General features: G+C 41.3%; 1 protein-coding gene across 1 annotated transcript; it reads left to right on the forward strand.

Annotated features, from left to right (window-relative positions):
- Positions 1 to 30617: 30617 nt before the first annotated feature.
- LOC139763357 (glutamate receptor ionotropic, kainate 4-like) lies at positions 30618 to 57243 on the forward strand. The gene is made up of 7 exons (XM_071689379.1): positions 30618 to 30740; positions 31066 to 31285; positions 31444 to 31572; positions 32533 to 32691; positions 54569 to 54659; positions 55496 to 55795; positions 57029 to 57243. The coding sequence occupies exons 2-6, from the start codon at positions 31080 to 31082 to the stop codon at positions 55670 to 55672; spliced, it is 762 nt and encodes a 253-aa protein (XP_071545480.1). The 5' UTR covers positions 30618 to 30740; positions 31066 to 31079; the 3' UTR covers positions 55673 to 55795; positions 57029 to 57243.
- Positions 57244 to 58629: the final 1386 nt, after the last annotated feature.

Raw genomic sequence — 58629 nt, forward strand, 5'->3', positions numbered from 1 at the left:
ATATATATATATAATATATATATATATATATATATATATATATATATATATATATGTATATATATATATATATATATATATATATATATATATATATATATTTATATATATATATATATATATATATATATATATATATATATATATATATATATATATATATATATATATATATATATATATATATATATATATGTATATATATATGAGGTATCTAAATGTGTGTTGATGTAACCAACTGCTGTTGGTTATACGTATGTAAGTATACGTATGTAAGAAGGAGAGATATTTAGTATGTTTAAGGAAAGGAACCTGGATGTGTTGGCTCTGAGTGAAACAAAGCTCAAGGGTAAAGGGGAAGAGTGGTTTGGGAATGTCTTGGGAGTAAAGTCAGGGGTTAGTGAGAGGGCAAGAGCAAGGGAAGGAGTAGCAGTACTATTGAAACAGCAGTTGTGGGCGAACGTGATAGAAGGTAAGAAAGTAAATTCTCGATTAATATGGGTAAAACTGAAAGTTGATGGAGAGAGATGGGTGATTATTGGTACATATGCACCTGGGCATGAGAAGAAAGATCATGAGAGGCAAGTGTTTTGGGAGCAGCTGAATGAGTGTGTTAGTGGTTTTGATGCACGAGACCGGGTTATAGTGATGGGTGATTTGAATGAAAAGGTAAGTAATGTGGCATTTGAGGGAATAATTGGTATACATGGGGTGTTCAGTGTTGTAAATGGATATGGTGAAGAGCTTGTAGATTTATGTGCTGAAAAAGGACTGGTGATTGGGAATACCTGGTTTAAAAAGTGAGATATACATAAGTATACGTATGTAAGTAGGAGAGATGGCCAGAGAGCGTTATTGGATTACGTGTTAATTGACAGGCGCGCGAAAGAGAGACTTTTGGATGTTAATGTGCTGAGGGGTGCAACTGGAGGGATGTCTGATCATTATCTTGTGGAGGCTAAGGTGAAGATTTCTATGGGTTTTCAGAAAAGAAGAGTGAATGTTGGGGTGAAGAGGGTGGTGAGAGTAAGTGAGCTTGGGAAGGAGACTTGTGTGAGGGGTACCAGGAGAGACTGAGTACAGAATGGAAAAAGGTGAGAACAATGGAAGTAAGGGGATTGGGGAAGAATGGGATGTATTTAGGGAATCAGTGATGGATTGCGCAGAAGTTGCTTGTGGCATGAAAAAGAGTGGGAGGTGGGATGATTAGAAAGGGTAGTGAGTGGTGGGATGAAGAAGTAAGATTATTAGTGAAAGAGAAGAGAGAGGCATTTGGACGATTTTTGCAGGGAAAAAATGCAATTGAGTGGGAGATGTATAAAAGAAAGAGACAGGAGGTGAAGCGAAAGGTGCAAGAGGTGAAAAAGAGGGCAAAAGAGAGTTGGGGTGAGAGAGTGTCCTTAAATTTTAGGGAGAATAAAAATGTGTTCTGGAAGGAGGTAAATAAAGTGCGTAAGACAAGGGAGCAAATGGGAACTTCAGTGAAGGGCGCAAATGGGGAGGTGATAACAAGTAGTGGTGATGTGAGAAGGAGATGGAGTGAGTATTTTGAAGGTTTGTTGAATGTGTTTGATGATAGAGAGGCAGATATAGGGTGCTTTGGTCGAGGTGGTGTGCAAAGTGAGAGGGTTAGGGAAAATGATTTGGTAAACAGAGAAGAGGTAGTAAAATTTTTGCGGAAGATGAAAGCTGGCAAGGCAGCAGGTTTGGATGGTATTGCAGTGGAATTTATTAAAAAAGGGGGTGACTGTGTTGTTGACTGGTTGGTAAGGTTATTTAATGTATGCATGACTCATGGTGAGGTGCCTGAAGATTGGCGGAATGCGTCCATAGTGCCTTTGTACAAAGGCAAAGGGGATAAGAGTGAGTGCTCAAATTACAGAGGTATAAGTGTGTTGAGTGTTCCTGGTAAATTATATGGGAGAGTATTGATTGAGAGGGTGAAGGCATGTACAGAGCATCAGATTGGGGAAGAGCAGTGTGGTTTCAGATGTGGTAGAGGATGTGTGGATCAGGTGTTTGCTTTGAAGAATGTATGTGAGAAATACTTAGAAAAGCAAATGGATTTGTATGTAGCATTTATGGATCTGGAGAAGGCATATGATAGAGTTGATAGAAATGCTCTGTGGAAGGTATTAAGAATATATGGTGTGGGAGGCAAGTTGTTAGAAGCAGTGAAAAGTTTTTATCGAGGATGGAAGGCATGTGTACGTGTAGGAAGAGAGGAAAGTGATTGGTTCTCAGTGAATGTAGGTTTGCGGCAGGGTGTGTGATGTCTCCATGGTTGTTTAATTTGTTTATGGATGGGGTTGTTAGGGAGGTGAATGCAAGAGTTTTGGAAAGAAGGGCAAGCATGAAGTCTGTTGGGCAATAAGAGAGCTTGGGAAGTGAGTCATTTGTTGTTCGCTGATGATACAGCGCTAGTGGCTGATTCATGTGAGAAACTGCAGAAGCTGGTGACTGAGTTTGGTAAAGTGTGTTAAAGAAGAAAGTTAAGAGTAAATGTGAATAAGAGCAAGGTAATTAGGTACAGTAGGGTTGAGGGTCAGATCAATAGGGAGGTAAGTTTGAATGGAGAAAAACTGGAGGAAGTAAAGTGTTTTAGATATCTGGGGGTGGCTCTGGCAGTGGATGGAACCATGGAAGCGGAAATGGATCATAGGGTGGGGGAGGGGGCGAAAATCCTGGGAGCCTTGAAGATGTGTGGAATTCGAGAACATTATCTCGAAAAGCAATAATGGGTATGTTTGAAGGAATAATGGTTCCAACAATGTTGCATGGTTGCAAGGCGTGGGCTATGGATAGAGTTGTGCGCAGGAGGATGGATGTGCTGGAAATGAGATGTTTGAGGACAATGTGTGGTGCGAGGTGGTTTGATCGAGTAAGTAACGTAAGGGTAAGAGAGATGTGTGGAAATAAAAAGAGCGTGGTTGAGAGAGCAGAAGATGGTGTTTTGAAATGGTTTGGGCACATGGAGAGAATGAGTGAGGAAAGATTGACCAAGAGGATATATGTGTCGGAGGTGGAGGGAACGGGGAGAAGTGGGAGACCAAATTGGAGGTGGAAAGATAGAGTGAAAAAGATTATGTGTGATCGAGGCCTGAACATGCAGGAGGGTGAAAGGAGGGCAAGGAATAGAGTGAATTGGATCGATATGGTATACCGGGGTTGACGTGCTGTCATTGGATTGAATCATTGCATGTGAAGAGTCTGGGGTAAACCATAGAAAGCTGTGTAGGTATTGTATATTTGCGAGTGAGGACGTATGTATATACATGTGTATGGGGGTGGGTTGGGCCATTTCTTTCGTCTGTTTCCTTGCGCTACGTCGTAAACGCGGGAGACAGCAAAAAAAAAAAAATATATAAATATATATATATATATATATATATATATATATATATATATATATATATATATATATATATATATATATAAATATATATATATATATATATATATATATATATATATATATATATATATATATATATATATATATATATATATATATATATATATATTATATGTGAAAGAAGAAAGTTGACAGTAAATGTGAAGAAGAGCAAGGTTATTAGGTACAGTAGGGTTTAGTGTCAAGTCAATTGGGAGGTAAGGTTGAATGGAGAAAAATTGGAGGAAGTAAAATATTTCAGATATCTGGGAGGTAGCGCATGGAAACAGACGATAGAAATGGCCGAACCTACATACACATGTATATACATACACGTCCACACACGCAAATATAAATACCTATACATCTACATGTACACATATATATACACACACAAACATATACATATATAAACATGTACATAATTGATACTGTCTGCCTTTATTTATTCACATCGCCACCTCGCCACACATGGAATAACATCCCCCTCCCCCCTCATGCGTGCGAGGTAGCGCTAGGAAAAGACAACAAAAGCACCATTCGTTCATACTCAGTCTCTAACTGTCATGTAATAATGCCCGAAACCACAACTCCCTTTCCACATCCAGGCCCAACAGAATTTTCCATGGTTTACCCCAGACGCTTCACATGCCCTGATTCAATCCAATGACAGCACGTCGACCCCGGTATACCACATCGTTCCAATTCACTGTATTCCTTAAGCGACATTCACCCTCCTTCATGTTCAGGCGGCCGATCACTCAAATTCTTTTTCACTCCATCTTTCCACCTATAATTTGGTGTCCCACTTCTCCTCGTTCCCTCCACCTCCGACACATACATCCTCTTGGTCAATCTTTCCTCACTCATTCTCCCATTGTGACCAAACCATTTCAAAACACCCTGTTATGCTTTCTCAACAACGCTCTTTTTATTTCCACACATCTCTCTTACCCTTACATTACTTACTCGATCAAACCACCTCACACCACGTATTGTCCTCAAACATCTCATTTCCAGCACATCCACCCTCCTGCGCACAACTCTATCCATAGCCCACGCCTCGCAACCATACAACATTGTTGGAACCAGCATTCCTTCAAACATTCCCATTTTTGCTTTACGAGATAATGTTCTCTACTTTCAAACATTCTTCAAGGCTCCCAGGATTTTCGCCCCCTCCCCAACCCTATGATTCACTTCCGCTTCAATGGTTCCATCCGCTGCCAGATCCACTCCCAGATATCTAAAACACTTTACTTCTTCCATTTTTCTCCATTCAAACTTACCTCCCAATTGACTTGACCCTCAACCCTACTGTACCTAACAACCTTTGTCTTATTCACATTTACTCTTAACGTTCTTCTTTCACATACTTTACCAAACTCAGTCACCAGCTTCTGTAGTTTCTAACCAGCGCTGTATCATCAGCGAACAACAACTGACTCACTTCCCAAGCTCTCTCATCCACAACAGACTTCATACTTGCCCCTCTTTCCAAAACTCTTGCATTCACCTCCCTAACAACCCCATCCATAAACAAATTAAACAACCATGGATACATCACACACCCCTACCGGAAACCTACATTCACTGAGAACCAATCACTTTCCTCTTTTCCTACACGTACACATGCCTTACATCTTCGATAAAAACTTTTCACTGCTTCTAACAACTTGGTCCCACACCATATATTCTTAGTATCTTCCACAGAGAATCTCTAACAACTCTATCATATGCCTTTCCAGATCCATAAAATGCTACATACATATCCATTTGTTTCTCTAAGTATTTGTCACTTACATTCTTCAAAGCAAACACCTGATCCACACATCCTCTACCACTTCTGAAATCACACTGCTCTTCCCCAATCTAATGCTCTGTACATTACTTCACCCTCTCAATCAATACCCTCCCATACTAGTTTCCCAGGTAATCAATACTCAACAAACTTATACCTCCGTAATTTGAGCACTCACTCTTATCCCCTTTGCCTTTGTACAATGGCACCATGCAAGCATTTCGGCAATCCTCAGCACCTCACCATGAATCATACATACATTGAATAACCTTACCAACCAGTCAAACATACAATTACACCATTTTTTTTTAAAATTCCACTGCAATACCATCCAAACCTACTGCCTTGCCGGCTTCCATCTTCCGCAAAGCTTTTACTACCTCTTCTCTGTTTCCCAAATCATCTTTCGAAACCAATTCACTTTGCACACCACCTCGACCAAAACACCCTATATCTGCCACTCTATCATTAAAGACATTCAACAAACCTTCAAAATACTCACTCCATCTCCTTCTCACACCACCACTTCTTGTTATTACCTCCCCATTAGCCCACTTCACTGAAGTTCCCATTTGCTCCCTTGTCTTACGCACTTTATTCACCTCCTTCCAGAACATCTTTCTATTCTCCCTAAAATTTAATGATACTCTCTCACCTCAACTGTCATTTGCCCTCTTTTTCACCACTAGCACCTTTCTCTTGACCTCCTGCCTCTTTCTTTTATACACCTCGTACTCATTTGTATTTTTTTCCCTGCAAAAATCGTCCAAATGCCTCTCTCTTCTCTTTCACTAATAATCTTACCTCTTCATCCCACCACTCACTACCCTTTCTAATCAACCCATCTCCCACTCTTCTCATGCCACAAGGAACTTTTGCGCAAGCCATCACTGCTTCAATATATACATCCCATTCCTCCCCCACTCCACTTACCACCTTTGTTCTCACCTTTTTCCATTCTGTACTCAGTCTGTCCGTGTACTTAATTACATAAGTCTCCTTCCCAAGCTCACTTAATCTCACCACCCTCTTCACCCCAACATTTTCTCTTCTTTTCTGAAAACCCTTGCAAATCTTTACCTTAGCCTCCACAAGATAATGATCAGACATCCCTCCAGTTGCACCTCTCAGCACATTAACATCCAGAAGTCTCTCTTTCGCGCGCCTGTCATTTAACACGTAATCCAATAACGCTCTCTGGCCATCTCTCCCACTTACGTACGTATACTTATGTATATATCGCTTTTTAAACCAGGTATTCCCAATCACCAGTCCTTTTTCAGCACTTAAATCTACAAGCCTTCACCATTTCCATTTACAACACTGAACACCCCATTTATACCAATTATTCCCTCAACTGCCACACTAATCACCTTTGCATTCAAATCACCCATCACTATAACCCGTTCTTGTGCATCAAAAACACTAACACACTCATTCAGCTGCTCCCAGAACATTTGCCTCTCATGATCTTTCTTCTCATGCCAAGGTGCATATGCACCAATAATCACCCATCTCTCTCCATCAACTTTCAGTCTACCCTATTAATCTAGAATTTACTTTCTTACTTTCTATCATATACTCCCAAAACTCCTGTTTCAGGAGTAGTGGTACTCCTTCCCTTCCTCTTGTCCTGTCACTAACTCCTGACTTTACTCCCAAGACATTCCCAAAACACTCTTCCCCTTTACACTTGAGCTTCGTTTCACTCAAAGCCAAAACATCCAGGTTCCTTTCCTGAAACATACTACCTCTCTATCCTTTCTTCTCATCTTGGTTAAATCTACACACATTTAGACACCCCAGTGTGAGCCTTCGAGGAGGATGAGCACTCCCCGCATGACTCTTTCGTCTGTTTCACATTTTAGAAAGTTAAAATACAAGGAGGGGAGGATTTCTGGTCCCCCGCTCCTTTCCCCTCTACTCGCCTTATACGACACGTGAGGAATGCGTTTGAAGTATTCTTTTTCCCTTATCCCCAGGGATAATATACATATATATATATATATATATATATATATATATATATATATATATATATATATATATATATATATATATATATATATATATATATATATATATATATATATATTATATCTATTACTTTTTATTTTTATTTTCCTTTGTCGCTATCTCCCTCGTTAGCGAGGTAGCGCAAGGAAACAGACGAAAGAATGGACCAACCCGCCCACATACACATGTATATACATACACGTCCACATACGCAAATATACATACCTATACATCTCAATGTACACCCATATATACACACACAGACATATACATATATACACATGTACATAATTCATACTGTCTGCCTTTATTTGTTCCCATCTCCACCTCGACACACATGGAATAGTACCCCTCACCCCCCTCATATGTGCGAGGTAGCGCTAGGAAAAGACTCGAAAGGCACTATTCGTTCACACTCATTCTCTAGCTGTCATGTAATAATGCACGGAAACCACAGCTCCCTTTCCACATCCAGGCCCCACAAAACTTTCCATGGTTTACCCAAGACGCTTCACATGCCCCGGTTCAATCCATTGACAGTACGTCGACCCACGAATACCACATCGTTCTAATTCACTCTATTCCTTGCACGCCTTTACCCCCCTGCATGTTCAGGCCCCGATCACTGAAAATCTTTTTCACTTCATCTTTCTACCTCCAATTTGGTCTCCCACTTCTCCTCGTTCCCTCCACCTCTGACACATATATCCTCTTGGTCACTCTTTCCTCACTTATTTTCTCCATGTGGCCAGACCATTTCAAAACACCTTCTTCTGCTCTCTCAACCACACTCTTTTTATTTCCACACATCTCTCTTACCCTTACATTACTTACTCGATCAAACCACCTAACACCACATGTCCTCAAACATCTAATTTCCAGCATATCCACCCTCCTGATCACAACTCTATTCACAGCCCACGCATCGCAACCATACAACATTGTTGGAACCACTATTCCTTCAAACATACCCATTTTTGCTTTCCGAGATAATGTTCTGGACTTCCAAACATTCTTCAAGGCTCCCAGAATTTTCGCCCCCTCCGCCACCCTATGGTTCACCCTAACCTCTCTCACCCCAACTCTTATTTGCCATCTTTTTCACCTCTTGCACCTTTCTCTTGACCTCCAGCCTCTTTCTTTTTTACCTCTCCCACTCATTTGCATTTTTCCCCTGCAAAAATCTTCCAAATGCCTCTCTCTTCTCTTTCACAAATAAACTTACCTCTTCATCCCACCACTCACTACCTTTTCTAATCAACCCACCTTTTCCACGTTTCTCATGCAACAAGCATCTTCTGCGCAAGCCATCACTGCTTCCCTAAATACATCCCATTCCTCCCCCACTCCCCTTACCTCCTTTGTTCTCACCTTTTTCCATTCTGTACTCAGTCTCTCCTGGTACTTCCTCACACAAGTCTCCTTCCCAAGCTCACTTACTCTCACCACTCTCTTCACCCCAACATTCTCTCTTCTTTTCTGAAAACCCCCACAAATCTTCACCTTCGCCTCCACAAGATAATGATCAGACATCCCTCCAGTTGCACCTCTCAGCACATTAACATCCAAAAGTCTCTCTTTCGCGCGTCTATCAATTAACACATAATCCAATAACGCTCTCTGGCCATCTCTCCTACTTACATACGTATACTTATATATATCTCGCTTTTTAAACCAGGTATTCCCAATCACCAATTCTTTTTCAGCACATAAATCTACAAGCTCTTCACCATTTCCATTTACAACGCTGAACACTCCATGTATACCAATTGATCCCTCAACTGCCACATTACTCACCTTTGCATTCAAATCACCCATCACTATAACCTGGTCTTCTGCATCAAAACCACTAACACACTCATTCAGCTGCTCCCAAAACACTTGCCTCTCATGATCTTTCTTCTCATGCCCAGGTGCATATGCACCAATAATCACCCATCTTTCTCCATCAACTTTCAGTTGTGCCCATATATATCTAGAATTTACTTTCTTACACTCTATCACATACTCCCACAACTCCTGATTCAGTGGTAGTGCTACTCCTTTCTTTGCTCTTGTCCTCTCACTAACCCAGGACTTTACTCCCAAGACATTCCCAAACCACTTCCCCTTTACCCTTGAACTTTGTTTCACTCAGAGCCAAAACATCCAGGTTCCTTTCCTCAAACATACTACCTATCTCTCCTTTTTTCTCATCTTGGTTACATCCACACACATTTATACACCCCAATCTGAGCCTTCGAGGAGGAAGAGCACTACTCGCGTGACTCCTTCTTCTGTTTCCCCTTTTAGAAAGTTAAAATACAAGGAGGGGAGGGTTTCCGGCACCCCGCTCCCGTCCCCCTTAGTCGCCTTCTACGACACGTGAGGAATGCTTGGGAAGTATTCTTTCTCCCCTATCCCCAGGGATATATATATATATATATATATATATATATATATATATATATATATATATATATATATATATATATATATATATATATATATATATATATATATATCACGAATCCGAGTGGCTTTCTCCATTCCCGTTTTCCAACCCTTAAGCACACAACACCTGCTCTCGTCGTCAGCTTCGCCAGCAGTTTTATTCATGTAAGGTCTGGCTACAGTCGTGTCACTCTTAACTTTTCTTTTTTCATTAATATACTTTAACCACGTTAATCCTTAAGCCTCTCATCCTCCTTTCCTGATCTTTTGTAGGTACCATTTAGATGTAAATTCCACCCGATAAACATCTGTTTCGCTGTACAGTTTAAGGTGTAGGACATGACTGATTAGTTCTTACTTTTCCTCGCACTGTGCCTCTTACCTGATATATATATCGTCACGTTATCCCTTGGTCCATCCCATCTGTGTTTATCTATGCCTAAGGACACCATAGAGTTATATATAATCCTTCTTTTTATCATGCTTTCCATCCCATTAAGCCGCTCTCCAGCCCATTCATCACCCTTATCAAACAGTGCCAGAAATTCATCCTTCTTGTTTGCATCATTTAGTCTCCACACGTTCCAAGCTCACGCAGTGAAATAAGAAATTCATACTTTTCTCGAACTGTAGCATATATAGGCTTTGAATTACTCTGTCCACTCCTCCTTCTCACAGGTGGAGGTTCTGTCTACTCCCCCCTGTTACAGGTAGAGGCTCTGTCTACCCCCCCGCCACAGGTTGAAGATCTGTCTACTCTCCCCCTGCCACTAGTGGAGGCTTTAAATATGTTCCTTCCGGAGTTTGAATCGTATCTTCACCTCTCGCAACTTGCGCTCTGAACTTCGGTCAGTTAAACGAAATCAACGACACTCGTTGTTGCCTCTGTCTGTCTGTCTGTCTGTCTGTCTCAATACACCACTGGCAGAGTTTTCGCCCTGCTAATTGTATTTATCTTCAACTACTGTCTTAAAAGAGTTGTAGAATATAGCATCACACATTCATAAGCATATCCACAAGTACAAACACATGAACAGAAGAGCACACATACCTCTCTGTCTGTCTGTCTTTCTGCCTGTCTTCCTGGCTGTCTGTCTGTCTGTCTGTCTGTCTGTCTATCTGTCTGTCTGTCTCTCTCTCTCTCTCTCTCTCTCTCTCTCTCTCTCTCTCTCTCTCTCTCTCTCTCTCTCTCTCTCTCTCTCTCTCTCTCTCTCTCTCTCTCTCTCTCTCTCTCTCTCTCTCTCTCTTTATATATATATAGATAGGGGATTAAGAATACTTCCCAAGTATTCCCTGCGTGTCGTAGAAGGCGACTAAAAGGGGAGGGAGCGGGGGGCTGGAAATCCTCCCCTCTCATTTTTTTTTTTTTTTTCCCAACAGAAGGAACAGAGGGGGCCAGGTGAGGATATTCCAAAAAAGGCCCAGTCCTCTGTTCTTAACGCTACCTCGCTAACGCGGGAAATGGCGAATAGTTTAAAAGAAAAGAAATATATATAGGGGCAAGTATGAAGTCTGTTGGGGATGAGAGAGCTTGGGAAGTGAGTCAGTTGTTGTTCGCTGATAATACAGCGCTGGTGGCTGATTCATGTGAGAAACTGCAGAAGCTGGTGACTGAGTTTGGTAAAGTGTGTGGAAGAAGAAAGTTAAGAGTAAATGTGAATAAGAGCAAGGTTATTAGGTACAGTAGGGTTGAGGGTCAAGTCAATTGGGAGGTGAGTTTGAATGGAGAAAAACTGGAGGAAGTGAAGTGTTTTAGATATCTGGGAGTGGATCTGGCAGCGGATGGAAACATGGAAGCGGAAGTGGATCATAGGGTGGGGGAGGGGGCGAAAATTCTGGGGGCCTTGAAGAATGTGTGGAAGTCGAGAACATTATCTCGGAAAGCAAAAATGGGTATGTTTGAAGGAATAGTGGTTCCAACAATGTTGTATGGTTGCGAGGCGTGGGCTATGGATAGAGTTGTGCGCAGGAGGATAGATGTGCTGGAAATGAGATGTTTGAGGACAATGTGTGGTGTGAGGTGGTTTGATCGAGTGAGTAACGTAAGGGTAAGAGAGATGTGTGGAAATAAAAAGAGCGTGGTTGAGAGAGCAGAAGAGGGTGTTTTGAAGTGGTTTGGGCACATGGAGAGAATGAGTGAGGAAAGATTGACCAAGAGGATATATGTGTCGGAGGTGGAGGGAACGAGGAGAAGAGGGAGACCAAATTGGAGGTGGAAAGATGGAGTGAAAAAGATTTTGTGTGATCGGGGCCTGAACATGCAGGAGGGTGAAAGGAGGGCAAGGAATAGAGTGAATTGGAGCGATGTGGTATACCGGGGTTGACGTGCTGTCAGTGGATTGAATCAAGGCATGTGAAGCGTCTGGGGTAAACCATGGAAAGCTGTGTAGGTATGTATATTTGCGTGTGTGGACGTATGTATATACATGTGTATGGGGGGGGGGGTTGGGCCATTTCTTTCGTCTGTTTCCTTGCGCTACCTCGCAAACGCGGGAGACAGCGACAAAGTATAATAAAAATAAATATAAAAAATATATATATATACATATATATATATATATATATATATATATATATATATATATATATATATATATATATATATATATATATTTCTTTTCTTTTAAACTATTCGCCATATATATTTAAACTATTCGCTATATATATATATATATATATATATATATATATATATATATATATATATATATATATATATATATATATATATATATATATATATATATACATATATTTCTTTTCTTTTAAACTATTCCCCATTTCCCGCGTTAGCAAGGTAGCGTTAAGAACAGAGGACTGGGCCTTTTTTGGAATATCCTCACCTGGCCCCCTCTGTTCCTTCTTTTGGAAAAAAAAAAAAAAAGAAAATAAAAATGAGAGGGGAGGATTTCCAGCCTCTGCTCCCTCCCCTTTTAGTCGCCTTCTACGACACGCAGGATGGAACCATGGAAGCGGAAGTGGATCATAGGGTGGGGGAGGGGGCGAAAATTCTGGGGGCCTTGAAGAATGTGTGGAAGTCGAGAACATTATCTCGGAAAGCAAAAATGGGTATGTTTGAAGGAATAGTGGTTCCAACAATGTTGTATGGTTGCGAGGCGTGGACTATGGATAGATTTGTGCGCAGGAGGATGGACGTGCTGGAAATGAGATGTTTGAGGACAATGTGTGATGTGAGGTGGTTTGATCGAGTGAGTAACGTAAGGGTAAGAGAGATGTGTGGAAATAAAAAGAGCGTGGTTGAGAGAGCAGAAGAGGGTGTTTTGAAGTGGTTTGGGCACATGGAGAGAATGAGTGAGGAAAGATTGACCAAGAGGATATATGTGTCGGAGGTGGAAGGAACGAGGAGAAGAGGGAGACCAAATTGGAGGTGGAAAGATGGAGTGAAAAAGATTTTGTGTGATCGGGGCCTGAACATGCAGGAGGGTGAACGGAGGGCAAGGAATAGAGTGAATTGGAGCGATGTGGTATACCGGGGTTGACGTGCTGTCAGTGGATTGAATCAAGGCATGTGAAGCGTCTGGGGTAAACCATGGAAAGCTGTGTAGGTATGTATATTTGTGTGTGTGGACGTATGTATATACATGTGTATGTGGGGGGTTGGGACTTTTCTTTCGTCTGTTTCCTTGCGCTACCTCGCAAACGCGGGAGACAGCGACAAAGTATAATAATAATAATAATAATAATATATATATATATATATATATATATATATATATATATATATATATATATATATATATATATATATATATATATATATATATATATATATATATATATATATATATATATATATATATATAAATATATATATATATATATATATATATATATATATATATATATATATATATATATATATATATATATATATATATATATATATATATATATATATATATATATATATATATATATATATATATATATATATATATATATATATATACATATATATATATATATATATATATATATATATATATATATATATATATATATAAATATATATATATATATATATATATATATATATATATATATATATATATATATATATATATATATATATATATATATATATATATATATATATATTTATTTATTTATTTATTTATTTTCCTCTGTCGCTATCTCCCGCGTTTGCGAGGTACAGTAAGGAAACAGACGAAAGAAATGGCCCAGCCCACCCCCATACACATGTATTTACATACACGTCCACACACGCAAATATACATACCCATACATATCAATGTACACATATATATACACACGCAGACACATACATATGTACACATGCACACAATTCACACTGCCTTTATTCATCCCCATCGCCACCTCGCCACACATGGAATAACATCCCCCTCCCCCCTCATGTGTGCGAAGTAGCGCTAGGAAAAGACAACAAAGGCCCCATTTGGACACACTCCGTCTCTAGCTGTCATGTAATAATGCCCGAAACCACAGCTCCCTTTCCACATACAGGCCCCACACAACTTTTCATGGTTTACCCCAGACGCTTCACATGCCCTGATTCAATCCATTGACAGCACGTTTACCCCGGTATATCACATCGATCCAATTCACTCTATTCCTTGCCCACCTATCACCCTCCTGCATGTTCTGGCCCCGATCACTCAAAATCTTTTTCACTCTATCTTTCCACCTCCAATTTGGTCTCCCACTTCTCCTCGTTCCCTCCAACTCCGACACATATATCCTCTTGGTTAATCTTTCCTCACTCATTCTCTCCATGTACCCAAACGATTTCAAAACACCCTCTTCTGCTTTCTCAACCACGCTCTTTTTATTTCCACACCTCTCTCTTACCTTTACATTACTTACTCGATCAAACTACCTCACATCACACATTGTCCTCAAACACCTCATTACCAGCACATCCACCCTCCTGCTCAAAATTCTATCCACAGCCCACGCCTCGCAACCATACAACATTGTTGGAACCACTATTCCTTCGAACATAGCCATTTTTGCTTTCGGAGACAATGTTCTCGAATTCCACACATTCTTCAAGGCTCCCAGTATTTTCGCCCCCTCCCCCACCCTATGATTCACTTCCGCTACCATGGTTCCATCCGTTGCCAGATACACTCCCAGATATCTAAAACACTTTACTTCCTCCAGTTTTTTCAGACTTACCTCCCAAATGACTTGGCACTCAACCCTACTGTACCTAATAACCTTGCTCTTATTCACATTTACTCTTAACTTTCTTCTTTCACACACTTTACCAAACTCAGTCACCAGCTTGTGCAGTTTCTCATATGAATCAGCCACCAGCGCTGTATTATCAGCAAACAAAAACTGACTCACTTCCCAAGCTCTCTCATCCCCAACAGACTTCATACTTGCCCCTCTTTCCAAAACTCTTGCCTTCACATCGCTAACAACACTATCCAAAAACAAATTTAACAACCATGGAGACATCACACACCCCTGCCGGAAACCTACATTTACTGAGAACCAATCACTTTCCTCTCTTCCTACACGTACACATGCCTTACATCCTCGATAAAAACTTTTCACTGCTTCTAACAACTTGCCTCCCACACCATATATTCTTAGTACCTTCCACAGAGCATCTCTATCAACTCTATCATATGCCTTCTCCAGATCCATAAATGCTACATACAAACCCATTAGTTTTTCTAAGTATTTCTCACATACATTCTTCAAAGCAATATGTATATACATATATATATATACATATATATATATATATATATATATATATATATATATATATATATATATATATATATATATATATATATATATATGTATATATATATATATATATATATATATATATATATATATATATATATATATATATATATATATATATATATATATATATATATTTATATATATATATATATATATATATATATAAACAATGTGAATAAGAACAATATATATATATATAAACAATGTGAATAAGAACAATGGAAGTAAGGGGAGTGGGGGAGGAATGGGATGTATTTAGGGAATCAGTGATGGATTGCGCAAAAGATGCTTGTGGCATGAGAAGAGTGGGAGGTGGGCTGTTTAGAAAGGGTAGTGAGTGGTGGGATGAAGAAGTAAGAGTATTAGTGAAAGAGAAGAGAGAGGCATTTGGACGATTTTTGCAGGGAAAAAATGCAATTGAGTGGGAGAAGTATAAAAGAAAGAGACAGGAGGTCAAGAGAAAGGTGCAAGAGGTGAAAAAAAGGGCAAATGAGAGTTGGGGTGAGAGACTATCAGTAAATTTTAGGGAGAATAAAAAGATGTTCTGGAAGGAGGTAAATAGGGTGCGTAAGACAAGGGAGCAAATGGGAACTTCAGTGAAGGGCGTAAATGGGGAGGTGATAACAAGTAGTGGTGATGTGAGAAGGAGATGGAATGAGTATTTTGAAGGTTTGTTGAATGTGTCTGATGACAGAGTGGCAGATATAGGGTGTTTTGGTCGAGGTGGTGTGCAAAGTGAGAGGGTTAGGGAAAATGATTTGGTAAACAGAGAAGAGGTAGTAAAAGCTTTGCGGAAGATGAAATCCGGCAAGGCAGCAGGTTTGGATGGTATTGCAGTGGAATTTATTAAAAAAGGGGGTGACTGTATTGTTGACTGGTTGGTAAGGTTATTTAATGTATGTATGACTCATGGTGAGGTGCCTGAGGATTGGCGGAATGCGTGCATAGTGCCATTGTACAAAGGCAAAGGGGATAAGAGTGAGTGCTCAAATTACAGAGGTATAAGTTTGTTGAGTATTCCTGGTAAATTATATGGGAGGGTATTGATTGAGAGGGTGAAGGCATGTACAGAGCATCAGATTGGGGAAGAGCAGTGCGGTTTCAGAAGTGGTAGAGGATGTGTGGATCAGGTGTTTGCTTTGAAGAATGTATGTGAGAAATACTTAGAAAAGCAAATGGATTTGTATGTAGCATTTATGGATCTGGAGAAGGCATATGATAGAGTTGATAGAGATGCTCTGTGGAAGGTATTAAGAATATATGGTGTGGGAGGCAAGTTGTTAGAAGCAGTGAAAAGTTTTTATCGAGGATGTAAGGCATGTGTACGTGTAGGAAGAGAGGAAAGTGATTGGTTCTCAGTGAATGTAGGTTTGCGGCAGGGGTGTGTGATGTCTCCATGGTTGTTTAATTTGTTTATGGATGGAGTTGTTAGGGAGGTAAATGCAAGAGTCCTGGAAAGAGGGGCAAGTATGAAGTCTGTTGGGGATGAGAGAGCTTGGGAAGTGAGTCAGTTGTTGTTCGCTGATGATACAGCGCTGGTGGCTGATTCATGTGAGAAACTGCAGAAGCTGGTGACTGAGTTTGGTAAAGTGTGTGGAAGAAGAAAGTTAAGAGTAAATGTGAATAAGAGCAAGGTTATTAGGTACAGTAGGGTTGAGGGTCAAGTCAATTGGGAGGTGAGTTTGAATGGAGAAAAACTGGAGGAAGTGAAGTGTTTTAGATATCTGGGAGTGGATCTGTCAGCGGATGGAACCATGGAAGCGGAAGTGGATCATAGGGTGGGGGAGGGGGCGAAAATTTTGGGAGCCTTGAAAAATGTGTGGAAGTCGAGAACAGTATCTCGGAAAGCAAAAATGGGTATGTTTGAAGGAATAGTGGTTCCAACAATGTTGTATGGTTGCGAGGCGTGGGCTATGGATAGAGTTGTGCGCAGGAGGATGGATGTGCTGGAAATGAGATGTTTGAGGACAATGTGTGGTGTGAGGTGGTTTGATCGAGTAAGTAACGTAAGGGTAAGAGAGATGTGTGGAAATAAAAAGAGCGTGGTTGAGAGAGCAGAAGAGGGTGTTTTGAAATGGTTTGGGCACATGGAGAGAATGAGTGAGGAAAGATTGACCAAGAGGATATATGTGTCGGAGGTGGAGGGAACGAGGAGAAGAGGGAGACCAAATTGGAGGTGGAAAGATGGAGTGAAAAGGATTTTGTGTGATCGGGGCCTGAACATGCAGGAGGGTGAAAGGAGGGCAAGGAATAGAGTGAATTGGAGCGATGTGGTATACAGGGGTTGACGTGCTGTCAGTGGATTGAATCAAGGCATGTGAAGCGTCTGGGGTAAACCATGGAAAGCTGTGTAGGTATGTATATTTGCGTGTGTGGACGTATGTATATACATGTGTTTGGGGGGGGGGGGGTTGGGCCATTTCTTTCGTCTGTTTCCTTGCGCTACCTCGCAAACGCGGGAGACAGCGACAAAGTATAATAAATAAATAAATATATATATATATATATATATATGCACATGTACATAATTCATACTCTCTGCCTTTATTTTTTCACATCGCCACTTCGCCACACATGGAATAACAGCCCCCTCCACCCTCATGTGTGCGAGGTAGCGCTAGGAAAAGACACCAAAGGCCCCAAATATATATATATATATATATATATATATATATATATATATATATATATATATATATATTTATATATATATATATATATATATATATATATATATATATGTATATATTATTTATTTATTTTATTTATTTTGCTTTGTCGCTGTCTCCCGCGTTTGCGAGGTAGGGCAAGGAAACTGAAGAAAGAAATGGCCCAATTCACCCCATACACAATGTATGTATATACACGTCCACACACGCAAATATACATACCTATACATCTCAATGTACACATATATATACACACACAGACACATACATAAATACCCATCCACACAATTCACACTGTCTGCCTTTATTCATTCCCATCGCCACCTCGTCACACATGGAATACCATCCTACTCCCCCCTCATGTATGCGAGGAAGCACTAGGAAAAGACACCAAAGACCCCATTCGTTCACATTCAGTCTCTAGCTGTCATGCAATAATACCCGAAACCACAGCTCCCTTTCCACATTCAGGCCCCACACAACTTTCCATGGTTTACCCCAGACGCTTCACATGCCCTGATTCAATCCACTGACAGCACGTCAACCCCGGTATACTACATCGATCCAATTCACTCTATTCCTTGCCCGCCTTTCACCCTGCTCCATAATCGGTCCCCTATCACACAAAATCTTTTTCACTCCATCTTTCCACCTGCAATTTGGGCTCCCACTTCTCTTCGTTCCCTCCACCTTCGACACATATATCCTCTTGGTCAATCTTTCCTCACTCATTCTCTCCATGTGCCAAAACCATTTCAAAACACCCTCTTCTGCTCTCTCTACCACACTCTTTTTATTTCCACACATCTCTCTTACCCTTCCATTACTTACTCGATCAAACCACCTCACACCATATATTGTCCTCAAACATCTCATTTCCAGCACATCCACCCTCCTCCGCAAACCTCTAACCATAGCCCACGCCTCGCAACCATACAACATTGTTGGAACCACTATTCCTTCAAACATACCCATTTTTGCTTTCCGAGATAATGTTCTCGACTTCCACACATTCTTCAGGGCTTCCAGGATTTTCGCCCCCTCCCCCACCCTATGATTCACTAACGCTTCCATGGTTTCCTCCGCTGCCAGTTCCACTCCCAGATATCTAAAAGACTTTACTTCCTCTATTTTTTCTCCATTCAAACTTACCTCCCAATTGACTTGACCCTCAACTCTACTGTACCTTATTACCTTGCTCTTTTTCACATTTACTCTTAACTTTCTTGTTTCACACACTTTACAAAACTCAGACATCAGTTTCTGCAGTTTCTCACATGAATCAGCCACCAGCGCTGTGTCATCAGCGAACAACAACTGACTCACTTCCCAAGCTCTCTCATCCCCAACAGACTTCATACTTGCCCCTCTTTCCAAAACTCTCGCATTCACCTCCCTAACAACCCCATCCATAAACAGATTAAACAACAATGGAGACATCACCCACCCCTGCCGCAAACCTACATTCACTGAGAACCAATCACTTTCCTCTCTTCCTACACGTACATATGCCTTACATCCTCGATAAAAACTTTTCACTGCTTCTAACAACTTGCCTCCCACACCATATATTCTTAATACCATCCACAGAGCATCTCTATCAACTCTATCATATGCCTTCTCCAGATCCATAAATGCTACATACTAATCCATTTGCTTTTCTAAGCATTTCTCACATACATTCTTCAAAGCAAACACCTGATCCACACATCCTCTACCACTTCTGAAACCCTACTGCTCTTCCCCAATCTGATGCTCTGTACATTCCTTCACCCTCTCAATCAATACCCTCCCATATAATCTACCAGGAATACTCAACAAACTTATACCTCTGTAATTTGAGCACTCACTCTTATCCCCTTTCACTTTGTACAATGGCACTATGCACGCATTCCGCCAATCCTCTGGCACCTCACCATGAGTCATACATGCATTAAATAACCTTACCAACCAGTCAACAATAGAGTCACCGCCTTTTTTAATAAATTCCACTCCAATACCATCTAAACCTGCTGTCTTGCCGGTTATATATATATATATATATATATATATATATATATATATATATATATATATATATATATATATATATATATATATATATATATATATATATATATATATATATATATATGTATATATATATATATATATATATAAATATATTTATTTATTTTAGTTTTGCTTTGTCGCTGGCTCCCGCGTTTGCGAGGTAGCTCAAGGAAACAAACGAAAGAAATGGCCCAACCAACCCGCATACACATGTATATACACAAACGACCACACGGGCAAATATACATACCTATACATCTCAATGTACACATATATATACACACACAGACACATAGATATATACACATGCACACTTCACACTGTCTGCCTTTATTCATTCCCATCGCCACCTCGCCACACATTGAATACCATCCCCCTCCCCCCTCAAGTGTGCGGGGTAGCGCTAGGAAAAGAAAACAAAGTCCCCATTCGTTCACACTCCGTCTCTAGCTGTCATGCAATAATGCCCGAAACCACAGCTCCCTTTCCACATCCAGGCCCCACACAGCTTTCCATGGTTTACCCCAGACGCTTCACATGCCCTGATTCAATCCACTGACAGCACGTCAACCCCGGTATACCACATCGATCCAATTCACTCTATTCCTTCCCCGCCTTTCACCCTCCTGCATGTTCAGGCCCCGATCACTGAAAATCTTTTTCACTCCATCTTTCCACCTCCAATTTGGTCTCCCACTTCTCCTCGTTCCCTCCACCTCTGACACATATATCCTCTTTGTCAATCTTTCCTCACTCATTCTCTCCATGTGCCCAAACCATTTCAAAACACCCTCTTCTGCTCTCTCAACCACGCTCTTTTTTTATTTCCACACATCTCTCTCATCCTTACGTTACTTACTCGATCAAACCACCTCACACCACACATTGTCCTCAAACATCTCATTTCCAGCACATCCACCCTCCTGCGCACAACTCTATCCATAGCCCACGCCTCGCAACCATACAACATTGTTGGAACCACTATTCCTTCAAACATAAACATTTTTGTTTTCCGAGATAATGTTCTCGACTTCCACAAATTCTTCAAAGCTCTCAGGATTTTCGCCCCCTCCCCCACCCTATGATTCACTTCCGCTTCCATTGTTCCATCCGCTGCCAGATCCACTCACAGATATCTAAAACACTTTACTTCCTCCAGTTTTTCTCCATTCAAACTTACCTCCGAATTGACTTTACCCTCAACCCTACTGTACCTAATAACATTGCTCTTATTCACATTTCCTCTTAACTTTCTTCTTTCACACACATTACCAAACTCACTCACCAGCCTCTGCAGTTTCTCACATGAATCAGCCACCAGCGCTGTATCATCAGCGAAGAACAACTGACTCACTTCCCAAGATCTTTCATCCACAAAGACTTCATTCTTGCCCCTCTTTCCAAAACTCTTGAATTCACCTACCTAAGAACCCCATCCATAAAGAAATTAAACAACCATGGAGACATCACATACCCCTGCCGCAAACCTACATTCACTGGGAACCAATCACTTTCCTCTCTCCCTACACGTACACATGCCTTAAATCCTCGATAAAATCTTTTCACAGCTTCTAATAACTTGCCACCCACACCATATATTCTTAATACCTTCCACAGAGCATCTCTATCAACTCTATCATATGCCTTCTCCAGATCCATAAATGCTATATACAAATCCATTTGCTTTTCTAAGTATTTCTCACATACATTCTTCAAAGCAAACACCTGATCCACACATCCTCTACCACTTCTGAAACCACACTGCTCTTCCCCAATCTGATTCTCTGTACATGCCTTCACCCTCTCAATCAATACCCCTCCCATATAATTTACCAGGAATACTCAATAAACTTATACCTCTGTAATTTGAGCACTCACTCTTATCCCCTTTACCTTTGTACAATGGCACTATGCACGCATTCCGCCAATCCTCAGCCACCTCACCATGAGTCATACATACATTAAATATTCTTACCAACCAGTCAACAATACAGTCACCGCTTTTTTAATAAATTCCACTGCAATACCATCCAAACCTGCTGCCTTGAAAGGGTTTCATCGTCTGCAAACCTTTTACTACCTCTTTTCTGTTTACCAAATCATTTTCCCCAACCCTCTCACTTTCCACACCACCTCGACCAAGACACCCTATATCTGGCACTCTATCATCAAACACATTCAACAAACCTTCAAAATACTCTCTCCATCTCCTTCTCACATCACCACTACTTGTTATCACCTCCCCATTAGTGCCCTTCACTGAAGTTCCCATTTGCTCCCTTGTCTTACGCACTTTATTTACCTCCTTCCAGAACATCTTTTTATGCTCCCTAAAACTTAATGATACTCTCTCAGCCCAACTCTCATTTGTCCTCTTTCATCTTTCTGTTGACCTCCTGTCTCTTTCTTTTATATATCTCCAACTCAATTGCATTTTTTCCCTTGAAAAATCGTCCAAATGCCTCTCTCTTCTCTTTCACTAATGATCTTACTTCTTAATCCCATACATATATATATATATATATATATATATATATATATATATATATATATATATATATATATATATATATATATATATATATATATATATATATATAAATATATATATATATATATATATATATATATATATATATATATATATATATATATATATATATATATATATATATATATACATATATATATATATATATATATATTGATTTTTTTTTTTTTGTCTCCCGCGTTTGCGAGGTAGCGCAAGGAAACATACGAAAGAAATGGCCCAACGCACACCCATACACATGTATATACATACGTCCACACACGCAAATATACATACCTACACAGCTTTCCATGGTTTACCCCAGACGCTTCACATGCCCTGATTCAATCCACTGACATCACGACAACCCCGTATACAACATCGATCCAATTCACTCTATTCCTTGCCCTGCTTTCACCCTCTTGCATGTTCAGGCCCCGATCACACAAAATCTTTTTCACTCGATCTTTCCAACTCCAATTTGGTCTCCCACTTCTACTCGTTCCCTCCACCTCCGACACATATATCCCCTTGGTCAATCTTTCCTCACTGATTATCTCCATGTGCCCAAACCATTTCAAAACACCCTCTTCCGCTCTCTCAAACACGGTTTTTTTATTTTCATACATCTCTCTTACCCTTACTTTACTTACTCGATCAAACCACATCACACCACACATTGTCCTCAAACATCTCATTTCCAGCACATCCATCCTCCTGCGCAAAACTCTATCCATAACCCACGCCTCGCAACCATACAACATTGTTGGAACCACTATTCCTTCAAACATACCCATTTTTGTTTTCCGAGATAATGTTCTCGACTTCCACACATTCTTCAAGGCTCCCAGGATTTTCGCCCCCTCCCCCACCTAACGATCCACTTCCGCTTCCATTGTTCAATCCGCTGCCAGATCCACTCCCAGATATCTAAAACACTTTACTTCCTCCAGTTTTTCTCCATTCAAACTTACATCCCAATTGACTTGACCCTCAACCCTACTGTACCTAATAACCTTGCTCTTATTCACATTTACTCTTAACTTTCTTCTTTCACACACTTTACCAAACTCAGTCACCAGCTTCTGCAGTTTCTCACATGAATCAGCCACCAGCGCTGTATCATCAGCGAACAACAACTGACTCACTTCCCAAGCTCTCTCATCCCCAACTGACTTCATACTTGCCCCTCTTTCCAAAACTCTTTCATTCACCTCCCTAACAACCCAATCCATAAACAAATTAAACACCCATGGAGACATCACACACCCCTGCCTCAAACGTACATTCACCGAGAACCAATCACTTTCCTCTCTTCCTACACGTACACATGCCTTACATCGTCGATAAAAACTTTTCACTGCTTCTAACAACTTGCCTTCCACACCATATATTCTTAATACCTTCCACAAAGGATCTCTATCAACTCTATCATATGCCTTCTCCAGATCCATAAATGCTACATATAAATCCATTTGTTTTTCTAAGTATTTCTCACATACATTCTTCAAAGCAAACACCTGATCCACACATCCTCTACCACTTCTGAAACCACACTGCTCTTCCCCAATCTGATGCTCTGTACATGCCTTCACCCTCTCAATCAATACCCTCCCATATAATTTACCAGGAATACTCAACAAACTTATACCTCTGTAATTTTAGCACTCACTCTTATCCCCTTTGCCTTTGTACAATGGCACTATGCACGTATTCCGCCAATCCTCAGGCACCTCACCATGAGTCATACATACATTAAATAACCTTACCAACCAGTCAATAATACAGTCACCCCCTTTTTTGATAAATTCCACTGCAATACCATCCAAACCTGCTGCCTTGCCAGCTTTCATCTTCCGCAAAGCTTTTGCTACCTCTTCTCTGTTTACCAAATCATTTTCCCTAACCCTCTAACTTTGTACACCACCTCGACGAAAACACCCTATATCTGCCACTCTATCATCAAACACATTCCACAAACCTTCAAAATACTCATTCCATCTCCTTCTCACATCACCACTACTTGATATCACCTCCCCATTTGCGCCCTTCACTGAAGTTCTCATTTGCTCCCTTGTCTTACGCACTTTATTTACCTCCTTCAAGAACATCTTTTTATTTTCCCTAAAATTTAATGATACTATCTCATATATATATATATATATATATATATATATATATATATATATATATATATATATATATATATATATATATATATATATATATATATATATATATATATACCCCTGTATCCCTTGGGATAGGGGTGATAGAATACTTCCCACGCATTCCTCGCGTGTCGTAGAAGGCGACTAGAGGGGACGTGAGCGAGGGGCCAGAAATCCTCCCATCCTTGTATTTTTTTAACTTTCTAAAATGGGAAACAGAAGAAGGAGTCACGCGGGGAGTGCTCATCCTCCTCGAAGGCTCAGACTGGGGTGTCTAAATGTGTGTGGATGTAACCAAGGTGTGAAAAAATGAGAGATAGGTAGTATGTTTGAGGAAAGGAACCTGGATGTTTTGGCTCTGAGTGAAACGAAGCTTAAGGGTAAAGGGGAAGAGTGGTTTGGAAATGTCTTGGGAGTAAAGTCAGGGGTTAGTGAGAGGACAAAAGCAAGGGAAGGAGTAGCAGTACTCCTGAAACAGGAGTTGTGGGAGTATGTGATAGAATGTAAGAAAGTAAATTCTCGATTAATATGGGTAAAACTGAAAGTTGATGGAGAGAGAGATGGGTGATTATTGGTGCACATGCAACTGGGCATGAGAAGAAAGATCATGAGACGCAAGTGTTTTGGGAGCAGCTGAATGAGTGTGTTAGTGGTTTGATGCACGCGACCGGGTTATAGTGATGGGTGATTTGAATGCAAATGTGAGTAATGTGGCAGTAGAGGGAATAATTTGTATACATGGGGTGTTCAGTGTTGTAAATGGAAATGGTGAAGAGCTTGTAGATTTATGTGCTGAAAAAGGACTGGTGATTGGGAATACCTGGTTTAAAAAGCGAGATATACATAAGTATACGTATGTAAGTAGGAGAGAAAGCCAGAGAGCGTTATTGGATTACGTGTTAATTGACAGGCGCGCGAAAGAGAGACTTTTGGATGTTAATGTGCTGAGAGGTGCAACTGGAGGGATGTTTGATCATTATCTTGTGGAGGCTAAGGTGAAGATTTGTATGGGTTTCCAGAAAAGAAGAGTGAATGTTGGGGTGAAGAGGATGGTGAGAGTAAGTGAGCTTGGGAAGGAGACTTGTGTGAGGAAGTACCAGGAGAGACTGAGCACAGAATGGAAAAAGGTGAGAACAATGGAAGTAAGGGGAGTGGGGGAGGAATGGGATATATTTAGGGAATCAGTGATGGATTGAGCAAAAGATGCTTGTGGCATGAGAAGAGTGGGAGGTGGGTTGATTAGAAAGGGTAGTGAGTGGTGGGATGAAGAAGTAAGATTATTAGTGAAAGAGAAGAGAGAGGCATTTGAACGATTTTTGCAGGGAAAAAATGCAATTGAGTGGGAGATGTATAAAAGAAACAGACAGGAGGTCAAGAGAAAGGTGCAAGAGGTGAAAAAGAAGGCAAATGAGAGTTGGGGTGAGAGAGTATCATTAAATTTTTGGGAGAATAAAAAGATGCTCTGGAAGGAGGTAAATAAAGTGCGTGAGACAAGGGAAGAAATGGGAACTTCAGTGAAGGGCGCAAATGGGGAGGTGATAACAAGTAGGGGTGATGTGAGAAGGAGATGGAGTGAGTATTTTGAAGGTTTGTTGAATGTGTTTGATGATAGAGTGGCAGATATAGGGTGTTTTGGTCGAGGTGGTGTGCAAAGTGAGAGGGTTAGGGAAAATGATTTGGTAAACAGAGAAGAGGTAGTAAAAGCTTTGCGGAAGATGAAAGCCGGCAAGGCAGCAGGTTTGGATGGTATTGCAGTGGAATTTATTGAAAAAGGGGGTGACTGTATTGTTGACTGGTTGTTAAGGTTATTTAATGAATGTATGACTCATGGTGAGGTGCATGAGGATTGGCGGAATGCGTGCATAGTGCCATTGTACAAGGGCAAAGGGGATAAGGGTGAGTGCTCAAATTACAGAGGTATAAGTTTGTTGAGTATTCCTGGTAAATCGTATGGGAGGGTATTGATTGAGAGTGTGAAGGCATGTACAGAGCATCAGATTTGGGAAGAGCAGTGTGGTTTCAGAAGTGGTAGAGGATGTGTGGATCAGGTGTTTGCTTTGAAGAATATATGTGAGAAATACTTAGTAAAGCAAATGGATTTGTATGTAGCATTTATGGATCTGGAGAAGGCATATGATAGAGTTGATAGAGATGCTCTGTGGAAGGTTTTAAGAATATATGGTGTGGGAGGGAAGTTGTTAGAAGCGGTGAAAAGTTTTTATCGAGGATGCAAGGCATGTGTACGTGTAGGAAGAGAGGAAAGTGATTGGTTCTCAGTGAATGTAGGTTTGCGGCAGGGGTGTGTGATGTCTCCATGGTTGTTTAATTTGTTTATGGATGGGGTTGTTAGGCAGGTGAATGCAAGAGTTTTGGAAAGAGGGGCAAGTATGAAGTCAGTTGGGGATGAGAGAGCTTGGGAAGTGAGTCAGTTGTTGTTCGCTGATGATACAGCGCTGGTGGCTGATTCATGTGAGAAACTGCAGAAGCTGGTGACTGAGTTTGGTAAAGTGTGTGAAAGAAGAAAGTTAAGAGTAAATGTGAATAAGAGCAAGGTTATTAGGTACAGTAGGGTTGGGGGTCAAGTCAACTGGGAGGTAAGTTTGAATGGAGTGAAATTGGAGGAAGTAAAGTGTTTCAGATATCTGGGAGTGGCTCTGGCAGCTAATGGAACCATGGAAGCGGAAGTGGATCATAGAGTGGGGGAGGGGGCGAAAATTCTGGGAGCCTTGAAGAATGTGTGGAAGTCGAGAACATTATCTCGGAAAACAAAAATGGGTATGTTTGAAGGAATTGTGGTTCCAACAATGTTGTATGGTTGCGAGGCGTGGGCTATGGATAGAGTTGTGCGCAGGAGGATGGATGTGCTGGAAATGAGATGTTTGAGGACAATGTGTGGTGTGGGGTGGTTTGATCGAGTAAGTAACGAAAGGATGAGAGAGATGTGTGGAAATAAAAAAAGAGCGTGGTTGAGAGAGCAGAAGAGGGTGTTTTGAAATGGTTTGGGCACATGGAGAGAATGAGTGAGGAAAGATTGACCAAGAGGATATGTGTTTCGGAGGTGGAGGGAAAGAGGAGAAGTGGGAGACTAAATTGGAGGTGGAAAAATGGAGTAAAAAAGATTTTGTGTGATCGGGGCCTGAAGATTCAGGAGGGTGAAAGGAGGGCAAGGAATAGAGTGCATTGGATCGATGTGGTATACCGGGGTTGACGTGCTGTGAATGGGTTGAAACAGGGCATGTGAAGCGTTTGGGTAAACCATGGAAAGCTGTGTAGGTATGTATATTTGCGTGTGTGGACGTATGTATATACATGTGTATGGGGTTGGGTTGGGCCATTTCTTTCGTCTGTTTCCTTGCGCTACCTCGCAAACGCGGGAGACAGCGACAAAGCAAAAAAAAAAAATATATATATATATATATTCACCGCATCGTTTCACCTCAAGTTTCGTGTCCCGCTTCTCCTTCTTCCCTCCACTTCTGGCACTTATGTAATTTTGGTCAATATTTGCTCACTTATTCTCTCCATGTGCCCAAACTATTTCAACACACCCTCCTCTGCTCTGTCCACCACAATCTTTATTTCCACACATTTCTCTTACCCTTTAATTACTTAGTCGATCTTACTATGTCATATCACATAGTGTCCTAAAGCATTTCATTTCTAACACATGCACCCTCCGCGCAACCTTATCTATAGCCCATCCCTCGCAATCATATAAGATACCCATTTATGCTCTTTGATATTACTTCCTCGCCCTCCACGCATTCCTTAATACTCCCAGAACTTTCGCCTCCTACCACACCTTGTGACTCACTTCCGCTTCCATGGTTTCATCAGCTGGTATGTCCACTCCCAGATATCTAATACACTTCACTTCCTCCAGTGTTTCTCCATCCAAATCTACCTCCCAATTAAATTGTCCCTCAACCCCACTGAAAATAATAACGTTGCTCTTATGTACATTTACTTTCAAATTTCTTCTTTCACACATTTTCACCCGAACCCGCCACCATCACTGTATTATCAGCGAGCAACAACTGACTCACTTCCCAAGGTCTCTCATCCAGAACAGACTACATACTTGCCCCTGTCTCCAAAACTCTTGCATTCACCTTCCTAACTACCTCATCCACAAACAAATTAAAGAACCATGGAGACATCACGCACCGCTGCCACAATCCGATGTTTACTGGGAACCAATGACTTTCCTCTCTTCGTACTCGTACACGTGCCTTAGGTCCTTCGTAAATATATTGACTGCTTCTAGCAAATTGTCTCCCACACCATATACTCTTAAAACCTTCCAGATGCATCTCTATCAAGCGTATCATATGCATTCTCCAGATTCATAAATGTTACATACAAATCCATCTGTTTTTCTAAGTATTTCTCGCATACATTCTTCAAAGGAAGCACTTGATCCACACATCCTCTACCACTTCGGAAGCCACACTGCTGCTCCCAATCTGATGCTCTGTGCAAGCCTTCACTCTCTCAATCAATACCCTCCCATATAATTTCCCAGGAACACTCAACAAACTTATCCTTTGTACTTTGAACACTTACCTTTATCACCTTTGCCTTTGTATAATGGCACTATGCATGTATTCTGCTAATCCTCAGGGACTTCAACATGATTCATACATACATTGAATATCCTTACAAACTAATCAACAACAAAGTCACCCACATTTTTAATAAATTCCACTTCCATACCACCCAAACTCACCGCCTTGCCGGCTTTCATCTTCTGCAAAGCTTTCACTACCTCTTCTCTGTTTACCAAACCATTCTCTCCTATCTTCTCCTTCGGACACTGCCTCTGCCACTCTATCATCAAACACATTCAACAAACCTTCAAAATACTCACTCTATATCCTTCTCAGTTCACCACCACTTGTTATTACCTCCCCATTTGCCCCTTCACCGATGTTCCCATTTGTTCTCTTGTCTTTTGCACTTTATTTACCTCTTTCCAAAACATCTTTTAATCTCCCTAAAATTTATAGATTCTCTCTCACCTCAACTCCCATTTTCCCTCTTTTTCACTTTTTTCATCATTTGACACCTAACGAACGTATCATATAGGAGGCATAACTTTTTCTCCTTGTTGGTGAGACTTTTCAAGCATCCTGTGGCTGTGCAGTCTTTTCCAATTTTCGCAACGTTTGGATCTGATACTTTTGCTTTTAGTCTGTGTTATAAAGAATATGGTAATACATACATGCTTTGCTCTGTCTGTCAGTAAGATTGTGAATATACAGTTTGTAAATTTATATTGAATCAAATCTTTTCATGTTAATTGACGATTTAAATTCGTGTTATCATGTCCGCAGATTTTATTGTAATCTTTATTAAGCCGATTCATTATCATAGATCATGTTCACTGAGGTAAGTGTGTGCATCAGACCAGAACTATCATTCTAGGGTGTGTTTCCTTGTTTCACAAACGATGTCAGGTTTCTGATTCTTTCTTTCCCAGATGAAACTGAATTACTTTTACTCTCGGCTGGACCGTTAGATGCAGTGCAGTCACGTGTGTCACACAGTGACTGCTCTGTCATGTTCTTCTTAGACGGCAGCACCTCGGCTAAAACTGTCTTCAGGGTGAGTGGACTGTTTATTGTTGTAAAGATATGTGAGAGACTTTCTTTAGTTCCCCCTTCTCTAGAATTTGAACCTTTTCCCACGATATTCACAGTCTGCGATTCTGACCAGTGCACCACGGAAGCTATATATATGTATTGTGCTTCCATGAATATTGTTTTTCTCCTCTTCGTTCAAGGTGGTGGGTCTGGCGCGGGCCCCCTGGGGTGTAGGGGTGTTCCAGGTGGTAGCGGACGGCCAGGAGGCTAACGTAACGCAGGCGCAGTTCACCAGGGTGGTGGGAGAGGCCCGACGGGTAAGTCATATCGCACATTTCTTGTGAAGTAGTATGTATCTCTCACATGAATCTTGAAGCAGGCATAAGGCTCCTTCCAATCCCGGGCGATTAGGAAATTTTTCCTTCCAGCTGAGGCGGCTGAATCGCTGTCACAGTATTGATGAAACATACGATCATACAAACCTCGGTCATCATTATACCCTAGTCCACCTAGGTTCTCGGTATTGACCAACGAGCTTAAGTGGAAAGAGCACGTCACACGCCACATGTCACGTCACATCAGTACTATGAAGGATTTATTGCCACCATATCAACTCTATCCCGTTGACGTCATCACCAACAGCTACGTCAGTTGTCATGGTGTGTGACGGTGGTGGTGGTGAGCGACGACCCAGTCTTCCTCGCCGCCTTCGCCCAGTGGTCCCTCAAGGGCCGCCTCTGCTGTGGTCCACCAGGCTCCTCGTCCTCACCCGCCTGCCACTCCACCAGCTGCAGAAACTCCATCGGACTGTATCCATGATGAATGCCATGTTGCTCATCATAAAAGATGAGAAACATATTGAGTAATGTACACTATAAATCTTGTTTCTGAATATATACTTGAATGCTTAAGATTGTGGTTGGCTAGTTGTACATATTACTATGCATGCCCACTAGACCCGGAAAGAGAAGAAAATCTGATTCTGAAAAATACTTAGATGGATTATTTTTCCTTCAACAGGTGCAGTCTGTACGTATACTTTCCATACGTCCCTCCAGGATCTCGGGCGATCCTGGTTGCCTCCTGGACGCCCCAGCGAGGACTCACCCTAATCACGAGCCTCCGGCTCTTCCCCGACAAGTTCTCAAAGTAAATTCAGAAGATAAAGTCCTTCATCATTTATCAATCCTATTTCAGGTCATCTTTATCACAGAATATTATCAAAACATATGGGGGTAAGAGCCCCATTGTCTTGTTCTTTAACTTTCAAGATGATTTTGGAAAGTCAAGGAAACACCACAATACTGGAACCGACTTGATACCTAGAATGAAGGTCGAGGCTATGTATACCTGGGATGACTCATGCTGCTAACTGTGTGTCAAAAATGACAGGCAAAAGTAGAGTCATGGCTGGGCAGACGCACTTGTGATGTACTATCATAAGTTTATGCTCATAAACGATAAACAGAACATATGATTCCTTTCTCTTTTCAAATTTTATCTGTACGAAGTTTGTAACACAGAGGCCTAGCTAAGAGGTTGTAGAGAATAAAACAAACGTCTTTGTAAACAGAAATTGGTATGTTGTTCATAAGAAGTTAAAGAGAGTAAATGGGAGATATGATCTGTAACGAACTTGAAAATGGACACAATGCAAAGTTGAGATGGCACCCTCAGTCAAGCGGTATTTGGATTGAAAGAAATGTTAATGTTGATAAATGAGAATGGTATAAACAGATCTTTTAGATACAAAATGCCGAGCATTGCATTTCCAGATGATTTAATATTGTGAATCAATTAAAAGGGCCAAGTAATATCTATCGAACGATACTTTCATCGCTGTTACGAGATGATGGGGACAGAATGTAGGAATGCAACGTAAATGCGAAACTGATTATGGAAGTTACTTAATGAGAAAACGCATACTGGTGTCTGGTTCACTGTCCTGTAGGTATCCAGATCTGAGATTCCTACACGTATCACACCTATTTCTCTTTTTTGTACAGAGTCAAAAACCACCATAGAAATTAATTGGATATCTAACTATGTAATAAAAAGATACAACTGATCAGTATGTGTCATGGTATAGCAAGATTCCTAATCTGCCAGATTCCTTCACCGGCCACACCTTGTGGTGGCCACGGAAGTGACTCCAAATAACAAAATGGTCATTGTTGACGATGCTGTGGCCCCCGAGGGAAAGCGGACCACCTTCGTCGGCCCATTCGCTAATCTCGTGGATTACCTCAGCACGGCCCAAAATTTTTCGTAAGTAATTATTTAAAGAAATATGTAAGCAGATTATTCAGTGAAGTAGCTAGTCAAATGGCCTTTCTATTGGTTTGGAAAGATTAAGATATTAATTTCAAATAAGCGTCTCTGTTATTGTTACTTCTGAGAGTCAATTTCTTCCATCATTTCTAATTTAGTTATGTAACATCACACACCAGGTTTTCGGAAGGATAATGGACTACCGTTTATTGTTTGCATCTTACAAGCCACTGTTTACTCATCTTAAATTGCATTGTCGCTCTTTAGAGAAAGCCTATATCCACGTCAGATGATAGGGTTGTTAAAGAAGCTTTGTGGAAGGCTTTAAAAGTACATGGTGTCGGAGGTAAGTTGCTAGAAGCAGTGAATTTTTTTTTTTTACCAAGGATGTAACGCATATGTACAAGTAGGGAGAGAGGATAGTGATTGGTTCCCAGTAAATGTCGGTTTGCGGCAGGGGTGCGTGGTGTCTCCATGGTTGTTTAATTCGTTTATGGATGGGGTGGGTAGAGAGGTGAATGCAAGAGTTTTGGAGCAAGGGGTAAGTATGCAGTCTGTTGCGGATGATGGGGCTTAAGAAGTGAGTCAGTTGTTGTTTGCTGATGATACAGCACTGGTGGCTGATTCGGGTGAGAAACTAAAGAAGTTGGTGACTGAGTTTGGTAAAGTGTGTGTGAAAGAAGAAAGTTGAGAGAAAATGCGAATAAGAGCAAGGTTATTAGGTTCAGTCGGGTTGAGTGACAAGGTAATGGGAGGTAAGTTTGAATGGAGAAAAACTGGAGGAAGTGAAGTGTTTTATATATCTTGGAGTGGAATTAGCAGCGGATGGAACTATGGAAGCGGAAATGAGTAACAGGTTTGGGGAAGGGTTGAAAGTTCTAGGAGCGTTGAAGAATGTGTGGAAGGCGGGTACGTTATCTAGAAGAGCAAAAAGGGACATGCTTGAAGAACTAGTGGTTCCAGCAATGTTATATAGTTGCGAGGCATGGGCTACACATAAGGTTGTGCGGAGGATGGTGAATGTGTCGGAAATGAGATTCTTGAGGACAATATATGGTGTGAGGTGGTTTCATCGAGTAAGCAATGAAAGGGTGAAGGAGATGTGCGGTAATAAAAGGAGGGTGGTTGAGAGAGCTGAAGGGGTGCGTTGAAATGGCTTGCACACATAGAGAGAATGAGTGAGGAAAGATTGACAAAGAGGATAGATGTGTCAGAGGTGGAAGGAACAAGAAGCGGGAGACCAAATTGGAGGTGAAAGGATGGAGTGAAAAACATTTTGAACGGTCGGACCCTGATCATATAGGAAGGTGAAAGGCGTGCAAGGAATAGGAATAGGAATTGGAACGATGTTGAATACCGGGGTCGACGTGCTGTCATTGGATTCAACCAAGCAGAGCATGTGAAGCATCTGGAGTAAATCATGGAAAGGTCTGTGGGGCCTGGATGTGGAATGGGTGCTGTGGTTTTGGTGCATTACACATGAGAGTGAACGATTATAAAGTTTATTGTGATTTCCTAGCGTTGCCTCGCTTTAGAGAAAGGAGCAGGATGCTATTTCATATGTGGCGGGATAGCGACGAGAATGGATGAAGGCAGAAAGTATAAACATTTACAGGTGTATGATAGAGTTGATAGAGATGCTCTATGGAAGGTATTAAGAATATATGGTGTGGGAGGCAAGTTGTTAGAAGCAGTGAAAAGTTTTTATCGAGGATGTAAGGCATGTGTACGTGTAGGAAGAGAGGAAAGTGATTGGTTCTCAGTGAATGTAGGTTTGCGGCAGGGGTGTGTGATGTCTCCATGATTGTTTAATTTGTTTATGGATGGGGTTGTTAGGGAGGTGAATGCAAGAGTTTTGGAAAGAGGGGCAAGTATGAAGTCTGTTGTGGATGAGAGAGCTTGGGGAGTGAGTCAGTTGTTGTTCGCTGATGATACAGCGCTGGTGGCTGATTCATGTGAGAAACTGCAGAAGCTGGTGACTGAGTTTGGTAAAGTGTGTGAAAGAAGAAAGTTAAGAGTAAATGTGAATAAGAGCAAGGTAATTAGGTACAGTAGGGTTGAGGGTCAAGTCAATTGGGAGGTAAGTTTGAATGGAGAAAAACTGGAGGAAGTAAAGTGTTTTAGATATCTGGGAGTGGATCTGGCAGCGGATGGAACCATGGAAGCGGAAGTGAATCATAGGGTGGGGGAGGGGGCGAAAATCCTGGGAGCCTTGAAGAATGTGTGGAAGTCGAGAACATTATCTTGGAAAGCAAAAATGGGTATGTTTGAAGGAATAGTGCTTCCAACAATGTTGCATGGTTGCGAGGCGTGGGCTATGGATAGAGTTGTGCGCAGGAGGATGGATGTGCTGGAAATGAGATGTTTGAGGACAATGTGTGGTGTGAGGTGGTTTGATCGAGTAAGTAACGTAAGGGTAAGAGAGATGTGTGGAAATAAAAAGAGCGTGGTTGAGAGAGCAGAAGAGGGTGTTTTGAAATGGTTTGGGCACATAGCGAGAATGAGTGAAGAAAGATTGACCAAGAGGATATATGTGTCGGAGGTGGAGGGAACGAGGAGAAGTGGGAGACCAAATTGGAGGTGGAAAGATGGAGTGAAAAAGATTTTGTGTGATCGGGGCCTGAACATGCAAGAGGGTGAAAGGAGGGCAAGGAATAGAGTGAATTGGATCGATGTGGTATACCGGGGTTGACGTGCTGTCAGTGGATTGAATCAGGGCATGTGAAGCGTCTGGGGTAAACCATGTAAAGCTGTGTAGGTATGTATATTTGCGTGTGTGGACGTATGTATATACATGTGTATGGGGGTGGGTTGGGCCATTTCTTTCGTCTGTTTCCTTGCGCTACCTCGCAAACGCGGGAGACAGCGGCAAAAAAAAAAAAAATATATAAATATGTATATATATATATATATTATTAATTATTATACTTTGGAAATGTATATATATATATATATATATATATATATATATATATATATATATATATATATATATATATATATATATATATATATATATATATATATATATATATATATATATATATATATATCTTTCTTTTCTTTCAAACTATTCGCCATTTCCCGCATTAGCGAGGTAGCGTTAAGAACAGAGGACTGGGCCTTTGAGGGAATACCCTCACCTGGCCCAATTCTCTGTTTCATTTTGCTTTGTCGTTGTCTCCCGCGTTAGCGAGGTAGTGCAAAGAAACACACGAAAGAATGGCCCAACCCACCCACATACTCATGTATAAACATACACGTCCACACACGCAAATATACATACCTATACATCTCAATATACGCATATACATACACGCACAGACATATACATATATACACATGTACATAATTCATACTGTCTGCCTTTATTCATTCCCATCGCCACCCCGCCACACATGGAATAACATCCCCCTCTCCCTTCATGAGTGCGAGGTAGCGCTAGGAAAGGACAACAAAAGCCCCATTCGTTCACACTCAGTCTCTAGCTGTCATGTAATAATGCACCAACACACCAGCTCCCTTTCCACATCCAGAACCCACAGAACTTTCCATGGTTTACCCCAGACGCTTTACATGCCCTGGTTCAATCCATTGACAGCACGTCGACCCCGGTATACCACATCGTTCCGATTCACTTTATTCCCTGCACGCCTTTCACCCTCCTACATGTTCAGGCCCCGATCACTCAAAATCTTTTTAACTCCATCTTTCCACCTCCAATTTGGTCTCCCACTTCTCCTCATTCCCTCCACCTCCGACACATATATCCTCTTGGACAATCTTTCCTCACTCATTCCCTCCATGTGACCAAACCATTTCAAAACACCCTCTTCTGCTCTCTCAAGAACACTTTTCTTATTTCCACACATCTCTCTTACCCATACATTACTTAGTCGATCAAACCACCTCACGCCACATATTGTCCTCAAACATTTCATTTACAGCACATCCACCCTCCTGCGCACAACTCTATCCATAGCCCAAGCCTCGCAACCATACAACATTGTTGGAACCACTATTCCTTCAAACATATCCATTTTTGCCTTTCGAGATAATGTTCTCGACTTCCACACATTCTTCAAGGCTCCCAGAATCTTTGCCCCCTCCCCCACCCTATGATTCACTTCCGCTTCCATGGTTCCATTCCCTGCCAGATCCACGCCCAGATATCGAAAACACTTTACTTCCTCCAGTTTTTCTCCATTCAAACTTACCTCACAATTGACTTGACACTCAACCCTACTGTACCTAATAACCTTGCTCTTATTCACATTTACTCTTAACTTTCTTCTTTCACACACCTTACCAAACTCATTCAACAGCTTCTGCAGTTTCTCACATGAATCAGCCACCAGCGCTGTATCATAAGCGAACAACAACTGACTCACTTCCCAAGCTCTCTCATCCACAACAGACTGCATACTTGCCCCGCTTTCGAGAAATCTTGAATTCAACTCCCTAACAACTAGATCCATAAACAAATTAAACAACCTTGGAGACATCACACACCCCTGACGCAAACTTACATTCACTGAGAACCAATCACTTTCCTCTCTTCCTACACGTACACCTGACTTACATCCTCGATAAAAACTTTTTCCTGCTTCTAACAACTTGCTTCCCACGCCATATATTCTTAATACCTTCCGCAGAGCATCTCTGTCAACTGTATCATATGCCTTCTCCAGATCCATAAATGCTACATATAAATCCATTTGCTTTTCTAAGTATTTCTCACATACATTCTACAAAGATAACACCTGATCCACACATCCTCTACCACTTCTGAAACCACTGCACTTCCCCAATCTGATGCTCTGTACATGCCTTCACCCTCTCAATCAATACCCTCCCATATATTTTACCAGGAGTACTCAACAAACTTATACCTCTGTAACTTGAGCACTCAATCTTATCCTCTTTGCCTTCGTACGATGGCAATATGCAAGAATTCCGCCAATACTCAGGCACCTCACCATAAATCATGCATACATTAGATAACCTTACCAACCAGTCAACAATACAGTCACCCCCTTTTTTAATAAATTCCACTGCAATACTATCCAAACCTGCTGCCTTCCCGGCTTTCATCTTCCGCAAGCTTTTACTACCTCTTCTCTGTTTACCAAATCATTTTCCCTAACCCTCTCACTTTGCACACCACCTCGACCAAAACAACCTATATCTGCCACTCTATCATTAAAACACATTCAACAAACCTTCAAAATACTTACTCCATCTCCTTCTCACATCACCACTACTTGCTAACACCTCCCCATTCGCCTCCTTCACTGAAGTTCGCATTTGCTCCCTTGTCTTACGCACTTGATTTACCTCCTTCCAACACATCTTTTTATTATCCCAAAATTTCATTATACTCTCTTTTCCCAACTCTCATTTGCCCTTTTTTCAACGCTTGTACATTTCTTTTGACCTCCTGACTCTTTCTTTTATATATCTCCAACTCATTTCCATTTTTTCCCTGCAAGAATCGTCCAAAAGCCTCTCTCTTCTCTTTCTCTAATCAACCCACCTCCCACTCTTTTCATACCACAAGCATCTTTTGCGCAAGCCATCACTGCTTCCCTAAATACATCCCATTCCTCCCCCACTCCCCTTACCTCCTTTGTTCTCAACTTTTACCATTCTGTACTCAGTCTCTCCTGGTACTTACTCACAGAGGTCTCCTTCCCAAGCTCACTTACTCTCACCAACCTCTTCACCCCAACATTCTCTCTTCTTTTCTGAAAACCCATACAAATCTTCACCTTCGCCTCCACAAGACGATAATCAGACATCCCTCCAGTTGCACCCCTCAGCACATTAACATCCAAAAGTCTCTCTTTCGCGCGCCTATCAATTAACACGTAATCCAATAACGCTCTCTGGCCATCTCTCCTTCTTACATACGTATACTTATGTATATCTCGCTTTTTAAACCAGGTATTCCCAATCACCAGTCCTTTTTCAGCACATAAATCTACAAGCTCTTCACCATTTCCATTTACAACACTGAACACACCATGTATACCAATTATTCCCTCAACTGCCACATTACTCAACTTTGCATTCAAATCACCCATCACTATAACACGGTCTTGCGCATCAAAACCACTAACACACTCATTTACCTGCTCCCCAAACACTTGCCTCTCATGATCTTTCTTCTCATGCCCAGGTGCATATGCACCAATAATCACCCATCTCTCTCCATCAACTTTCAGTTTCCCCATATCAATCTAGAATTTAATTTCTTACATTCAATCACATACTCCCACACCACCTGTTTCAGGAGTAGTGCTACTCCTTCCCTTCCTCTTGTTCTCTCACTAACCCCTGACTTCACTCCCAAGACATTCCGAAACCACTCTTCCCCTTTACCCTTGAGTTTCTTTTCACTCAGAGCCAAAACATCGAGGTTCCTTTCCTCAAACATATTACCTATCTCTCCTTTTTTCTCATCTGGGTTACATTCAAACACATTTAGACACCCCAATCTGAGCCTTTGAGGATGTGAGCACTCCCCGCGAGACTCCTCCTTCCGTTTCCCGTTTTAGAAAGTTAAAATACAAGGAAGGGAGGGTTTCTGGCCCCCCGATCCCATCCCCTTTAGTCGCCTTCTACAACACGTGAGGAATGCCTGGGAAGTATTCTTTCTCCCCTATCCCCTATCCCCTAGATATATGGGGAGGTGATAACAAGTAGTGGGGATGTGAGAAGGAGATGGAGTGAGTATTTTGAAGACGTGTTGAATGTGTTTGATGATAGAGTGGCAGATATAGGGTGTCTTGGTCGAGGTGGTGTGCAAAGTGAGAGAGTTAGTGAAAATGATTTGGTAAACAGAGAAGAGGTAGTAAAAGCCTTGCGGAAGATGAAAGCCGGCAAGGCAGCATGTTTGGATGGCATTGCAGTGGAATTTATTAAAAAAGTGGGTGGCTATATTATTGACTGGTTGGTAAGGTTATTTAATGTATGTATGACTCATGGTGAGGTGCCTGAGGATTGGCGGAATGCGTGCATAGTGCCATTGTACAAAGGCAAAGGGGATAAGAGTGAGTGCTCAAATTACAGAGGTATAAGTTTGTTGAGTATTCCTGGTAAATTATAATGGAGGGTATTGATTGAAAGGGTGAAAGGCATTTACAGAGCATCAGATTGGGGAAGAGCAGTGTTGTTTCAGAATTTGTAGAGGATGTGTGGATCAGGTGTTTGCTTTGAAGAATGTATATGAGAAATACTTAGAAAAGCAAATGGATTTGTATGTATCATTTATAGATCTGAACAAGGCATATGATAGAGTTGATAGAGATGCTCTGTGGAGGGTATTAAGAATATATGGTGTGGGAGGCAAGTTGTTAGAAGCAATGGAAAGTTTTTATCGAGGATGAATGACATTTGTACGTGTAGGAAGAGAGGAAAGTGATTGGTTCTCAGTGAATGTAGGTTTGCGGCAGGGGTGTTTGATGTCTCCATGGTTCTTAAATTTGTTTATGGATGGGGTTGTTAGGGAGGTAAATGCAAGAGTTTTGGAAAGAGGGGCAAGTATGAAGTCTGTTGGGGATGAGAGAGCTTCGGAAGTGAGTCAGTTGTTGTTCGCTAATGATACAGCGCTGGTGGCTGATTCATGTGAGAAACTGCAAAAGCTGGTGATTGAGTTTGGTAATTTTTGTGAAAGAAGAAAGTTAAGAGTAAATGTGAATAAGAGCAAGGTTATTAGGTGCAGTAGGGTTGAGGTTCAAGTCAATTGGGAGGTAAGTTTGAATGGAGAAAAACTGGAGGAAGTAAAGTGTTTTAGATATCTGGGAGTGGATCTGCCAGCGGATGGAACCATGGAAGCGTAAGTGAATCATAGTGTGGGGGAGGGGGCGAAAATCCTGGGAGCCTTGAAGAATGTGTGGAAGTCGAGAACATTATCTCGGAAAGCAAAAATGGGTATGTTTCAAAGAATAGTGGTCCCAACAATGTTGTATGGTTGCGAGGCGTGGGCTATGGATAGAGTTGTGCGCAGGAGGATGGATGTGCTGGAAATGAGATGTTTGAGGACAATATGTGGTGTGAGGTGGTTTGATCGAGTAAGTAACGTAAGGGTAAGAGAGATATGTGGAAATAAAAAGAGCGTGGTTGAGAGAGCAGAAGAGGGTGTTTTGAAATGGTTTGGGCACATGGAGAGAATGAGTGAGGAAAGATTTACCAAGAGGATATATGTGTCGGAGGTGGAGGGAACGAGGAGAAATTGAAGACCAAATTGGAGGTGGAAAGATGGAGGGAAAAAGATTTTGTGTGATCGGGGCCTGAACATGCAGGAGGGTGAAAGGCGTGCAAGGAATAGAGTGAATTGGATCGATGTGGTATACCGGGGTTGACGTGCTGTCAGTGGATTGAATCAGGGCATGTGAAGCGTCTGGGGTAAACCATGGAAAGCTGTGTAGGTATGTATATTTGCGTGTGTGGACGTATGTATATACATGTATATGGGGGGGGGGTTGGGCCATTTCTTTCGTCTGTTTCCTTGCTCTACCTCGCAAACTGGGGAGACAGCAAAAAAAAAAAAAAATAATATATATATATATTAGTTATTTATTTTGCTTTGTCGCTGTCTCCCGCGTTAGCGAGGTAGCGCAAGGAAACAGACGAAAGAATGGCCCAACCCGCCTACATACACATGTATATACATACATGCCCACACACGCGCAATATACATACCTATACATCTCGATGTACACATATATATACACACACAGACATATACATATATACACATGTGCATAATTCTTACTGTCTGCCTTTATTTCTTCCCATCGCCACCCCGCCACACATGGAATAACAACCCCCTCCCCCCTCATGTGTGCGAGGTAGCGCTAGGAAAAACACCAAAGGCCCCATTCGTTCACACTCAGTCTCTAGCTGTCATTAAATAATGCACCGAAACAACAACTCCCTTTCCACATCCAGGCCCCACACGCTTTGCATGGTTTACCCCAGACGCTTCACATGCCCTGGTTCAATCTATTGACAGCACGTCGACCCCGGTATAGCACATCGTTCCAATTCAGTCTACTCCTTGCACGCCTTTCACCCTCCTGCATATTCAGGCCCCGATCACTCAAAATCTTTTTCACTCCATCTTTCCACCTCCAATTTGGTCTCCCATTTCTCCTCGTTGCCTCCACCCATGACACATATATCCTCTTGGTCAACCTTTCCCCACTCATTCTCTCCATGTGATCAAAACATTTCAAAACACCCTCTTCTGGTCTCTCAACCACACTCTTTTTATTTCCACACATCTCTCTCACCCTTACATTACTTACTCGATCAAACCACCTCACACCATATATTGTCCTCAAACATCTCATTTCCAACACATCCACCCTCCTGCGCACAACTCTATCCATAGCCCACGCCTCGCAACCATACAACATTGTTGGAACCACTATTCCTTCAAACATACCCATTTTTGCTTTCCGAGATAATGTTCTCGACTTCCAAACATTCTTCAAGGCTCCCAGAATTTTCGCCCCCTCTCCCACCCTATGATTCACTTCCGCTTCCATGGATCCATCCGCTGCCAGATCCACTCCCAGATATCTAAAACACTTCACTTCCTTCAGCTTTTCTCCATTCAAACTTACCTCCCAATTGACTTCTCTAGATCCATAAATGTTACATACAAATCCATTTTTTTTCTCAAAGTATTTCTCACATATATTCTTCAAAGCAAACACCTGATCCACACATCCTCTACCACTTCTGAAACTACACTGCTCTTCCCCAGTCTGATGCTCTCTATATGCCTTCACCCTCTCAATCAATACCCTCCCATATAATTTACCAGGATTACTTAACAAACTTATACCTCTGTAATTTGAACACTTACTCTTATCCCCTTTGCCTTTGTACAACGGCAATATGCAAGAATTCCGCCAATGCTCAGGCACTTCACCATGAATCATATATACATTGAAAAACCTTACCAACCAATCAACAATACAGTCACCCCCTTTTTTAATAAATTCCACTACAATGCCATCCAGACCTGCTGCTTTGCCGGCTTTCATCTTCCGTAAAGCTTTTACTACCTCTTCTCTATTTACCAAATCATTTTCCCTAACCCTCTCACTTTCCACACCACCTCAACCAAGACATCCTATATCTGCCACTCTATCATCAAACACATTCAACAAACCTTCAAAATACTCACTCCATCTCCTTCTCACATCACCACTACTTGTTATCACCTCCCCATTTGCCCCCTTCAATGAAGTTCCCATTTGCTCACTTGTCTTACGCACTTTATTTACCTCCTTCCAAAACATCTTTTTATTCTCCCGAAATTTAATGATACTCTCTCACCCCAACTCTCATTTGCCCTCTTTTTCACCTCTTGCATCTTTCTCTTGACCTCCTGCCTCTTTCTTTTATACCTCTCCAACTCATTTGCATTTTTTACCTGCAAAAATCGTTCAAATGCTTCTCTCTTCTCTTTCACTAATAATCTTACTTCTTCATCCCACCACTCACTACCTTTTCTAATCAACCCACCTTCCACGCTTCTCATGCCACAAGCATCTTTTGCGGAAGCCATCACTGCTTCCCGAAATACATCCCATTCCTCCCCCACTCCCCTTACCTCCTTTGTTCTCACCTTTTTCCATTCTGTACTCAGTCTCTCCTGGTACTTCTTCATACAAGTCTCCTTCCCAAGCTCACTTACTCTCACCACTCTCTCCACCCCAACATTCTCTCTTCTTTTCTGAAAACCCCCAAAAATCTTCACCTTTCCTTCAACAAGATAATGATCAGACATCCCTCCAGTTGCACCTCTCAGCACATTAACATCCAAAAGTCTCTCTTTCGTGCATCTATCAATTAACACGTAATCCAATAACGCTCTCTGGCCATCTCTGCTACTTACATACGTATGCTTATGTATATCTCGCTTTTTAAACCATGTATTCCCAATCACCAGTCCTTTTTCAGCACATAAATCTACAAGCTCTTCACCATTTCCATTTACAACACTAAACACTCCATGTATACCAATTATTCCCTCAACTGCCATATTAATCATCTTTGCATTCAAATCACCCTTCACTATAACCCGGTCTTGTGCATCAAAACCACTAACACACTCATTCAGCTGCTCCTAAAACACTTGCCTCTCATGATCTTTCTTCTTCTGCCCAGATGCATATGCACCAATAATCACCCATCTCTCTCCATCAACTTTCAGTTTTACCCCTATCAATATAGAATTTAATTTCTTACACTCTATCACATACTCCCACAACTGATTCAGGAGTAGTGCTACTCCTTCCCTTGCTGTTGTCCTCTCACTAACCCCTGACTTTACACCCAAGACATTCCCAAACCACTCTTCCCCTTTACCCTTTAGCTTCGTTTCACTAAGAGCCATATATATATACATATACATATATATATATATATATATATATATATATATATATATATATATATATATATATATATATATATATATATATATATATATATATATATATATATATTTATTATATATATATAATTTATTTACACAAACGTCAACAGCATTTTTTTTTTATTTTTTTTCATTCATTTCAAGCGAGAAGTTTCAGTTTTCTAAATTGTTTCTTACATTTTTCATATGTATATATATGTATGTGTGTGTGTGTGTATATATGCGTATGTATGTGTATGTGTGTGTATGTGTATATGTATATATATATGTATATTATCCCTTGGGATAGGGGTGAAAGAATACTTCCCACGTATTCCTCGCGTGTCGTAGAAAGCGACTAGAGGGGACGGGAGCGGGGGGCCAGAAATCCTCCCCTCCTTGTATTAACTTTCTAAAATGGGAAACAGAAGAAGGAGTCACGCGGGGAGTGCTCATCCTCCTCGAAGGCTCAGAGTGGGGTGCCTAAATGTGTGTGGATGTAACCAAGATGTGAAAAAAGGAGAGATAGGTAGTATGTTTGAGGAAAGGAACCTGGATGTTTTGGCTCTGAGTGAAACGAAGCCTAAGGGTAAAGGGAAAGAGTGGTTTGGAAATGTCTGGGGAGTAAAGTCAGGGGTTAGTGAGAGGACAAGAGCAAGGGAAAGAGTAGCAATACTCCTGAAACAGGAGTTGTGGGAGTATGTGATAGAGTGTAAGAAAGTAAATTCTCGATTAGTATGGGTAAAACTGAAAGTTGATGGAGAGAGGTGGGTGATTATTGGTGCATATGCACCTGGGCATGAGAAGAAAGATCAAGAGAGGCATGTGTTTTGGGAGCAGCTGAATGAGTGTGTTAGTGGTTTTGATGCACGAGACCGGGTTATAGTGATGGGTGATTTGAATGCAAAGGTGAGTAATGTGGCAGTTGAGGGAATAATTGGTATACATGGGGTGTTCAGTGTTGTAAATGGAAATGGTGAAGAGCTTGTAGATTTATGTGCTGAAAAAGGACTGATGATTGGGAATACCTGGTTTAAAAAGCGAGATATACATAAGTATACTTATGTAAGTAGGAAAGATGGCCAGAGAGCGTTATTGGATTACGTGTTAATTGACAGGCGTGCGAAAGAGAGACTTTTGGATGTTAATGTGCTGAGAGGTGCAACTGGAGGGATGTCTGATCATTATCTTGTTGAGGCTAAGGTGAAGATTTGTATGGGTTTTCAGAAAAGGAGAGTGAATGTTGGCGTGAAGAGGGTGGTGAGAGTAAGTGAGCTTGAGAAGGAGACCTGTGTGAGGAAGTACCAGGAGAGACTGAGTACAAAATGGAAAAAGGTGAGAACAATGGAAGTAAGGGGAGTGGGGGAGGAATGGGATGTATTTAGGGAATCAGTGATGGATTGCGCAAAAGATGCTTGTGGCATGAGAAGAGTGGGAGGTGGGTTGATTAGAAAGGGTAGTGAGTGGTGGGATGAAGAAGTAAGAGTATTAGTGAAAGAGAAGAGAGAGGCATTTGCACGATTTTTGCAGGGAAGAAATGCAATTGAGTGGGAGATGTATAAAAGAAAGAGACAGGAGGTCAAGAGAAAGGTGCAAGAGGTGAAAAAAAGGGCAAATGAGAGTTGGGGTGAGAGAGTATCATTAAATTTTAGGGAGAATAAAAAGATGTTCTGGAAGGAGGTAAATAAAGTGCGTAAGACAAGGGAGCAAATGGGAACTTCAGTGAAGGGCGCAAATGGGGAGGTGATAACAAGTAGTGGTGATGTGAGAAGGAGATGGAGTGAGTATTTTGAAGGTTTGTTGAATGTGTTTGATGATAGAGTGGCAGATATAGGGTGTTTTGGTCGAGGTAGTGTGCAAAGTGAGAGGGTTAGGGAAAATGATTTGGTAAACAGAGAAGAGGTAGTGAAAGCTTTGCGGAAGATGAAAGCCGGCAAGGCAGCAGGTTTGGATGGTATTGCAGTGGAAGTTATTAAAAAAGGGGATGACTGTATTGTTGACTGGTTGGTAAGGTTATTTAATGTATGTATGACTCATGGTGAGGTGCCTGAGGATTGGCGGAATGCGTGCATAGTGCCATTGTACAAAGGCAAAGGGGATAAGAGTGAGTGCTCAAATTACAGAGGTATAAGTTTGTTGAGTATTCCTGGTAAATTATATGGGAGGGTATTGATTGAGAGGGTGAGGGCATGTACAGAGCATCAGATTGGGGAAGAGCAGTATGGTTTCAGAAGTGGTAGAGGATGTGTGGATCAGTTGTTTGCTTTGAAGAATGTATGTGAGAAATACTTAGAAAAGCAAATGGATTTGTATGTAGCACTTATGGATCTGGATAAGGCATATGATAGAGTTGATAGAGATGCTCTGTGGAAGGTATTAAGAATATATGGTGTGGGAGGAAAGTTGTTAGAAGCAGTGAAAAGTTTTTATCGAGGATGTAAGGCATGTGTACGTGTAGGAAGAGAGGAAAGTGATTGGTTCTCAGTGAATGTAGGTTTGCGGCAGGGGTGTGTGATGTCTCAATGGTTGTTTAATTTGTTTATGGATGGGGTCGTTAGGGAGATAAATGCAAGAGTTTTGGAAAGAGGGGCAAGTATGAAGTCTGTTGGGGATGAGAGAGCTTGGGAAGTGAGTCAGTTGTTGTTCGCTGATGATACAGCGCTGGTGGCTGATTCATGTGAGAAACTGCAGAAGCTGGTGACTGAGTTTGGTAAAGTGTGTGGAAGAAGAAAGTTAAGAGTAAATGTGAATAAGAGCAAGGTTATTAGGTACAGTAGGGTTGAGGGTCAAGTCAATTGGGAGGTGAGTTTGAATGGAGAAAAACTGGAGGAAGTGAAGTGTTTTAGATATCTGGGAGTGGATCTGGCAGCGGATGGAACCATGGAAGCGGAAGTGGATCATAGGGTGGGGGAGGGGGCGAATATTCTGGGGGCCTTGAAGAATGTGTGGAAGTCGAGAACATTATCTCGGAAAGCAAAAATGGGTATGTTTGAAGGAATAGTGGATCCAACAATGTTGTATGGTTGCGAGGCGTGGGCTATGGATAGAGTTGTGCGCAGGAGGATGGATGTGCTGGAAATGAGATGTTTGAGGACAATGTGTGGTGTGAGGTGGTTTGATCGAGTGAGTAACGTAAGGGTAAGAGAGATGTGTGGAAATAAAAAGAGCGTGGTTGAGAGAGCAGAAGAGGGTGTTTTGAAGTGGTTTGGGCACATGGAGAGGATGAGTGAGGAAAGATTGACCAAGAGGATATATGTGCCGGAGGTGGAGGGAACAAGGAGAAGAGGGAGACCAAATTGGTGGTGGAAAGATGGAGTGAAAAAGATTTTGTGTGATCGGGGCCTGAACATGCAGGAGGGTGAAAGGAGGGCAAGGAATAGAGTGAATTGGAGCGATGTGGTGTACCGGGGTTGACGTGCTGTCAGTGGATTGAATCAAGGCATGTGAAGCGTTTGGGGTAAGCCATGGAGGGCTGTGTAGGTATGTATATTTGCGTGTGTGGACGTATGTATATACGTGTGTGTTGGGGGGTTGGGCCATTTCTTTCGTCTGTTTCCTTGCGCTACCTCGCAGACGCGGGAGACAGCGACAAAGTATAATAAAATATAAATGAAATAAATATATATATATATATATATATATTGTATATATATATATATATATATATATATATATATATATATATATATATATATATATATATATATATATATATATATATATATATATATATTGAAGGGTTGTTGAATGTGTTTGATGATAGAGTGTCAGATATAGGGTGTTTTGGTCTAGGTGGTGTGCAAAGTGAGAGAGTTAGGGAAAATGATTTGGTAAACAGAGAAGAGGTAGTAAAAGCCTTGCGGAAGATGAAAGCCGGCAAGGCAGTAGGTTTGGATGGTATTGCAGTGGAATTTATTAAAAAAGGGGGTGACTGTATTGTTGACTGGTTGGTAAGATTATTTAATGTATGTATGACTCATTGTGAGGTGCCTGAGGATTGTCGTAATGCGTTCATAGTGCCATTGTACAAGGGAAAAGGGGATAAGAGTGAGTGCTCAAATTACAGAGGAATAAGTTTGGTGAGTATTCCTGGTAAATTATAAGGTAGGATATTGACTGAGAGGGTGAAGGCATGTACAGAGCATCAGATTGCGGAAGAGAAGTGTGGTTTCAGAAGTGGTAGAGGATGTGTGGATCAGGTGTTTGCTTTGAAAAATGTATGTGAGAAGTACTTAGAAAAGCAAATGGATTTGTATGTAGCATTTATCGATCTGGAGAAGGCATATGATAGAGTTGATAGAGATTCTCTCTGGAAGGTATTAAGAATATATGGTGCGGGAGGCAAGTTGTTAGAAGCAGTGAAAAGTTTTTATCGAGTATGTAAGGCATGTGTACGTGTAGGAAGAGAGGAAAGTGATTTGTTCTCAGTGAATGTAGGTTTCCGGCTGGGGTGTGTGATATCTTCATGGTTGTTTAATTTGTTTATGGATGGGGTTGTTAGGGAGGTGAATGCAAGAGTTTTGGAAAGAGGGGCAAGTATGAAGTCTGTTGTGGATGAGAGAGCTTGGGAAGTGAGTCAGTTGTTGTTCGCTGATGATACAGCGCTGGTGGCTGATTCATGTGAGAAACTTCAGAAGCTGGTGACTGAGTTTGGTAAAGGGTGTGAAAGAAGAAAGTTAAGAGTAAATGTGAATAAGAGTAAGGTTATTAGGTACAGTCGGGTTGAGGGTCAAGTCAATTGTGAGGTAAGTTTGAATGCAGAAAAAATGGCGGAAGTAAAGTGTTTTAGATATCTGGGTGTGGATCTGGCTCCGGATGGAACCATGGAAGCGGAAGTGAATCATAGGGTAGGGGAGGGGGCGAGAATCCTGGGAGCCTTGAAGAATGTGTGGAAGTCAAGAACATTATCTCGGAAAGCAAAAATGGGTATGTTTGTAGGAATAGTGGTTCCAACAATGTTGTATGGTTGCGAGGCGTGGGCTATGGATAGAGTTGTGCGCAGGAGGATGGATGTGCTGGAAATGAGATGTTTGAGGAGAATATGTGGTGTGAGGTGGTTTGATCGAGTAAGTAATGGAAAGGTAAGAGAGATATGTGGAAATAAAAAGAGCGTGGTTGAGAGAGAAGAAATGGGTGTTTTGAAATGGTTTGGACTTATGGAGAGAATGAGTGAGGAAAGATTGACCAAGAGAATATATGTGTCGGAGAACGAGGAGAAGTGGGAGACCAAATTGGAGGTGGAAAGATGGAGTGAAAAAAATTCTTATGTGATCGAGGCCTGAACATGCAGGAGGGTGAAAGGCGTGCAAGGAATAGATTGAATTGGATCGATGTGTTATACCAGGCTGACGTGCTGTCAGTGGATTGAATCAGGGCATGTGAAGCGTCTGGGGTAAACCATGGAAATTTGTGTGGGGCCTGGATGTGGAAAGGGAGTTGTGGTTTCGGGCATTATTGCGTTATAGCTGGAGAATGAGTGTGAACGAATGGGGCCTTTGTTGTCTTTTCCTAGTGCTACCTCGCACACATGAGGGGGAAGGGGGATGGTATTCCGTGTGTGGCGAGTTGGCGATGGGAATGAATAGGGGCAGACAGTGTGAGCTGTGTGCATGGGTATATATGCATATGTCTGTGTGTGTATATATATGTGTACATTGAGATGTATAGGTATGTATATTTGTGCGTGTGGGCGCGTGTGTGTGTACATTGTGTATGGGGGTGGGTTGGGCCATTTCTTTCGTCTGTTTCCTTACGCGACCTTGCAAACGCGGGAGACAGCGACAAAGCAAAATATATATATATATATATATATATATATATATATATGAATATATATATATATATATATATATATATATATATATATATATATATATATATATATATATATATATATATATATATATATATATATATATATATATATATATATATATATATATATATATATATATATATATATATATATATATATATATATATATATATATATATATATATATATATATATATATATATATATATATATATATATATATGCTCTGTGGAAGGTATTAAGAATATATGGTGTGGGAGGCAAGTTGTTAGAAGCAGTGAAAAGTTTTTATCGAGGATGTAAGGCATGTATACGTGTAGGAAGAGAGGAAAGTGATTGGTTCTCAGTGAATGTAGGTTTGCGGCAGGGATGTGTGATGTCTCCATGGTTGTTTAATTTGTTTATGGATGGGGTTGTTAGGGAGGTGAATGCAAGAGTTTTGGAAAGAGGGGCAAGGATGAAGTCTGTTGGGGATGAGAGAGCTTGGGAAGTGAGTCAGTTGTTGTTCGCTGATGATACAGCGCCGGTGGCTGATTCATGTGAGAAACTGCAGAAGCTGATGACTGAGTTTGGTAAAGTGTGTGAAAGAAGAAAGTTAAGAGTAAATGTGAATAAGAGCAAGGTTATTAGGTACAGTAGGGTTGAGGGTCAAGTCAATTGGGAGGTGAGTTTGAATGGAGAGGGACTGGAGGAAGTGAAGTGTTTTAGATATCTGGGAGTGGATCTGGTAGCGGATGGAACCATGCAAGCGGAAGTGGATCATAGGGTGGGGGAGGGGGCGAAAATTCTGGTAGCCTTGAAGAATGTGTGGAAGTCGAGAACATTATCTCGGAAAGCAAAAATGGGTATGTTGAAGGAATAGTGGTTCCAATAATGTTGTATGGTTGCGAGTCGTGGACTATGGATAGAGTTGTGCGCAGGAGGATGGATGTGCTGGAAATGAGATGTTTGAGGACAATGTGTGGTGTGAGGTGGTTTGATCGAGTAAGTAACGTAAGGGTAAGAGAGATGTGTGGAAATAAAAAGAGCGTGGTTGAGAGAGCAGAAGAGCGTGTTTTGAAATGGTTTGATCACATGGAGAGAATGAGTGAGGAAAGATTGACCAAGAGGATATATGTGTCGGAGGTGGAGGGAACGAGGAGAAGAGGGAGACCAAATTGGAGGTGGAAAGATGGAGTGAAAAAGATTTTGTGTGATCGGAGCCTGAGCACGCAGGAGGGTGAAAGGAGGGCAAGGAATAGAGTGAATTGGAGCGATGTGGTATACCGGGGTTGACGTGCTGTCAGTGGATTGAATCAGGGCATGTGAAGCGTCTGGGGTAAACCATGGAAAGCTGTGTAGGTATGTATATTTGCGTGTGTGGACGTATGTATATACATGTGTATGGTGGTGGGTTGGGCCATTTCTTTCGTCTGTTTCCTTGCGCTACCTCGCAAACGCGGGAGACAGTGACAAAGCAAAAAAAAAAAAAAAAAAAAATATATATATATATATATATATATATTTTTTTTTTTTTTTTTTTCAAACTATTCGCCATTTCCCGCATTAGCGAGGTAGCGTTAAGAACAGAGGACTGGGCCTTTGAGGGATTACCCTCACCTGGCCCAATTCTCTGGGGGAAATGAAACACGATAGTTATTTCATTTTCCACGTGGACTAATAGGAATATTCTTGATGACGCACAAAATTGTGATTCTTTCCAACTTACACAGATATGTACATATAAACACATGTATATATTCGTTCTTTCTTGTCTTCATCCATTTCTTTCGTTACCTCGTCTAGCAGGCAACAGTATCTATACCCCCGCTTCAACGAGTCTGTGGCAGGAAAACACTAGAAAGGCAACATTAGTAGGTAACAGTCTCTGTCTGTCATGTGTCATGCACCGAAACCACTGCTCTTTATCTCCATTCAGACCCTATATATCTTTTAATGATTCACTGCAGACGCTTCACATGCTTTGGTTCAGTCTGATGACAGCACGTCGACCTGGGTATACCATAGTGTTCCAATTCACTCTGTTCCTTGCACGCCTCTGACCCTTCGCTCAAAATCTTTTTTACTCCTTCCTTCCTCCTCCAATCTGTTCTCCTGCTTCTCCTTGTACCCTCCACCTCTGACAATCTTTCCACATTCATTCTTTCCATATGCCCAAGCCATTTCAACACACCATCTTCCCTCTCTACCGCACCCTTTTTATTTCCACACATATCTCTCATCTTCTCACTACTTACTCGATCAAACCATAGTACACCACATACTGTCCTCACACATTTCTTTTCCAAAAAAACCACCCTCCTCCATACAACCCTATCTATAGACCATACCTAGCAACCATATGATATCATTGGTTCTACTATTTCTTCAAACACACCCACTTTTGCTCTTCGAGATAACGTTTTATCCTTTCACACAATATTCATCGCTCCCAGAACCTTCGCCGCCCTCCCCATCCTGTGACTCACTTCCGCTTCCATGGTTCCATCTGTTGGTAAGTTCATTCCAGATATCTAAAATACTTCACTTCCCTCGATTTTCTCCATTCAAACTTACATCCTAATCAACTTGTCCCTTAACCTTACTGAATTTAATTACCTTGCTGTTATTCACATATTCTCTCAACTTTCTCCATTCACACACTTTTCCAAACTCAGTCACCAACCTCTGCAGTTTCTCACACGAATCAGATGATAGATCTTTATCATCGGCGAATTGCAACTAACTCACTTCCCAGGCCCTCTCTTCCATAACAGACTGCATACTCGCCCATCTCTCCAAAACTCGCATTTACCTCCCTAACCAGCCCATCCATAAATAAATTAATCAACCATGGGGATATTACACACCCCTGCCGCAGACCGAAATTCACTGGGATTTAATGACTCTCCTCTTCCTACTCGTACACGTGCCTTACATCCTTGGTAAAAACTTTTCACTGCTCCTAGCAATTTACCACCCACACTATATGCCCTTAAAATCTTCCACAAAGCATCTCCCATATATTCTTCAAAGCAAACAGCTGATCAGCACATACTAGACCACTTCTGAAAGCACACTGCTTTTCCCAACTCTGAATCTCTGTACAAACCTTATCCCTCTCAATAAATACCCTCCTATATAATCATCCAGGAATACTCGACAATCTTATGACTCTGTAGTTCAAAAACTCACCTTCATTCCCCTTGCCTTTGTACAAAGGCACTATGGAAGCACTCCAGTAATGCTCATGCACTTCACTATGGTCAATACATACACTGAATATCCTTACCAACTAATCAACAACACAGTAAACCCCTTGTTTCTCCCTGACCCTGTCTCTTCGCACCCCACCCTGACCAAAACACCTTAAATCTGCCACACTGTCATATAACATATTCAAGAAACCTTCAAAATACTCACGCCATCTCCTTCTCACTTCATCACTATCTGTTATTACTTTCCACTTGCCCCTTTCACCGATGTTCCCATTTGTTCTCTTGTCTTACGCACGTTCTTTACCTCCTTCCAGAGCATCCCTTTATTCTCTCTAAAGTTTAATGATACTCTCTCATGCTAACTCTCATTTGCCCTCTTTTTTCAACCTTTGCATCTTTCTCTCGATCTCCTAACGCTTTCTTTTGTATATCTCCCAAACATTTGCACTACTTCCCTGAAAGTATCGTTGAAATGGCTCTCTTTTCTCTTTCACTAACACCTTGACCTGTTCATCCCACTACTCAATACACTTTCTAATCTGCCTATATTTTGCCCGTCATCACAGCTTCCCTAAATTCATTACATTTTCTCACTCACTCCCCTCTGCTCAGTTGCTTTCACCTTTTGCCATGCTACATTCAATCTCTTCTGGTACTTCCTAACACAAGTCTCCTTTCCAAGCTCACTTGCTCTCACCAATCTCTTCTCCGCAACATTCTTTCTTCTTTTTTTGAAAGCCTCTACAAATCTTCTCTTTCGCCTCCACAAGATAATAATCAGACATCCCTCCAGCTGCCCATCTTAGCACATCAATATCCAGAAGTTTTCTCTTATATGCCTATCAAATAACACGTAATGCAATAATACCCCTTGACTATTTCTCCTATTCATGTACGTATATTTGTTTATATCACTCTTTTTAAGCCAGGTATTCCCCATCACCTGTCTTTTCTCGGCACATAAATGTACTGAACACCCCATGTACACAATCATATTCTCAAATGCCACATTATTCACCTTCGCATTTCAATCACCTATCACTCTAACCCGATCTCGAGCATCAAAGCTGCTAACACACTCAATCAGCCTTTCATGATCTTTCTTTTCATGACTAGGTGCATAATCACCTATAATTACCCATCTCTATCCATCCATTTTATGTTTTATCCACATCGATCTAGTCTTTTTCTTCCCTAAACTCTATCACATACTCCCACAACTCCTGCTTCAGGAGTAGTGCTGTTCCTTCCTTAGCTCTTGCCCTCTCACCAACCCCTGGCTTTACTCCCACGACTTTCCAAGCCACTCTTGCCCTTTACCCTTGAGCTTCGTTTCACTCAGAGGCAGAATATCCAAGTTTCTTTCATCAAACATACTACCTATATTCATGTAAAGCACTTACAGTATGCTTTCTTTACCAGGTACCAATACGTAGTGTCTCCTGATAGGCTTTGGGGATTTAAACGTGTTGATGGGTCATGGACCGGCATGATTGGTATGGTGAAGAGGGAGGTGAGTGTCTTGGGACACTAATCACGACGACAGTTCGGTGATTAGGGAGGTAACTGTATTGGGACATTGAGATTAATGTTGGATCTGGGTCTTGCTCGGTTGGCATTGATGAGCAGGTAAGTTCTAATTTTCGGGACACCTTCGTACAGGACAACGGTGGATGGTCCTCGTTTCATGGATGTTGTGAGTAAGGAATCTAATATTGTAAGGCATCGAGATGGAAGACAGGTTCACTGTGGTGTTTACATTCCTAATATCCACAATAGTTTGCATGTATACCTTGCCTTTCTTGGCAAGGTATACATACAAACCATTGTGGGTATTAGGAATGTATGGTCATGTAGAACAAACTCTTGATGACACTGAACAAGAAAATTTGAAGCGTTGGGTACAAGGAATAGACGTGGGCCGAAGATGGATGGACACAAGCACTTCAGGTAGAGATGCTAAGGCAGTAACTGGAAACTAGCATGCAACTTAAGCATTTGTGTGTGGATGTGGTATGAATGAAGATGGTTTCTGTTGAAGGATCAACGAAGTCAATGGAAAGAAAATTTAATAACCGTTTTGATAGGTACGGAAGTTCATGTTCAAAATATGTGATGTCTGCAGTAGGTAGTGATCGGTAAGTAGTGCATTGTTTGTGGCAGATGCTGTCTTGTTTGTGGTATGTGGTGTGTTGTTTGTAGTAGCTATGAGTTGGTGAAGTTCGAGGCAATATGTTCATAATGACTTGATCAATTTGTTTATGGACTATAGAAAAAAGATACTTAGAGTTTATATCCACATAAGCGGATGATTGATTCAGTGTACAAAAATGTCTCTCGTATACACAGGAGGTGGATGTCGCTTTTGCGCCTTTCGGTGTTACCAGCACCCGCGCTAAAGTCATAGATTTCACGCATCCCGTGTTGATACAGTACTGGGCAATGCTGGGGCACGAGGGCGGCCAGAGGTGGACCCGTGGGGCTTCCTGCATCCCCTCAGGTCCCTGGTGTGGGTGGCTATCCTGACGACGCTGCTTCTAATGCCCACAGCGGTGGAGATACTCTCTGCATGTCTCTCTTTCAAGCACGTTGGTTATGAGAATTGGTTATCGTCTACTTTCGCCTTCATGCAGGTGCTCCTACAGCAGAGTAAGTCGACAATGGTGTGAGGCAGGTGTCACTGCACGTCACCGTTGTTACTGCACGTCATCATTGTCACTGCACGTCACCGTTGTTACTGCACGTCACAGTGTCATTGCACGTCACTGTTGTTACTGCACGTCACTGTTGTTAATGGACTTCACTGTTGTTACTGCACGTCACAGTTGTCACTGCACGTCACCGTGACTTAACATGATAAGTGATGTTGACTACACTAAAAAGAGGCATACCTCCGTGGTGTAGCGGTTAGCGTTGTTGATTGTGATATCACGCACGGGCCCGCACAGGTTCGAGTCCTGTTCGCGGCAGTTGACCCAGAGGTCATCCAGTTGCTCATCCTTCTACAGAGCTGGTCGATAATTCAATGAGATTATCCCATTAAAATCCTTAAATATTTCTTTCTTCCAATTAGTTTACAAAAACATTTTCTAAAAAAGGCAAAGGATGCGGTGTTGACGTGTGTTTCTACATGTTTATGACTAATGTTTATTTATTATGAGAAGGTAAGCGACCGTCGCTGGAGCAATCAGATGATGCGGAAAAAAAACGGTTTGATTCAAATCATAGGATCTATAATGGGAGAGTATGTGTACAAATGAGATGGCTTTATGCGGTTATATAGATAGTATTTGTTTAATGGTAACTATTAAACGTAAGTAATGAATAGAATCAAAAATGCAAGAATTTTAGGCGAGGTTATAAACAGATAAACTGAATAGGTGAAAAATATTAGGATAGTTAGTTTCAAAGACTAAAAGGTATTCTGACAAAGTGTAATAAAGGAACCATGCGATCAGAGTTGTAGGTACTAAATGAACCATGAGGTCAGAGTTGTAGGTACTGAAGTAACTATGAGATCAGAATTGTAGGTACTAAAGGAACCATGAGATCAGAGTTGTAGGTAATGAAGTAACCATGAGATCAGAACTGTAGGTACTAAAAGAACCATGAGAGCAGAGTTGTAGGTACTGAAGTAACCATGAGATCAGAGTTCAAGATACGCATGTAAAAGGAGAATTCGTCGTTAGATATGGATCTGAAACCAATTGAAGGCAATTCTTAAAGGACTGTGTTAAGTAACGTGCTGTGTGTATATATAGAATAATTCTGAAACAAATGGCATTCTGAAGGTCTGCATTACGAGTGGCCAGATAAACCACAATAAAAAGGAGATGTTATAATGTGCTGCGTGATCACGTTATCCTACATTGCTACCGACAGATATTTTGCTGGCTGGCGACAAGTGGTGGTGGGAACGGCTGGTGTTGGGGGTGTGGATGATGATGACGTTGGTGTTAACACGGAGCTACTCCGGCAACCTCATGTCCCTCCTGGCCGTAAGACACATCCCACAACCTTTCCAGACCATCAAAGACGTGCTGGATCACCCATCGGCAGCCATGATATGGCAAACTGATTCTGCCCATGTGAGCTATTTTCAGGTAAGTGATTTCCCTTCGATCTAAGATTCTATGACAGTTTTCGAGGTGAGGATGTCGAGGGTGACATCTGCCCAAATCGCTACACCTGTTTTTTAGCCTTTTTACAATGGCACTATGCATGCATTCCGCCAATCCTCAGGTACCTCACCAGGAGTCATTCATGCATTAGATATCCTTACCAACCAGTCAACAACACAGCCACCCTTTTTTAATAAATTCCACCACAATACCATCCAAACGAGCTGCCTTCCCGGCTTTCATCTTCCGCAAAGCTTTTACTATCTCTTCTCTGTTTACCAAATCATTCTCCCTAACCCACTCGCTTCGCAAACCAGCTCGACCACAACATCTTATATCTGCCACTCTATCATCAAACACATTCAGCAAGTCTTCAAAATACTCACTCCATCTCTTTCTCACGTCACCACTACTTGTTATTACCTCCCCATTAGCCCGCTTCACCGATGTTCCCATTTATTCTCTTGCCTTACGCAATCTATTTACCTACTTCCAAAACATCTTTTTATCCTCCGTAAATTTAATGATACTCTCGCACACCAACTCTCATTTACCCTTTTTTTCACCTATTCCACCTTTCACTTGTCCTCAGGCCTCTTTCTTTTATACATCTCCCAGTCATTTGCATTATATCCCAGCAAAACGCATTAAAATGCCTCTCTTCTATTCTATTAATATTCTCAATTTTTCATCCCACTACTAACAGCCCTTTCTAATCTGCCCACCACTCACGCTTCTCTTGCCACTACCATCCTTTGAAAAAGCCATTACTGCTTCCCTAAATACATCCCATACCTCCCACACCTAACGTCCTTTGCTTTCACTTTTTTCTATTCAGCACTCAGTCTCTTTCCCAAGCTCATTTACTATCAACACTCTCTTCACCCCAACATTCTCTCTTCTTTTCTGAAAACCTCTACAAATCTTCACTTTCGCCTCCACAAGATTATGATCAGATATCCCTCCAGTTGCACATCTCAGTACATTAACAACCAAAAGTCTCTCTTTCACAGGCCTGTCAATTACCATGTACCCCAATAACGCTATCTGGCCATCTCTACTACTTACATAAGAACATCCTTACCTGGCCCCCTTCGCTGTTCCTTCTTTTGGAAAATTAAAAAAAAAAGGAGGGGAGGATTTCCGGCCCCAAACTCCCTTCCCGATTAGTCACCTTCTACCACACGCAAGGAATACGTGGGGATTATTCTTTCTCCCCTATACCCAAGCATGATATATATATATAGATATATATATATATATATATATATATATATATATATATATATATATATATATATATATATATATATATATATATATATATAATTATACTTTGTCGCTGTCTCCCGCGTTTGCGAG

This window comes from Panulirus ornatus, chromosome 46, assembly GCF_036320965.1.
Source record: "Panulirus ornatus isolate Po-2019 chromosome 46, ASM3632096v1, whole genome shotgun sequence".
Lineage (NCBI taxonomy): Eukaryota > Metazoa > Arthropoda > Malacostraca > Decapoda > Palinuridae > Panulirus > Panulirus ornatus.

Excerpts from the sequence above, each read along its gene's own strand:
- LOC139763357 (XM_071689379.1), top strand. The coding sequence starts at position 31,080 with ATGGTGTGTGACGGTGGTGGTGGTGAGCGACGACCCAGTCTTCCTCGC. Across the intron at positions 31,573-32,532 it reads TTCCCCGACAAGTTCTCAAA|ATTCCTTCACCGGCCACACC; the intron begins GTAAATTCAGAA and ends CTAATCTGCCAG. Across the intron at positions 32,692-54,568 it reads AGCACGGCCCAAAATTTTTC|GTACCAATACGTAGTGTCTC; the intron begins GTAAGTAATTAT and ends TTTCTTTACCAG.